The 63,756-nt window shown below is 36.6% G+C and overlaps 3 protein-coding genes and 3 pseudogenes across 9 annotated transcripts; 3 read left to right on the plus strand and 3 right to left on the minus strand.

Moving 5' to 3' along the window:
* Window positions 1-5,935: 5,935 nt before the first annotated feature.
* On the plus strand, window positions 5,936-6,523 carry LOC147538820 (kiwellin-1-like; annotated as a pseudogene).
* Window positions 6,524-21,252: 14,729 nt separating this feature from the next.
* On the plus strand, window positions 21,253-22,167 carry LOC147538821 (RING-H2 finger protein ATL80 pseudogene; annotated as a pseudogene). The gene has a single exon (XR_015224959.1). The product of XR_015224959.1 is annotated as an RING-H2 finger protein ATL80 pseudogene (transcript).
* Window positions 22,168-25,371: 3,204 nt separating this feature from the next.
* On the minus strand, window positions 25,372-28,627 carry LOC147538822 (histidine biosynthesis bifunctional protein hisIE, chloroplastic-like). 2 transcript variants are annotated; one of them, XM_086639343.1, is made up of 6 exons: window positions 28,274-28,627; window positions 26,915-27,115; window positions 26,569-26,814; window positions 26,324-26,419; window positions 26,033-26,181; window positions 25,372-25,706 (listed from the first exon to the last, which is right to left on the minus strand). In XM_086639343.1, exons 2-6 carry the CDS (start codon window positions 27,086-27,088, stop codon window positions 25,511-25,513), a joined length of 861 nt encoding a protein of 286 aa, XP_086495469.1. In that variant the 5' UTR covers window positions 27,089-27,115; window positions 28,274-28,627; the 3' UTR covers window positions 25,372-25,510. The 2 variants fall into 2 exon arrangements, with proteins under 2 accessions (XP_086495469.1, XP_086495470.1); XM_086639344.1 differs by lacking the exon at window positions 28,274-28,627 and having other exon boundaries at window positions 26,915-27,178.
* An 8,032-nt stretch (window positions 28,628-36,659) lies between these two features.
* LOC147538823 (protein PLASTID MOVEMENT IMPAIRED 1 pseudogene) lies at window positions 36,660-40,795 on the minus strand (annotated as a pseudogene). The gene has a single exon (XR_015224960.1). The product of XR_015224960.1 is annotated as a protein PLASTID MOVEMENT IMPAIRED 1 pseudogene (transcript).
* A 923-nt stretch (window positions 40,796-41,718) lies between these two features.
* Window positions 41,719-45,341, minus strand: LOC147538824 (plant intracellular Ras-group-related LRR protein 4-like). 2 transcript variants are annotated; one of them, XM_086639346.1, is made up of 4 exons: window positions 44,323-45,341; window positions 43,175-44,088; window positions 42,894-43,089; window positions 41,719-42,054 (listed from the first exon to the last, which is right to left on the minus strand). In XM_086639346.1, the coding sequence occupies exons 1-3, from the start codon at window positions 44,948-44,950 to the stop codon at window positions 42,940-42,942; spliced, it is 1,692 nt and encodes a 563-aa protein (XP_086495472.1). In that variant the 5' UTR covers window positions 44,951-45,341; the 3' UTR covers window positions 41,719-42,054; window positions 42,894-42,939. The 2 variants fall into 2 exon arrangements, with proteins under 2 accessions (XP_086495472.1, XP_086495471.1); XM_086639345.1 differs by having other exon boundaries at window positions 41,719-42,059.
* An 11,390-nt stretch (window positions 45,342-56,731) lies between these two features.
* Window positions 56,732-60,421, plus strand: LOC147538825 (uncharacterized). 3 transcript variants are annotated; one of them, XM_086642625.1, is made up of 3 exons: window positions 56,732-56,858; window positions 57,249-57,373; window positions 57,661-60,321. In XM_086642625.1, exon 3 carries the CDS (start codon window positions 57,667-57,669, stop codon window positions 59,284-59,286), a length of 1,620 nt encoding a protein of 539 aa, XP_086498751.1. In that variant the 5' UTR covers window positions 56,732-56,858; window positions 57,249-57,373; window positions 57,661-57,666; the 3' UTR covers window positions 59,287-60,321. The 3 variants fall into 3 exon arrangements, 2 of the variants coding, with proteins under 2 accessions (XP_086498751.1, XP_086498750.1); XR_015225849.1 differs by lacking the exons at window positions 57,249-57,373; window positions 57,661-60,321 and adding an exon at window positions 60,337-60,421; XM_086642624.1 differs by lacking the exon at window positions 57,249-57,373.
* Window positions 60,422-63,756: the final 3,335 nt, after the last annotated feature.

Raw genomic sequence — 63,756 nt, forward strand, 5'->3', positions numbered from 1 at the left:
CCGAGCCTTGTACTTGTCCACCTCTCCAAGTTCGTTCAACTTTGTTTTATATATCCATTTTACTCCAATAGTTGTAGCACCCACAGGCAAATCTATAAGCTCCCAAGTCTGATTTTTTTCAATGGATTTTATTTCAGAATCCATTGCCAATCTCCATTTCAAACTTTTTGCTGCTTCCTCATAAGTGATAGGATCTGTTGAAGCAAGAAAAGCCATATTGAGTTCAATTTCATCCTCAATTAGTTCATCACCAATGACATAATCTTCCATCCAAGTGGGAGGATGTCTAGCCCTTCTTTCTCGAACATTAAGACCTCCTTCATTCACGGGATCAGTCACACTACCTTCAGCTGTGTGATTTTCATCTCTCACAAGTTCTTCGTTGCTTTCATTTCCAGCTTCACTAACTTCTTCACTTTCAGTCTCTTGCTGATTATTTCTTTCATTCTCATCATCACCCCATTCAAGATCTACGAGCACTTGTTCATCATATCTAGTGTCCCATTTCCACTCTTTATCTTCTTCGAATACTACATCTCTGCTAGTTATCACCTTTTGATTTACCGGATCGTATAGCCTGTAGCCTTTCGATTCCTTACTAAGTCCCAAAAGTACACATTTAAGGCTTTTGTTGTCTAATTTAGTTCTCTTTATGTCTGGAACATGTACATGTGCCACACACCCAAAAACTCTAAAATGCTCCACTGTGGGTTTTATACCAGACCACGCTTCTTCAGGAGTAACATCTTTTACAGCAACAGTCGGGCTTCTATTTAGCACATATATGGTCCAATTCACTGCCTCAGGCCAGAAGTATTTAGGAATCTTCTTTTCTGATAACATTGATCGAACCATATTCATTACGGTTCTATTCTTTCGTTCGGCGACTCCATTTTGTTGTGGAGTATATGCATTAGTAAGTTGTCGTTTGATACCCGATTGCCTGCAAAACTCATTGAACTCATCTGAATTGAACTCACCTCCTCTATCTGTTCTTAAACATTTAATATGCATTCCTGTCTCATTCTCAACAAGACTTTTGAAACATTTGAATGAGTTTAAAGCTTCAGATTTTTCAACTAAGAAGTAAACCCACGCTTTCCTACTGAAATCATCAATGAAACATAAAACATACCTCTTCTTGCTATTTGATGTGGGAGTAACGGGGCCACATATATCCGCATGAATGAGTTGCAGTTTTTCATTTGCCCTCCATACACATGATTTAGGAATGGGTTCCCGGTGTTGCTTTCCGTTTAAACAATCAGTACACACCACATTCGTGTTGGAAAGATGAGGCAGTCCACGTACCATCTTCTTGGTTTGTAACACATTCAGTCCTTTATAGCCTAAATGCCCATATCTGCGATGCCATAGTTGAGTGAGATCTTGAGTACTTGTGTGAAAGCAGACCTCCTTTTCTTGTGTATTAGCTAAGAGTATGAACATTCGATTGATTGACATACGAGTTTGAATAATTAAACCTCTACTTGGATGATATATTTTGCACAATCCTCCATGAAAGAGAATTGCTAACCCTTTTTCCTGCAATTGGCCGATACTCAAGAGGTTATTCTTCAACTCCGGTACATAGAATACTTCTGTAATGATATGGTTCACACCATTCAGTTGTAGTCTAATAGTTCCTTTCCCTTTTACTGGCATTTTCGAGTTATTTCCAAGTTTCACATGCCGCCTAAAACTCTCATCTATTTCCGCAAATTTCGTGGCATCTCCACACATATGATTTGAGCATCCTGAATCTAAGAACCATACATCATTATACTTCGCCTCATGTTCTTCTACAAAGGCCATCAGCAACATTTCTTCATTTTCATCCAACTCGGCATAATTTGCATTCTTCTCCCAGGTAGGGCACTCATACTGAAAATGACCGAGTTGATGGCATCGGTAACATTCTACAATTGCTTTATTGAATGTCTGACGCCCTCTGCCTCTCCCTCTTCCTCTATAAGTATTTCTGCCACGCCCCCTTGTTCCAATTCTCTCATCTGTAGTAATCTTTAAAGCCTGCTCCTCTTCATTTCTTCTGTGAAATTTTTGTTCATGTACAATCAATGAACTTTGTAATTCATCAATGGTGAGTGTTTCAGTATTCTTAGATTCCTCAATAGAACAAACTATATAATTAAATTTTTCTGTTAAGGACCTAAGTACTTTCTCAACAATGGTGACATCTTGCATTTTCTCTCCATGAAACCTCATTTTGTTACTTACTGACATAACTCTAGAAAAATACTCATTAACACACTCACCTCTCTTCATTTCAAGAGTTTCAAATTCTCTTCTCAAAGCTTGAAGAACTGATCGCTTCACTCTTTCATTCCCTTCATATTTCCTCTTCATCGAATCCCATATTTGTTTCGATGTATCCTTTTGCAGAATCGTCTCAAGAATTGTCCTATCTATTGCTTGAAATAGGTAATTCTTGACCTTCATATCCTTTAGCTTCATCTCTTCGAATCTCTTTTGATGTGTTTCTGTCATAGTTTCGCCAGGCGACAATTCTTCATACCCTTTTTCGACCAAACTCCAATATTCCTTGGATCTTAAGAAATTCTCCATAAGCATACTCCAATGGTCGTAATGACCGTCGAAACGAGGAATCGCTGGCTGGACAAAAAGACCTTCACTTGTGCTTGACATTTCTTGAATTCTCTCTGTTTAGAAGTTACTTGAAAGGCTGCAGCTTTCAGCTCTGATACCAGATTTGTTAGAACTAAATCAGTAGCAAAGATGGACTCAATAACTCGACTTTATTAAGTTTCTAATTGGCATATATATAGCCCTTAACACCTCCCACTAACACTCACATGTTACACAGGAATAGGTCAACTAACTGCTTCCTAAAGAATAGGATTTATTCAAAACAGAAAGGAAACTTAAGTAAACTAAAGAACTGACTAAGTAAACCAAGTAAATCTAAAACTAATGTTGACCCTTTCACAATCTCCTTTCCATTTCTAACAAAAATCTCAACTTTCACTTTCTCTCTCTACTGTGAACAATCAATCCCCATTATGTGTGTAGAGAAGACCAAGTTCATTCATCTCTCTCTCTCTGTTCTTTCCATTTCTTCATTCGGTTCCCTGTTTAAGAAACTCAAATAATATCCAGTCGATCTCTTTCCTTCTCAATCCGTCTTCATAAAATGTCCAATCTCCAGCAATATCCCTTCTCTGTTTTAGATAAAACATATTAGGTATTAAATAAAATTAGATTCCTTGAATTGGGGCGCACAAGTAAGTATTCAACGTGATTTGTTAGCTGGCTTAGAGGCGCCGATAACATGCTTCGCGGGATAACTTGTTAGCATGTTTCATGGTCCAGCAAACCGTTGGATTGAAGAGACACGGGATTGGACGCTAGGTGGTAAGAAGGAGTACGGAAGTTATCCTGCGACGGTAACACTGAATAATGAGGATGAGATTCATTTCGCTTTTAGCCAGGCATACACATCCCAGATGATCCACTCCTCGGTTTCGCGCCACGTCATCAAAATTATCCCGCTAGCCAGAACATTTCCCGAATTCATCCCACTGGTCAACCATTTTGGGCCCGGACTTTGACCTATTATAATTCTCCCGTCCGAACTCCGATTTGACTTCTGTTTTCGCCCACGAATTCGTCTTGAACTCTAGTTCCATCCGAGTATCAAAAATAGACCAAACTACCAGAGCACCTTTAGCACCAAATTACTGAAATGCCCCTGATGTGTCAATCTCCCGATTTTAACCGTTTTTCGCGCTCAATTCCATAGAAGACACCTGGACAAGAGAAACAAGTAATTCATGAGAGTAACTGCTCGAAAATAGACTAACTAGTCCGAGTTAAGAGATTCAGATGGGACATTTTCATGTCTCATCACTTTCTTCTTTATAAACATTGGTAATGACTTATAGTTCCCGATACCCACTATTTCCTCTTGTCGCCCACACAATCCAAATGAAAGGTTCATTGATTTAGTTATCTTCAAAGCAGATTTCAATGCATTTCCTAACGAAGTTTTCAAGAACAGTGCCCAGATCTGAATCTTCTTGCAACAAAATCAAGCGTTGTCTAGTTTACCCAACTGAACTATGAATTCAAGAAATTACAAGCAAGTGTAAGCTCAGAAACCGATTGTTGCTTCCCATTATTAGAAAGGTCTTCACTGGAAAAAATTGAAAGTTCATCTAGCGTTGAATGACCTATTAACGAAAACAATAATATAAGAGAAATACCCAAATCCTCATATCTAAAACTGAAAAAGGATGCATTGTTTTACAACTAATTTGATTGGTGATAAATCAAAATGCTTTCTGATATTAGAAACAATTTTTCTTTTGAAAGTTGACTACCAGGGTAAATCCGAGTAAGATTTCAAATAAAATTACAATGGATATGCTTTCGACTGAATGATTCCTTAGTATTTGCTACTACTTTCTAGCAAATGGGATCTGTTCCAACTACCATAGCTGCAATGAACGTTAAAGATGAATCTACCATTAGAAACAATTACCAACCAAAATAACAATCACCTAGCGTTACTTCGGGAAAGTCGAGACGACAAATTTTAGCAATAAAATCGAAGCCTCTTTTGTTCATGGAACAACAATAGTAATACTGGATCTGAGCATAGAACGATCTGATGTTTGGGACACATTACATGGAGAGCAAAACCAATTGATAAGTCCAAAGGCTCAAGGATAGGAAGGAATGGGACAACCCAAGACTCTCTCATGATTTTTAGATATAAGTTAAACTAGAGTAGCAAGCCATATAAAAAACCCTCCAGGCCTAAGAATCTTGTTCTACTCCAGTCAACATGAAATCACAATAGATCAAGAAATTTCCCTATTTGGCTATGATAAAGCCACAATGGATCCTCACATAAAGTAAAAGTAGAGATGGAGAAATCTGACCCAGTATTTGCATGCTAATAAACCGTGCATCAAGCGCAGGGAATTAAATCATAAATATTTCAAAAAACGTTCATTTCTTTTTTGAAGAAATCGATTAACTTTCAAATATTTCAAAAACGAATCCGAACCCAAAATAGATTATCTAACAAACAGTTAGGGGACTCCAAATTGATGGAAAAATATTATACCTGAAAGATGGGTGGTGACAAAGGTCATCTTTCTCTGATTGTGATTATCATTATCTATAGATACCTGCAAAAATCAATCTTACATTAAATAAAATAAATTTCAGACTGATTAAATCATACCATGTGAGAGCACAAAATTTAGATCTGGAAGGTACCTGGGAAGATGAAGATGAAAGATGGAGAAGGGTTTTTTGAAGATAGAAAGAGAGTAACTATATAGTACTAATATAATTTATAATTACGTATAATAAAATTAAAGATGAAACATAAAACGCCTAATTAGAGGATTAATGAGAGTGAAAATCTGAAGATGGAGAAGAGAGAGAGTCAGAGAAAAAACTGAAGATGGAGAAGGGAGAGAGCCAGAGAAGAGCGATTGGATTTTGGGGGAGTGAAGCGAGATGAAAAAGTTACAATCTACACCATTGAAATGATTTAATTGCTTAGATTTTACAACGTGATTAGCAATTCATTACTAATAAAACACCATTATTCACATCATTAGCAGTTTCATCAACAATAATCACAATTTAATATTCATTAACTCTAAAATTTGATTTGGAGTCTAGTAGATGGATCTAAAGGTTGATATTGATGCTAATTTGGGAGGGACGGCTAGATTTATCTCTAATGTTTGTCCCAGTCAGCACTTTTCAACCTGTTTTATTATATAGATTTCAACAGTTAATTAATGAGTGAATAACTAAAATAAGAATGTGAGAAATATCTTCAGTAACTCCAAATGTCTTCAGGCTATATATACCCCATCACTTTGTCCTACATTTTTAGATGAAACAAAGAAAGTACTACAAATAGATACAGAGAATGAAGAAAAATAGTAGTTGTGTGTTTATATTAATAAGCGCAGTAGTTGTTGTCGCAGTACTCTCAAGTTGCTTAAAAATAATTGAAGCTCGGTTCACTTGTCCTCCGAGCAGCACTCTGATAGGTCGGAGACCACCTCCCGGTGAATGCAACACGGAGAATAACTCAGAGTGTTGTATAGAAGGTAGACCTTACAAAACACATACATGTTCTCCTCCTGTAGGTAGAGCCCGTTTAACCTTAAATAGCTTTGAGGAAGGTGGAGATGGTGGTGGAGCTTCAGAATGTGATGGTCAATTCCATTCTGACAACTCTATGGTGGTTGCATTATCCACTGGGTGGTTCGACAACCAAAATCGATGTAACAAGTACATATAAATAAATGGAAATGGTCAGAGTGTGGTGGCGAAAGTGGTTGATGAATGTGACTCCACGGTCGGTTGCGATGCCGAGCATGCCTACCAGCCCCCATGCCCCAGCAACATAGTTGATGCGTCTAAAGGTGTCTGGAGAGCTCTAGGTGTACCTGAGGATGATTGGGGTAATATGGTTGTCAGTTGGTCTCAGGGGCGGAGCTATATGTAGACTAACCCAGGTTATAGCCTGGGTTAGCTACTAATAGTTCCGGACCAGAATGCTAACACTAGTGTGAGTTAGCCCAGTTGGTTGAAGGCAGTTTCTTACACACCTATGATCATGGGTTTGAATCCACCCAAAGGGTGATTTTTCAAAAGTTCTTTTTTCAGCTATTGGAAATGAGTAATTCAGGTTTGGCCCCCAATTGATAACAGACTTCTGATTTGGCCCTTAATTCGTATGCAACTGTCATTTTGGCACTCAATTTTGTCAAAAACTTCCTTTTTGGCCCCATATCTTTTTGTGCTTATTCTTTTTTATTTAATCTTTTTTTCTTCTTTCATTTTTATTTTCTCTTATCTTTCTCTCTCGTATACTTTATATTTCTCTCTCGGATACTTTATGTTTCTCTCTCGTATACTTCGTCTTTATCTCTTCTTCTTCGTCTTCCTTCACTTTCCTATTTTCTCTTAGTTGCTATGGCAAAATGTAGAGTCTCCTTTCTCAGATTTTTCCTCTTTGTAAACGAGTAGCGTAGTATGTTTATCGTATTTTATTTCATTTACTTGGTAAAACAGAATATTTTATATCCTATTTTTTTGTTTATCTTGACGAATCTAACTTCAAAAATTTTCATCCGCTTCTCAAATCCTAGGTATGTATATTAGTAGAAAAATAAGAAAATATTATCATAAAATGAATAACCGTACAAAGCAATTGTAATTGAATAAAAAAACGTCGTTATCTTTTGCAAGCACCAATGCGTTCGAATACAAATTCAATATCCAAATTTTAAGCTAGCCCTAGCTAGAACTAAATCCTGGCTCCGCCCCTGGTTGGTCTGATGCATAGATCATATGCTATATTATGCCGAATAGCAGCTAGTTTCTAAATACGTTCATAATTTCCAAATAAATGGAGTTTGATACTCTTGTGTTTTTGTTTACCTTCTTGTATTTTACTATGTCTTTTTTTGTTAAGGAATGTTTTTTTTTTTTTGTTGAAACTTGTATTTTACTATGTAAGTTGATGGTATAAATAAAGTAAAACTACTAGGTATTGTGCTCTCAATTTAGAATTAAATTGTCATAGACTTTACGGTCGTTACCATGACATAGGGGCAAAGACCAACCTGTTAACCTGTCCATCTAGTGCTTTTTTCTGTCAGAGTTGGTTGAGTATGTTCTAGATTCTGTCAATTGATTCTTTTACTATGCTACAAGTAAACTAACAGTGCCTAGGATATACAAATGCAAAGTAGGATTCCTATTAAAAGAAGCATTTACGTTTGCTTGACAACTTTAAATTCATGGATTCTTAAATCATTCGTATTTATGAATCAAATTTTGTATAGGATCAAAAATTTTACCTACCTCCTAAAATTTACCATGATTTTGACTTGTTATACCCAAAGTTTAAACTTGAATCTAACCCTACAAGTTGCTTCTTTAAAACATGTATTTTTCCACAATATGATTATTTTGAAACAAATATTTTTTTCTTCAAATTTTAATCCCTATAACATTTATCAATATTTTAAAAAAATATTTTAACAAACAGTTTTTTTCCACAATCTTCTTTTCAGAAAATAGGTTTTCTTCTAAAATCGGAACCGATATTTCCAAAATCCGTTTTTTTTCAAAATCCATTGTTTTCAAAACTGTTATTTCGAAGATAAAAAATTATTTTTAAAACCACTATTTTCAAAACCGTTGTTTAAAGAAATCGTTATTTTGAAAAGCCACTATTTTCAAAATTGGTACTCTTAAAAACCGTTACTTCCAAAAACCACTAGTTTCAAAATTATTATTTTCAAAAAGAATATTTTAAAAACTGTTATTTCTTTTTTGAAGAATATTTTAAAAACGGTTATTGTTGTTATAAAGGATGTGGGTGCTTATAGAATTATCTGGAGAGGATAGGCTTTCTTTGGATTGAAGCAATATGAGATTGCTGGCATAATGAGGTGGCCGTCTATAAACACCTCTTATCCTCCCTCCTTACATCCACTCTTTGCCATCTCATCTCCACTATAAATACATTTATTTCCATTAATTTGCTTTACAACGAAACTTGGATTGTTCTTTGTTCTTTAATAAAGTAAACTATCTTTACGTTGGTAAAAATCGTGTTTGCTTACAAGATTAAATATTTGATCTATCCTCTCAATTTCTTCTAATATACTACAACAATCATAATTCGTTATCAGCACGACGCTTTGGTTATAAATTCCGTTCAACTCAAAAAGACTATCAAAATTTTACAGGTAATTCGTAATTTTTTTAAGTTTAATATGTGAAATATAACAAGTGTTGATTTATAGCCCTTGACTTGGCGGGGAAAAACTATATCACTTGGAAGCTTGAAATCGAAGCCCATCTAGATGCCAAACAACTAGAGAAAATCATTTGCGAGGGAAATAATGAACCTCTTTACAGACGCTCAGCGACCCTGTTCGTGATTCATCATCAATTGTGTGAAGAACTTAAATCAGAATGTTTTAATCAAAAGGACCCACTTGTATTATGGAAATGTTTAAATAAAAAAGACCGAGTTATTTCTCAATGATTACGATGGTAATCCTGAAATTTCAAAAGATTGTGTCGCAGAAGATGAACGAGATATCTGCAATGGTCGCTTTGATCATTATGGGCCTAAAAGGTTACCCTAAAAAGTCACCACCCGCAAGTATACGGACGTCAAGTAACAATTCCGGTAAGGTCGGGTCGATCCGCAGGGACTAAGTGAAACCTATTCTAAAACTTAGAATTAGCTTGATTTTCTTTGAATTTTGGTTTTTGGCTTTTGGGGTGAGATAGGCCCAAGACCACCCAACACTAGTATCAGAGCCCAGAAAATAACAAGTCTCGGCCCAATAACTATTGAAGTTAAGAGTCAATGTGAAGGGGAGATTGTTAAGATAATCACACATTGGTTGTGGAAAAGACAGGAGGTGTGTTAATAAGTGTGGGAGAAGTCTTACCTCTTGAGCTAGTTTGTGGGGTGAGAGAGGCCCAAGACCACTCAACAAGTTGTGTGGTGGCGCCGCTAAAGACTAAGATTGCTCAGCCCAGGAGTGAAAAAGTAGTTTATCATTTTTATATAACCAAAAGGTGAGAAGATGATGGGAATCACGGTTCATGACAGGCTATGAACTCGCTCAATTTTTTTTTTTTGGAACAAGTAACTGAAGAAGACATTTTCAAGAGTTTTGTTCATTAAAAAAAAATGAGTTTTGTTCATTCAAAAAAAATGTCATGACGCATCGCGAATAGATAAACAAAGAAGCTAATGTGTTATCTATAATAGGTTATTCTGAATGAGTGAATCATTTCGAAAGTTTTTATTCAATCATCTTGTTATTTATTACTCTCTCCGTCTCATATTAAGAGTCTCACTTTCTTTTTAGAGATGCCTCCTATTAAGAATCTCACTTCTTTTTTTTTATCATAGAAAACTCATCTATTTTCCCACAGTGCCCTTACCTTGAATGAAGTATAAAGTTGCAACTATTGCAACTATTGCATTCAATAAAAGCACTTTGACGTTTATTGAGGTAGAAAAAATGAGACTCTCTTGAATTAGAAATTCTTTTCTACAACTAATAAGGTACAATGGAAAAACGAAATACATGAAAAAAGTTTGTTACAAATTGGGAGTCTTAATACGAGGAGGGGGTAATATGTTATGTTTCATCATGACACATACTCAAACTACATTGTAAAGCATCATACTATGTTATGCAACATCTTAATACATTATGAATCTTCATTTATTTTGTGAAGATGCATACTTTGAAAGTTGAAACTCTAAAGTGGAGAGTTTGGAGAGTTTTTTTAATACAATCAAGGCAAATTTTGTGGGAAGAAAATGACAGAACATCTTATTTAAGAAGTATATGAACAGATCTCGATAGATTTCAATTTCATAAATCAACATGTTAAGAGCGAAAACTGAACCACGTACATGATCAAATAAATTGATTCAATATAATTCCTAGAGAGGTAAATTAGATCTTGTGGGAATGAAGTGTTTTGTATTATTTTTTGTATCAACACCAGAAACCTTGTGACAAGAACACTTGAAAACAGGTTTTAGTGATTGGTGAAGAATGGAGTATGAAACAAAGATCACAAGAAATGGACACGAACTCAGGGTTTAGATGGTCGGGCAAATGCATTTGCAGAGAGAACGGAGCGTTCATTTAATCTTTCAAATGCCCAGAAACAGTGGTTGAAATCCGTTTTCAAAAAATAATCTTTCAAAACAATGACTTACGCTTAGGTCCTCTGGCGTAGAATAATTTGGACCGTTCATTTAATCAACGGTCCAGATATGAATCTGCCAACCCCAAAATCCAACTTCACTCTCGTTTTCCTTTCACCAAAACCTCCTTTTAAGGAGCAACGAACAAAGAGAGAAAGACCTCTATTTTCGACCCCTAATACACTCGTGGTGGAGAAAGAACGAGACTGAAGTGTACACCCATGACCTCCATTTTCAAAAATCTTCAAGTTATGTTTCCATTTCTAGAAATCTCGGTGTTCCAATTTCTTTGAAGTATGGGTGGAGTTCGAAATTTCTGAAATCTAACGTATTTATCTTTCAGTTTTTTGCTAAAACAAATTTATTGATTTGAATGGAGTCCAAATTTAATGAAAACTAGGGTTACTCTGATGACGATTTTCTTACATGTTTGAATAGAGTTGGAAATTTTTTACAAGTTAATGATGAAGCTCATGATTTCTCCCTGTTAGCTAAATCTCTGAAATAAACCTATTACCAACAATTTCAGTCCATATTCCACTCGGTCTTGGTATGGAGGGAAAGTCATTTTGAAGGGTTTTCCGGACTCTAGAAGTAGCTCATTGAGAAGAAACAATTCAAAATCACGTATTTGTTCCTCAGTCGGATTAGGAATATCATGTGTACTACGAAGGTTATGTGAAGATCATCACATGTATAAATTGGAAATCACTCCATAACATGTTTGGGTTTAACGGGCAACATTTAATGTGAATGACGCAAAAAAGCCTCTTCAACTGGTAACTAAAATTCATAAACTTTGCCTCTTCTAAACATTGTATCCATTCGTCGTCATCTTCTAAAAGACCTCAAGCAACGTACTACTGTTCGTAAACATTCAAACGATATCAGGCTTCGTGCAACTGTGAGTAGAAATCTCAAGTAAAATCTCTCGCCTGCAGTTGGACTAACAAAATACATTCTGCCAATAGCAAAACCTCTTTGCCTAGCTAGGTGATGCACCCAAAAAGGTTGCACACCCAAGCGGAGGTATCAAGTAGTAATCCGGCAAAGCCGGAGTCGATCCAAGGATAGGAATGTAGCTTGTATATCGAAAGGGTCTCGTTCAAGATTTAAGTATCCCAAACTAACTTAGACTAAAACCAAAATAAACAAAGGTAAAGGGGGGTTTTTAATGAATAAGCAATAAGAGAATAAAGCAAGTAAAACTAAAATAAATTAGCAAAGTAAAACGGACGAGAGAAATTCGAGAGAAGAGTTCGGAGGAACAAGGGTCGGGAGGCAATAAATAAGTGAGAGAGGTGTAGAAGTCCGGGAATCGATAATGATAATTTAAATACAACTATATGTAGTACGATCTAATGTTCCAAAGTATAATCGATGTTCGACTCCTAAAGTAGATGTCTCTAAGTACTACGTATATCCGGAGATCATACTTAGTCAAACAAACGTCTAAGTCGGTTAATCCCGAATCAACGAAAGTGTTGTCTAGTCGCCTAACTATGTGAAGTGCATGACAACACACATGAAAATATGACTTAGACTACGATCGATATCGAATACTTTGTTTCGCCTATTAACTATGTGAAGTGCTTGACAAGACACATGAAAATACAATCGAAACGATTATCGAATCAAATGAACATTAATTTATAATTAAAACATCAAATCATATTAAACATAATCATGAATTCATCACATTTCATGTCATATAATCGATACACTAAAGGTAGCTAAACATGGTGATTGAATAATAAATGGAAAGAAAATGATCCCCTTTTCGATGTAGTTCGAGGCTAAGATTGTCGGAAAATATGAGTAGTTAAGGTGCACCCGATCCCCCCTTGGCAATTTTTGGGTTCCCCATAACGACCATCATCATCTTCTCCATTAGAACTCAACCTCCTTTAAAGCTTAACCCTAGCTTTCTCTCTCTAGGAATTTTAACCCAAACCAAAATCAAACACATAAGAAGCAAGCCAATGACAAAGGGAGTAAAAGCCCTAAGGTTTCCGGCCAAGAAAGTGGTCGGAAACCATATAAAAATCCGGCCATAGAAACATGTGAAATCCGGCCAAACCCTAGATCCGGCCAAATGAAGTGTTGCCCGAGCTGCTCGTGTTGTCCCGTGCTTGATGTTCCGGTCCGAGCTGCTCAAGGATGCATCCTTGCTGTACCCGAGCTTCATTGAAGAGCAACCCGAGCTGCATTCTTGGCCTGTTGCTGCTGTCCCCGTCTGAGTTGTTGCCGAGCTTGAAGGAGGCGTGTTGCTGCTGCTGTTCCGTGAAGCCGAGCATCCCGTGCTTCTGTTCCCGTTCCCTTGTGTTGCAGCAGTCCCGAGCTGCTGCTCGTATTGCATCTCGGGCTGCTGCTCGGTCGACCAAGCTAGGCCGGCCTAGTGTGCTGGCCAGCCTATGCTTGGCCGGCCCTCCTCCTTCCTTCTCTCTTTCTACTCTTCAAGCTCTCTTTGGTGATGAAGAACCCTAACCTCTTTTGCTTCTTTTCTCTCTCTCTTGTTTGGTGAAGAAGATGATGAATAGTAGATCCCCCCTTGACCCCTTTCTCTCACGTGTGTATACACAACCCTAGACTTAGTGAAACTTGACTAAGTCTTAGACCATTTTGACTTGGACCAAAGAGAGGGTGCTCATAAATTTTTCTTTATCTTGTTCTTCTTCTTTTCTTTTGTGGGCTTAAGTTGGACTTGGTCTTTGCTTCAGAAACAAGGAGGCTGCCTTCATACTTGATCTCTTAAATCTAACTTGAAGAGAAGACTTTTGCTTCCATTTTCCATAATTTCTCCGCCCGAACTCCGATTCGACTTTTGTTTTCACCGTCGGACTCGTCATTGACTCATCTTGTCATTTGATTTGCTTGAAATCTTTTTCTCTCTTTTTGCGCACATGAAATGATAGTGACAATTCGCTCCCTTTATTCCGATTTACATGTTTATCTCCAAATATGATACCTAACAATAAAAACACACAAATAATTAGAAATAAAACCCGAAAAGAACTAACTCATCAAAGTTAAGTGACATAAATGTGGCATTTTCACGCCACATCACTAGGTTTCCAAATTTTATGGTTTTTTTCCAAAACGAAGAGTTGCGGGAACAATTGATAAGTATAGGCTCTTGCACCCAAAAATCTTTTATAAAAGAAAGTGTTCTATCAGCATCGACATTTGTAGTTCAGCTCTTTGTTGAACTACTTCAGGTAGATTTGTAGGATCGAACAATACATTATGCATGTCAAAAAGATGTAATGTCAATCTCACAACATGAGGGTATTCTTCATGTAGCAAATGACCGAAGAGTCTCCAAACAGCTTCAGTCGAAGCAATGTACCTCCATTATAAATATATTTGTTAATATATTTCACACATCAGACAAATGTGACTTTTTATCGCATTTGTAGAGATCGACATGTCGTTTCTTTCCTTTCGTCCTTTTTGTTTCTTTTGTCTTTCTTAAATTTTTTGCAGTTTTAAAGATTTTAAAATTGGGTAAGGCATTCTATGTGGATATAAACAAAACATGTTTATGTGGATAAAAAAGATGTATTGGCAATTCATGTGTTGTTATCAGATATCATCGCTGGCAACAACCAGCAGCCATTGTCGGCGACCTTTAATAATAAAAATTTAATCCTTTTCTTGTCCGACTTAACCACCACCACGCCCTTCACCACCTCAAGACACCACTAGATTCTCTTTCTTTGTCCCAGATGTTGGGGTTTCATGGAGTTTACATGGACTAAAACTCTAGGGAGCCCTTGGGTTTCAGAGAGAGATAGAATCACAGTGGTGCTGGGGCGGGATCAAGAAAGAACAAGATTGAAATGTTTATATTTTTGTGGAAAGTTAGTGACTATTTTGGCCAACTCTTTCCAGCACGTAAGAGAGAGAGAGGAGAGAGAAAACTTTTAAAATAGAGGTAAAAGAACAAAAATAATTGTCTCTTAAATATAACTAGCAAAATCTTGAGAGCCAATTAAGTTTTTTTTTTTTGTTAAGGATAGATATATTAAACAACTAAGAATTCAGGGTAGCATTACAATACATAGACAAAAGAAAATACGGAATACAAGTCCATTCTTTAGATCTTTCTTTTCTGCGAGCCCATTTTGTTAATTTATCCGCTTGAGAATTCATTGTTCTTTTGATATGACTGAATTTCACCTGCTGAAGCTCGTGCTTTAAGTTTCTTATTCCAAGAATATGCACCAAAGATTGCCATTGCACTTGATGACGGGGGTTATTCAGGTGTTTTATCAGGTTGATATTGTCGCTTTCAATAATGACCTGCATGTGATTATTATCTTTTGCCCAAATAAGACTGTTGAGAATGGCTAAAGCCTCACTTTCCTCACTGTTTCTTGCTCTAGCAATTTTCACATTAGCAAAGACAAATTTGGATTGAGAATCATGAACAATAAAACTGGTACCTATAATCTGTTCCACATTGACAAAAGATGCATCAACATTAATTTTAATGAAAGGATGGAGAGGAGGTTGCCACTTGACTATAGTCGCAGGGGAGGGTTTTACCTGAGCATTACTTACCTTTGGAAATGTTTTAATGAGATCTAAAATGGTATTAACATTGTATTAGGTTTGTTGAAAGCAGTGATCACATATGGTTTTCCATATATGCCATAAAATTGTGACGAAATGAATATTATCTACGGTACAACTAATTTGACCTGAGTTTTGCCAAGACAGAATCCATTTCAGAAAGAGAAGGAATCTTTGTGGAGATGATGTTAAAGTGAAACCATATATTTTTCGCTAGGGGGGCAATACAAAAGAGCATGTTCAATAGATTCTATGTCAGAAAAGTTAGGACAATTAAAAATATTACCAATATACTTACCTATGCGTTGTCGAACTGGTAGCGCTTTAGTACAAATTTTCCATATGAAAAGCTGAATGCGATGGATGGTGGGTATTGACCAAATAAAATTCCAATTTACTTCCTCAGGAGGAAGTGACTGGGTGACGGAACTCAGGTGCTGATACATGAATCTGACAGAATGGTTTCCTGATTGTGTTAGATTCCATTTCATTTTGTCTGTACCATTTTATTATGCTAAGTTGTTTGTTTTTTGTAATTTCTAAGTGGCCTGCATGATATTTTTTTTTATATTAATTCTAAGTACTATAGAGAGGAACAATTGTCTATTTTGGCCTTAACATATTCAAATGCTAGCATTTGATACTAACTCATTTAGCTCTCGATTTAGTTATATAAGAACTAATGAGATTTATTAAATGCTTTGTGTCGAAATAAAAATAGCAAACGATTAAGGATTAATATGAAAGAGAACGTTGCATCATGGAGTTTGGGTAGTTCTATGACTAGTGGAGTAGGAAAGAGGAGAAGAATCTCGGAGAAAAGCTTAGGTGAAGGATGGGAGGCGAAGAGGAAGAATTTACGCTAAAACCATAAAGAAATTTTCTATTTATCAAAAAAGTTTTGTTTTTTTTGTTATGATTATATTGGTCTTTGTTACATTAGGTGAGGGAAATAAGAAAAGTATCTGGGGTGCAAAATTTTAAAGGGAAAATGTGAAATTAAGAAGATTTTTCGGGCAAACAAAATCTTTCTTCTTCTTCTTCTTCTTCTTCTTTCTTCTTCAACTCTTACCACCACCTCCGGCCGCCACAACCACTATTATTTGTCTCTTCCTTATCTCTCTTACTCTCTCTCACTGTTTATCTCTTTCTCTTAAAGTCTCTCTCTCACAGTCCCTCTCTCCCTCTCACGATGTCTCTCTCACGATATCTCTCTCACACATTCCCTCTTTCTCACACGGTATCTCTCTCTCTCTCTCACGTTATCTCTCTCTCTCTCACGCTATCTCTCTCTCACAAAACCCTAGAATATAATAATTCTAGTTACAGAAAACCCTATATCTTCATCAATTTCCTACTGCTCGATTTACATAACCCTAAAATCTAATAATTCGAGTTACAGAAAACCCTAGATCTGTTCCAAAACTTCCTACACCATCTCCTTTGGCCTCTGGAAAAGAAACCCTAGAATCCACTGTCCACCTAATATTCAAGCTTTACGCTTTTGACGATATAGATTCACGATTTAATTGAAGGCAATAGGTTCTCCAATTAGGTCAAATTAGAGAGAGAGATATATAGAATTTGATTGGTTAATTGTAACTGAGAGATTTCAAACCGCTTTCCTGACAGCGATTTCGCGATCTAAGAGAGAGAAAGAGAAATGATGATGGTGGTGGTCGGGTTAATGGTGGTCGGGGGTAGTGATGGCCGGATTTGGTGATCGAAAAATGAGAGATGAGAAAGAAAGATTTGAGAAAATAATAATTAAGGTCGCCGACAATTGCAATTTTCCGGCAACCCTTGCCGGTATGGTTAAGAAATGATCACAAAAGTTTTATTCCCCATAACAATTAGAAAATATAATAGTCAACTAAAATTGACCTTCTCATCAAAAAAAAACTAAAATTGACCAGTTTTTTAAAAAGTTTTTGCGTCCTGGATACTTTTCTTATTTCTCAAAATCAGCAACAAAAAACAAACGACTTAAAATTGTCGGCCCGCAGGTCAAACACCCTCTAAGAAGGCTAGACCGATATAAAGGCTAATATTAGGGCCAAACTGAAATTAACCCCAAAATGAAGGCAAAGACAGAAGGAGATAGTTCAATTTAACCGTAGTTTGGGGAACCCCTTTTATCTGCCTTAAAAGGAGATTCATATTTATCCTTTCTTTCTTTCTTTTAATATTTAACTTTGCTGAAAGGGTCATACCAACCGGATAAGCTCACATGTAAAGATAGTGATGGGCCTCTTTATTTTGATTCTGAATGACTTTGTCTTGAGGTCAATCATACATGTGTAGCCAATTATACTTTATTATTAACTTTTTGTGTATATAGTTCAACAAAAAAAAAACTTTTTGTTTATACCAATGTTTAGTTAGTAAAAAAAGAATTTTCTAACTAAATGGTTGGATCTTCATCAAAAAAAAAAACTAAATGGTTGGAAATTTCAACTAAAAAAAAACTAAATGGTTGGAAAAGTCTTGTAACGAGTTGTCCGAATTTCCGTCGTCTGAGTTCAGAGTTGATTTGGGGAGAAAAGAGCCATATTTTGTTTATTTCAAATGATATAACTTTAAATTCGATATATTCGTTTTATGTTCAACTCAACTAGATGCACAATCAGCTACTCGGACGAGTTAGATAAGGAAAACAAAAATTTGCCACTTCGACTACGTCAATTCATATTTCAGAATTAAATTTCATGTATAAGAAAACCATAAGAAAAAAAAAAGTTCAACTCCCCACCTAAGATTTCATGTAGATTTAGTCTAGAGATTTGTTAGCCAGTGGTAGGTTCAAGTGCTCCCACATTGTCTCTCTTTTAACATAAAAATTTTGTTGTTTGGATTTTGTGTGAAGAAACTTCACTACTAGGAAAAGCATATGAATGGGCATTTCAATTTTAAAGTGCCCTCAATAAATTTAGTAATTTGACTTCCTAAACTTTTAGCCATGATTCTGTTGTAAGCCCTATTCTCGTCTCTAGGATTTAGAGTAGGAAAATTTCTATAAAGAATCATCTTTATGGCAAGAAACTTTCACACGGAAACTTCTATATTTGAATGGCTTAAATAATGAGATCCAACAACTTTATAATGTTATGAATAAGGGGACTTGAATGAGTATTAATTCCCATAAAAACGAGACATCCAGCATATATTGACACCGGCCCCTACCCAACTACACTTTTGTAAAGCAATCCCATGACCCCTCCTGTATGTGGCCTTACTGTCTAGACATGTGCTAATTTTGATTTGATTGAAACCCTAAGTGGTTCAATCCAAAGTTCATTATCATTCTTTATAGCTTTATAAGAAAATGATTAATTTCTTCAACAAGTAAGAATTACTCATTTCAACAAAAAAAAAAGTAAGAATTATTCAATGAGGTTGCATTGTGTAAACTAGAAGTCTAGAATATTGCAATTTAGTGTGAAAGAACGAACATATCAATATGTGGCTTAGAAACAATGGACATCATAATGCAATTGACATACAAACGGGGACATATCAAAATAATATGGGAGTGTCTATTTTGTAACTAAATAAGTTCGACTCCACGATTGTAAGTTAGAAAAAATGTGAGAGTGTCTATTTTGAGAGGGGACACTTTTAACCATTTTATGGGACCTTGCGGCGCCAATAACTAGGAGGCCCCGATAACACTTACTAGAAGCATCTTTAAAATTTTCCCTCATATTGGCCAGTATCATCTACAAATCGAGCGCAGAGCATCCAAGATACCTCCTCTATAAAACCAAATGAAAGTCAATATGGATGCTAGTTAGTCAACAAGATGATCAATTCTTCGAGTGCAGTTCGGTATACAAATGATCCACTGCAATCTCCCTTATTTATGAACATATGTAGGTCTTCTTTTCTTACCATTGTTTCTATGACATTCCGAAGGTGTCTGCATTCCTCTGCCTTATCCCCATGTTCCTTGTGGAAATCTTACCGGGCGTTCATGTCTTTGGGCCAAATATCCTTTTTTCTGAATTCGGTTTCGACAGTTGTACATTATTTCTCTTTAAAAGTACTTCCAGGATTTCCCCTATCTTCTTTGTCAGGGGAGTATACATATTGCATTCTAGCATGATTCTCTTTCCCTTCTTTGTGACGCCTCTTTCTCCACCGGCGGTTTATTTATCTCTTTCATCTTTTGCAACCTTTTCTCCGCAACTACAACTTTTTGGACCCTTGCGTTCAAACCGCCTAGAGTCATAGGTACCTCTTTAGCGATCTCTTAAAGTATGGTATCATGTGTCAGCCCTCTCTTCAGCACTATTTCTATGAGCTCTAGATCCTGGCGGGATATTTGTACCATCTCGTTACCGAATTTTTGCCATAAGTTTTTTAGTAATTCCCCCTTGACTTGGACGACATTGAACAGATCTTCCGAGTTTTTGCAAGCACCTTGCTGCTTTGGAAAGTGGTACAGGAAATAGAAACGAGGTATTCGAATGATTTTATGGAGCCGGACGGGAGTGTTGCGTACCACGACCTAGTCGCACCTCTTAGAATGGTGGGGAAGATACGACACCAAACCGACTCATCATAGTTGTTAGTCTCATCAGTGAAAGATAGTCGCAGATAATGATATCCAGATCTCCTGACCCATCATTAGTTTTCTCGAGTCGGACGCTGAAAGTCTTTGGGCATCTCGGCATCAAGTATCTCGAAACTGAGAGGTGGTGGGACAATATTTTTCCCAGCTAGTGTGTCTTTTTCTGCTACCTTCCTGTCCAGCTCAACCAATTGTTGTATAACCGGAGTGTCGGGGGAGATTTATTCTCCTCTCTCACTTTGAAGAGAGCGGATTGCATGACTTGCAGGCTTTCGGTGTTCTGCCTCTTTTCCTCTTATAAGTGAGCGACTTCTGCGACAACTCTTTTTCTGCTGACGTAGTTGGTTTAAAGTAGTTTCAAACGTGAGGTAAATTCCGTAAGGAATCGAGTTGTCTAGCTCGAGGTACCGAACGTTATTGAATTTTGTTGGAGTCAACCCCCTTTCCTCTGGCGTTAAGCTGATGGTGTTTAAATTTAGCTTGGGGTTATCATTCGAGATATGAAGATCCACTGCTTCAAACTTCGAACTGGTTCTTGTATATGTGGGCAGAACTTGCAAAGAACTCTGAAACCTCCCTGAAGCTCAAGTCAATAAGGGGTTCCTGCAGTTACAGAATTGAGTTAAAAGTCTAGTTTAGATATTGAACCTTCAATTCATTGATAGCCCAGTTTAGGGTGAACCTGTTGCTTTATATAGGCCTGTCTAGTTGACTTTAGATAAGCGGTTGTTGTGAGGCGGTGAAGATCCAGTGGCTTTAGATAAAAGCATATTTGATAGATCTTGTTGTCAATGTTGTAGATTTTGTAGGAAAAGATTCTCGCCGAAGGCGATGTTAGTAGCGTGCTTAACGCAATGATAGGTGAATGAGTTGGTAAGATGTTGGTAATAAATCCATCTTTTCATCGATTTTCTTTTACTTTATATCTTCGTATATTTTCTTTTATCACTCTTTAAACAAAATTAAGCATCCAAGGAACAAATACATGATTTGAAGTCAATAATAGAAGCCATTGAAAAGGAGGAAAGGTCCTATAGAGGTGAAGATAATATAGGAAAAGAAAATAGACATCTAACAAACTATTGACATAAATGTCAGTTTTAAAGACCATTATTAAGATTTTTTTTTTTTATGAAATAAGACCATTATTAAGTTAATCTATATTGCTTTCAACAAAAAAAAGTAAGGTTAATCTATCAAAAATAGAAACTTGCAAATAATGGTGAGAGTAACATTAAAATAGAAGAAATTCCCTTCACAAACTGAAGAATATAAATAGATATATTTGAAAGCCTCCTAAGTAAGACCCCCCCCCCCCCCCCGACAGACCCACACACACTCTCTCTCTCTCTCTCTCTCTAGATTCTCTCTATCTCTCTCTCTAGACATGAGCTCAAATTCATCGGTAGTTGATGCGGCGGAACCACCAACACCTATGAAAGTAGATTCAGATGTGGTTGTGATTCTGGCAGCTCTTTTATGTGCCCTTGTTTGCGTAGTCGGTTTATTTGCCGTCTCACGGTGCACTTGGCTTCGTCGTAGTAACGCCGCCGGTGGTGGTACTAGTCATCAAATTAAAGGATTGAAAAAGAAAGTCATCCAATCACTTCCTAAATTAACCTTCAAATCAACCCTCAATGTCAGAAACTTAACTGATTGTGCTATTTGCTTGACGGAATTCGTTGACGGAGACCAGATCCGAGTTTTGCCTCAATGCGGACATGGATTCCATATAGGATGCATAGACACTTGGCTTGTTTCTCACTCATCTTGTCCATCGTGTCGTAAGATTCTGGTCGTTTCTAGATGTAAGAAGTGTGGTCTACTTCCGGCGAGTTCTGCCGGAGATCCGGTTGATTTAGAAGTTGGATTTAAAGCTGCTATTGAAGTTGATACTCCTAGGTTTTTACCCTAATTATAGACGTGTTTATTACGGTTATAATCTCTCTCTCTCTCTCTCAAATTAAGATTTTCTTTTTTTTTCTTGCATAACTAAAATTAAGATTTTAGAAGCTAGGGTTTGTTGTATATTCAGCAACAGGAGACGGGAAGTTAGTTTTTTATTTCTACTTAAAAAGTATTTTTGTCGTTTTACAATTACTTTAGTATTTGAGACCAACTCTCTTGAGATGCTCAAAGTTGCAAATTGATGCTCAACCCACCTTCTCTTTGGAATCCTATAATTCTTTCTTCCATTTAATATTGAAGGCAATAATATGTATTTGGTTCCCTTCAATTGTTAATAATACTTCACTAAAAAAAAATTGTTAGTCGCGTACCAATTAAGTTGAGACAACTGGTACAGGCGTCGAAGTAGCAACGTGTCACAGCCCATTATTTAAAGGCACCAAACACCGTAGCCCACACCGTTATAGCACATTAAATCGGGTCAATTTAATGTGCTATAGAGGGACTTCCATGAAGCATCTAAGCTTCACGCTTCACCTGTAGTATAGGCTCTAGACACTCTCGCGAGTGATGTGGGATTATCACAATCTCCCCTATTCGGCAAAGAGTCGTCTTCGACTTTGATACCACTTGTAACGTCCTGAGGCTTAGCAATTACCGATAGTGTTCTGGCTTTAGACACGTCAAGCCCAAGTATATAGGTACGGTTTTTAGTTCTTCGTGAAAACTTTACGAACTCACCCAAAAGACCTCGACACTAACTAAGCTCGAGTGTTCACATACAGTCCATGCTCTGAACGTTCTCGCGAGCTATGTGAGACTATCACACGTCTATTCTATAAGACTTGTAGGGATGAAATCCCCCTCATTCGAAAACCGTCCAAGTGAGAATGAGAGTCTTAAATTTGGAGTGACTTGGGACACGTGTGAGCAAACTTGAAATCTTTGAGCTCATACTAATAAAGCATAAGTTTGCCTTTTGAGTACTTTGCATATTTCAAGCTTTGCTCTCTTGTTGTCTTACTTGATATTGGGATTTGCCTAGCTAGTCAAGGTTAACCATGCATAAGGGAAGGCTGAGACTTGTACTAGGAAGGAGAAGCCAGCACAAGTGATGCACAGATAAAAATTCAACGGCGAAATTTTTAGTCTGTGACAAACGACATGTTAGATCAACCAGCTACCTTGTAGTTAAGCCTCGCCCGAGCATGTCTATGTCAGTAATTAAAAGAAAAAATTACTCATTGAGAGATCGGTTTGATAATTTCAATGTTTTAGGTAAGTTCTTAAATTAGGTGGGTTGACCTCACTCGTTTAGCCCAAATTAACCTAGCCTTACATGGACCAAGACAAGACCTTTAACTATGAGCTTAATAGGACTAATAGGATGTACGGAATGGCCTAGCTTAAGGTGCCTTAATCAGACTGGAACGAACCTGACTAGTCTTAGCCCTAACCAACCTAGCTTTACATGGACCAAGACTTACCTTTAACTCTGAGCTTTTCAGGGCTAATCGCATGTGTGAGCAGTCTAGTACTCTAAGGTGCCTTAATCGGAGTGGGACGAACCCAAATCGTATTAGCCCTAATCACCTAGCCTTACATGGACCAAGGTAGACCTTAAACCATGAACTTATCAGTCTTAATCTGATGGGTGGAGCGACATAGTCTAAGGTTCCTTACTCGGACTATAACGAACCCAACTCGTATTAGCCCTTACCAACCTAGTCTTACATGGACCGAGGTAGACCTTTAACCATGCAGGTTGATCTTATTAGGGCTAACAGGTTGTGCAGAGCGGCCTAGTCTAAGCCTCTAAGGTGCCTTACTAGGACTTGATCAAATATGGACGAATTGATGCCATTATCTGTTGCAAACATTTGTAATATAGATATATTAATATTTGTTTCACATTCTTATGTCGTACTTATACCTTCTTATAATTGTAAGGGCAGTAGATAGAGAGACATAGGTGGACATTCATACACAAAATTTCTTGTGGATATTTCAAAATATTTAGTCCATAAATAAAATGTCTTAAAGACATTCCAAGACATTGAGTTCGTAAACATGTAAGCATAATAAGATATTGGGTCCACAGATAAAATATTTGGTGGACATTTCAAGATATTGAGTCCATAAGCAAAATGTACCATGGAAATTTTATTATTACTTTCTATTATCTTATTGTATGAAATAAAATATTTTTATTAATACTTCAAAAATATATTTTTTTAATTCCTTACATCTATAAACATTGATAAACATGCAATTGATGGATATTATTTATTATAATCTTGTCGTTATCGTGTCATATGATTTTACTGATATTTAAAAAAAAAAAATTGTTGAACTTTCGGTGAAATCTGGATATATAGATTATGTCTGAGCGGTGGTTATGTTATATGTAGTGTTGCCCGCCAACATAAAGGGGGGAATAGGAGTGCTCTATATGGAGGTAAAAAAAAAAAAGGTAATAGTGTCATACGTAAATTGGCCGGCCAGCAACTCTCGCCGGAGAAGATGATGAGTTAGCTAGAAGATGAGGTGGCAAAGAGAGGTTATGAGATGGAGGAGAGAGAAATGTTGACTGGTTAACGGTGTTATAAAAGAATCTTAAAAAGGGGGTCATATGAGTATTTTTGCTAATCTAGGGGGGTTAGGCAGGAAGCTGGTCATATAGTTGGGGGCCATTTCGGAAAAACCCTTTCTTTTATATGTGTCATACGTAACACATTATGTATCAACAATGTTTCTTCCAAACGGAAAAAGGACTAAACTCTTATTTTCTGAGAAGATTGGACCTTAATCCCTTTTTGAATTTTATTTTGGGCCTAAAACACATGGACCCAATTTAAAACTCGGACTCCGCCCCTGATCTTGGGGATGTCGACTTGCTATCCTCAACTTGGTCTATTAAGATATCTGATGGGGAGACTGTGGCCTTGGAATTTAATTGGAGTAGCACCCAAAAGCATACTCGAGTGATGGGTCTCTTCTACCATTTGGTTGCTGAACTACCGGAGCCCAGCACACCTGGAAAAACATGTATGAGTTTTCCCATCTCTTGTATCTTTCCCCCAACATGTAATCATGTATGTTTGCTTCCGTCTACACATCTTTATAGCAACTCTGTGGAAAAGTTACTCGTTAGAATCCGACTCTGATTTTCAAATAATAGATGCTTGGGTTATGCAGATGAATCGAAGTTTCAAGTTGTCTAACCATACATGGCCTAGCAATTATAATGAGTGCTGGATTTCAAGCGGAGAGGTGAAGGAGAAGGACGGTATGAGTCCTTGGGAATATAATCGGTAGCTTCTTTTTCTTCTTCGCTCGGGAATGTTGCTTATTAGTTGATGACCTTGTTATGTGCAAGAATAATAGACAATTATAACAATAATTGGTCTTGCAGTTTGTTTCGTAAACTTATTTACTTTTCTTTATTGCACATATGCTGGCTCTTAGCCTGAACTTGAATGAACCTACCGATGCTCGAGAAATGGTGATATTTCAAAACTTAAAAACAAGATAAAACATAACATACTTGACTCATATTGAATACAATTGTCTGTAGAAATATAATGTAACATGAATATAAAAACTAAGACAGTATCAAAACTGCTGATGTCTAGGAATACAAAACAGAGAGAGATGTGAGTTAAACAACCTCATTTTCGGCTATTCTTTTCCTCAATGCCCGATCGGCTGAATCTCTCCCTCAAAATTTGAAGAACCTCTTCAGCTTTTACATTCTTAACTGCTAGTAGGACCATGGCATGATACAGCACATCTGCCATCTCAGAGGCAGTTCGTGATTTGTCCTCCTCTTCCTCTAATGTGCGGCATAACTCATCAGCCTCTTCTCTGCAACAAACCATTTCAAACCATTTTAAGACATGGTGAACAGAATATTACGAACCAAGTAATGGGAAACATATCATATATTCATATCATTCTTTTCTTCTCATAAGCGAACCACAGCATGTGCCTACCAACTACGGATCTCATATGGCCATATAACAAATCAATCACAACTACGGATAAACTCAAGAGTAACAAAAGACATGGGCCATAATTTGACATGAAGGAATACAAATATAATGTTTTTTCCTATCTGGATCAAAACAAGCATGCCTAATATTTTACCTAAAGCATGCATCTTAGGAGAAAGGGCCAAGAAGAGTAATTACCGGACTTTGGAGCATAGTAACTTGTTGTCAAGCAATAGCCGCTTCGTCCATGAAGGCTTCTCACCGTCAGTTGCTGTTTCAGCTTTGCGTTGGGCGATAGTAGACTCTAACGAGTATAAGGTCGTCAATGCCAAACTAGAGTCCTCTACCTATCTTATGAAAGGGTTAACAAAAAAGAAGTAAATCATCTCACTCTATTTAACCTTCTCCTCTAATCTACTACCACCTAGAGGAGAAAAAAGCAAAAGAAAGAAAGAGTAAACTTCTCCGAAATAGGAAAGGACAAAGCACCTCCGGATGTTTGAGGACATCATTAAGTGATAAATAATAGCAGGTCTCAGACCCAGTGTGGCAAGTTGGCCCATCAGGCGTTCCCATATATATTATCTGCACAATGCTTTTTCAGAAACAGTAAGATTCAAACCTCGTTCTTCCAGTGGAAAGATGCTTAACTAAAGTAAGCTTCACATTATCAGCACAAATTTAATTCTTCAATTCAACAACAAAAAACAAACGATTAAAGAGAAGACACATACTGAATCACGATCGCAATCAAGAAAGATGTCATGGACATTGATGAAATTCATAGAAGTCTCCCCTTTAGTCCATAGAGATGATCTTGATCGACTGTAAAATGTTGCTTTTCGAGATGAAATGGTGGTAGCAAGTGCTTCTTTATTAGCAAATCCTTGCATTAGAATAGCTCCTGTGTCTACATTTTGTGCAATTGCTACTGCTAAACCTTTATCATCCCATTTCACACTCTCCAACAATTTCTCTACCTAAATTTACGGAATATAAAATTGCTCACATGAATTCCATGCATAATTTTGAGATAGAAAAAAAAAATAAGAGAGAGAGAGAGAGAGAAATCATATAAACCTTTGAATCGAGACCAAATTCATGAGCAGATGAACGGATTGATCTAAAGATGTTACTCCTCTTATTGTTGTACTTGACGGTGTTGTTTTTGCCATTGGAGAAAGAGAGAAGACGATGATGATCCGAACCATTAGTTAAGAGGCGACTTAAGGAGGAGGATGATGAAATCGCCATTTCCGATGACGAAAAAAGCTTCTTCACCTGCGCCGAAATCAAAATCAGGGAATAGGAGATTAGAAAATCTCCTATTTTGACTGGCTTTACTAGAAGCAAAGCAGTGGGATTACAGTGGGCCGACTCGACTGGAAATGGTCCAATGGGTGGACTCGACTGGAACTGAAACAATGGGCCTACTCGACTTAAAAAGTGTAAATGGGCCTCATATGAAGCCTTTTGCCCTTTCACTAGATGAAGAACCCTTCAAAGGACCAATGGTTAGGATGTAAAATCTAAGGAATCAAGGGTTGACAACACATTAGGCATATCTTATAAATAGTTGGCTAAATTCCAGATTTATTAACTTCATCTTACACAAACATCAACATTTTCTGTAGCCGCCCGCTGAGAGTTATCTAAGGTTTCCAGAGTTTAACCTTCATGAATTTCTTTTATCTTCCTCCTCTCTCTCTAGATTATAAAATTGTCTTTAGGTTTTTGTTTGTCCAAATTCCTACACATAATAATACCCCTTTTCTAATATGATAATGACTAAATTATTGGTATTGAGATATAGGTTCTATCAAACAATGTGGATCATTTGAATCCAGCAGCAGAGCTAGAGAAGAAAAAACACAAGCTCAAGCGTATTTGTCTAGTCTCCAAATTCTTTCTTCGTGGTAATCATTTCAACCCATACTAGCAGGGCGGAGCCAGGATTTCAACTTAAACGGGGCTAAGCTTTAACTTCACGGTAGCCCAAAATTTTAACGAAAAGTCACTCTAAGTAGGTTTCTACCTACGATTCATGTAATAGATGTAAAGTCTTATTGAAAGGTAATTTCTAGTCATAACAACACATTCTTAAGTAACAATCATAATTCATAAACTATAACCATCAATCAACAAACGAACATTCGACTAATTAACAAATTTTGAACTTATCTAAGGCTCATTACTTATAAAAAAAAGTAGGAATCAATCATAATTCATAATCATCAACCAATTGAAGTCTTGAATTTGCAATTTTTAACCTTCAAATAAATGGGCTGCAAACAAAAACTTAAAAGAGGGATTTCAACAAACAGTTGGGCTACAACCCTACAACCTAAACCATATCTACGTTTCTCAAATAGACTCATCAATTTCTTGATGAATTTAGAATGGGATTGGTTAGAATCAAATCAAGCATCAAGTACTCACCAGAAATCTGAGCAACCCCAACGTAAGAGTATTCGGAAAAATTGAAAGTTCAACCAACCGAATCCTTGAGAGAGAAAATGACGATTTAGGATACAACCCTAGTTCTAGGCAACTCGGCTCCTTGATGTGGTTAGAATCAAACCAAATGAATCGTTGAGAGAGAGTTCGAAGTGAACCCCTAGTGATGCTAGGCGATTTAGGGTTTGTTTTTGGTACTACTTGCTCCGTCAAGTGTCAAGGCAGTGTTTTCTTTCTGACATATTTTATGGGGTATCTTTTCTAGGCCCAGGTTTTGACCAACTCACGTTTTCACCCCCCATATCATGGACAAATTCCAATTTCGGCTTGCCAAACTAACTGAAATGTTAGAATTCTACTCATGCACACTGGAAACAACCCATGGACTATCTATCTGTATGAGAAATGTCGACAACTTGTGTAGTCATACATTGTGACATTGTTCAAAAGCCAAAAGGGAGATGAGCCTGACTAGATGCTAAGATTACGGAGCATCGACCGAGTGGTTGTACGAGTACAATGGGCGTCCTAGAGAATTCAATGATTGGATGGGCGGTTTCGAGTAGTTGTCGAGGAACCACGCTCGTGAAAGACGTCCATGACCCAAATGATGCGTTGTCCATGGCCCAGATGATGCCAACGCAAAGGTGCAAGGTCAGTAGCCATTTCAGGCAACGGTCAATTAGACGATCCTTCGGATTGTTTTATACAAACACTCAAATAGTTTTAGACGTTCTTTAGATGGATTAAAATGTCTCCTTAAATGTTTATAAATGGTTTCCGATGAACCTCTAAATGGTTTTACACGTTTTATAGAAGACACTTTAGATGGTTTTGGACACTCAAATAGTTTTAGACGTTCTTTAGATGGATTAAAATGTCTCCTTAAATGTTTATAAATGGTTTCCGATGAACCTCTAAATGGTTTTACAAAATTAAGAAGTCCATGAAGATATAAAGTTATAATGTCCCGGACCATTTCAATATATTTTCAAATGTTCCTACACCAGTGGTCCATACATCTGAGACATGTTTTCTTTCAATTTTGGATCTACTTTTGGTCGCATTTTAGCATATAAGAATTATCATTTGGCACTTTTAGAAAAAAAAAAATTGAAACTACCAACGAAAATCTTATCTCGAGGAGTCAAAGATTGCGAAAATAAAGAATTCAAAGTTTCTAACAAGGAGTGGGAGAAAATGAGATTCAGTTTTGTGCTATAGTTTGCTTCACAACAATGGCATAGGAATAAAAATACATCAAGTTGGCACTTGAGTAGTGATATTTGATACCTTAGTGCGTAGCAGAAAGTTGAGTAGTGATATTTGATACCATTGACATGCGTAAGAGAAAGAAGGAAGGAAGAACAAATCAATAAACTAATATAAAATCTTATGAAGGTCGTCGACGATTGGTTGGCCGCCGTCCACCACTTCTCAGACATCGAAGAAGAGAAAAGGAATAGATGAGAACTGATATTTAGAGGAAGAGTAATCATTGAAGAAAAAAACAATTGTTAAAATTAACGGCCAATTTAAAAAATGGTGCATTTTTAATTTATTAAAGTTTGGGGGCTTAAAACCAAACTGGTAACAAACCAAGAGATTTAAACGTTTCCTCGTCAAAAAAAAAAAAAGAGATTTAAACGTTGGGGGAAAGGGGCAGAAACCTAGCCATATCTATGAATACCATCTGAACCCACTCAGAAACAACAAAGCTGGAATAGCTCAGTTGGTTAGAGCGTGTGGCTGTTAACCACAAGGTCGGAGGTTCGACCCCTCCTTCTAGCGTTTTTGTTTTTATTTACAAATTCGTTTGGGTCCAATTTTTGAGATGCCATTCTCTGTGATGATTTCAAAGATCTGTTTTAGTTTTTCCACTATTTACATAATGGTCTTGTTCATATTTCATATTTTTCGAGTAACGAGAAAAAGGTTTATGGATTCATTTGGTATCGTATAAGCTTTTGTAAAGTTCCATATGGTTATTTATGGGTTGATGGTGTTTATTTGAATACTAACATATAAAATTATGAATTCATATATAGTTTGCTCATTTGATTAAGATAACAACATAGAGCTAACTAGTTCTTTCATGGAGTGACTACTACTTTTATAGCATAAATATATCCTACCCTTTTACTTCAACTTTACTGAGAGTCTGAGATCTTCATAGTTGCAGTTGAATATAGATTATATTACTAATTGTTTACAAAAAAAGACTAAACTGATGTTTTATAGCTACTACTGCTGCTGGAGGAACTTCACGTCGGGGTTCCGCCTTTGCTTCAACCACATATCTGCCAGTATACGTGAAGAAATGCTCCATAATGAGCCCTTCTCCTTTGCCGGCTCACTTCTCCATCTTTTCCCTGCCTTCCCCAACCTGTTTTCTACAAACCACAGGGTTGCTGTTAGTCTTTGTTTCTCAGCGTCCCAGATATTACTCTTCTCTCCCACCCCAACCTTAAAACCTCCGACATGTAAACTGTGAAAGTTCATGTTAGTTGGTAGAACAGAAGATATAAACTAAAATAAATGACACAATAGTTTACGTGGTTCGGTCGGAGGATCACGACCTACATCCACGGAGAAAGCCATGAATGGCTATATTATATTACCTCCACAATCGTGGGATTGATTGGTTACAGACTCGAGGACTCAATGTAACTCAATTCAATGTAAAATACATAGAGGTCACTTCTATTTATAGAGTTATTCGGGTATCTTATTTTCTTATGACTCTATCTAGGATAAGTATAAATAATATCTTCATATATCTTGGACGGTTGATACGGATATCTACGGATCTCGATTCATCTCGATCTTTATACTCTAACACTCCCCCTCAAGTTGGAAGCGGAACTTGTGAAGTTTCCAACTTCAAAATTGAACTTGAAAATTAAACTTGAAAAAGATGGATGTTGCTCGCATACGATCGGATTCAAACTTGAACTTGAATTTTAATTGTTGTTTAATGTCGAACAATTGCCAACGGTGTTGAATTTTTTGTCTGCAACTTGAACTTGTAATCGCACATAAACTTGATATAATATTTTTGTCTATCGTAAGCTTGAATCTCATTATTTTCTTCTTTGTTTTTTTTTTTTTTTTGAGCTCGAACAAAATTTGGTGAGAGGGAGGTCAACTTCAAACTTATCAACAAACTAAGGAGGAAACGATATCATATGCAGTTGATGATGGAAGAGAGGTACCGGTGGACATAATAGATTCATCTCGAGGATCCATGAAGAGGATGATGAAGACATAGTGTCACAAAAAGAAGAGAAAGGTGACAGAAAAATTATGTCACAACTAGAAATAGTTGGATATAAGGGACAGAAGAAATCTGTCGCAAAAGAAAATTTCCAACAGTAAAGAACTGCGACAAACGACTGTCACAAAACAGAGAAGTTGTCACAAATAAAATTGTGGAAATTAAGACCTCTAGCAAAATAACTGGGGTTTCCCGAAATCAGGATTTCTCAAACTCGATTTAGGGTTAATGTCAAATAATAGAAATCACATGTAATGTGTATTAGACTCATAAACAATGATTTGTATAGACCATATGAATCGGACTCGGCCAAGATCAACCGGCAGTGATCGATTTGTAGAAAGAGAGTGATCGAAAGTTATCATGATGGGTTCGTCACCAAACCGAACAAGGAAATTGTTGGTGGTCAGTAGAGTGACGTCCAAATCGATGAATGCAATCGATTGGTGAGTGAAACTCGTCGAAAATTCAATAAACCAGACTCTAGGGTTTTTGTCGCGAGGAAGAAGAAGAAATAGTGGGTGTTGCCTCACATTACTACCTGCAAAGGGATGTCCACCAAAGGAGACTTGACTTTTGAAAAGAAAAGATTGCTCATAACTGAAACTGTGTGGTTTGAGACCGAATACGGTCTAATCTCATTAGAACGATGGGTATGAAGCCATAAGCCAGATGATACATTGGGGTCATTAGCCATCTTTTTAGGTCTTTGTTCTTGAATGCTTTTGAAAGGCATGAAGTGGGGTGAGGCAGGTACCTTACTGGAGTATGGCCACTTCATAGAAGATTGTCTCATGGATATTAAATCGACATAAAGCAATAATAGGCAAGGAGGAACCCATTAGAGCATGTTACTTAGAACAAATCTCCACCCTTAGTGACATGGGCATGTGGGCGCGATATCTTGTAGATTTAATACCCAAGTGAATAACGAAGATCAATGGAAAACATAAGATAATCTTGGATATAATTTCTTGTTGAAAATCCATAAGAAGATGATTGAAAAACACAAGATAATCTTGGAAAAATTAAAAATTTGATAAGGTGATTTATCGATTATCTAATCACAACGATTACAAATTGAAGAAGAGTCTAACAAATCGACAAAGTGATTGAAAGGTAGAATCACGACGCAAGACAATCGTCGAAAATAGCGAAGCTAATTTTTTTTTTTTTGATGAAACAGTATTGAAGAACCTGTTCAGGACAATTTAATCGATAAAAAAAAATCGAGAATTTGCGAAATTTTAATCAGGATTGATTAACCTGCTCTTGATACCATGTGAAATTTCATGTTAGTTGGTAGAACAGAAGATATAAGCTAAAATAAATGACACAATAGTTTACGTGGTTCGGTCGGAGGATCACGACCTACATCCACGGAGAAAGCCATGAATGGCTATATTATATTATCTCCACAATCGTGGGATTGATTGGTTACAGACTCGAGGACTCAATGTAACTCAATTCATGTAAAATACATAGAGGTCACTTCTATTTATAGAGTGATTCGGGTATCTTATTTTCTTATGACTCTATCTAGGATAAGTATAAATAATATCTTCATATATCTTGGACGGTTGATACGGATATCTACGGATCTCGATTCATCTCGATCTTTATACTCTAACATAAACTCGTCACTTTGAATCTCTCGTCATTATCAACGTCCTTCGTCTTTTTAGCTTCTGCACGGTTGGCCTGGATCAATACAATCATTGGGCCTCCTACTGCCTCGTAACGCCTCAATGGGTCACGTAACTGAAGAGTAACAGAAAGTGTAACTGCCGCTGGGTTACTGCTCACCCTTTGTGCTTCTTGTGGTCAGAGTCTCTTTTTTCAACAAATCATTGAGCGAGACAGAAGAGGCAGAGAGACGATTCAAGTCTTTCTTGCCAAATTTAAGTAGTGGAGATACCTCAAATGGAGCATCTTCTTCTGTCATCTCTGCTTGAATCTTTAGAGCTTCAACCGCCATAGCCTTTATCTTTTGTATTGAGAACGCTAGAATCTCACCCATAGTTATTGCTTCTCTGTTTACGCTCCATATTCCTGTTGAAATCCTCTCTTTCCTGCCTGTACTCATTGATGCCGCCATGGTTTTTATTGTTGACATCGTACGGGCTGCTTTTGCCACTGCCGCTTCTGTGTTCTTCCCCTGCATGATTGAAGAAGCTACTCCCTCAAAAGAGATTCGTTCTGCATGGTTTTTATTAAATAAGTTATTATTCTTAAAAGTATCTTCTGAATTGAAGTTCCATTTCTAGAAAAGAACAAATTTCCCATTAAACTCATATGCATAAAGGAGAGAATGAAACTTAGATTAAACTACCCAAACTTGAGATACATTTATCGCTATTGGTTAAATCAATACAACGATAACTACGGTAGACATTCAATCTTTTTCCTGAAGAGACGTTGACCACTTTGGTAATTGTTGATCCCTTACTCCTTCAGTCTTAACATTTCAGCCATGTTTGGCGCGAGAATGGAATGTGGGAATCACATTCCCGTAACGTGATCCCTGGAAATCATATTACTGTAGTTTGATGTTTGGTTTGACCAGGAATAGGAATTCGGTTCCTGACATATTCCTAATTAGGTGTTTGGTTCGTATAGGAATAGGAATGTAAATATTTGTAAAAGTTCACTTTTACCCTTACTTAAACTATATAAAATACATATCAACTTTTTTTTTGCATAAAATATACACATCAACTTTGTTATATATTAAAATCAACATTATTTTTCCAAATTCGTAGATATGAAATAATAACACGATACATCAAAGGGTTAGAATTTAAAGATAATGAATAAATGTCTTAATAAAAATTTATCTAAAATAAAATTTTGTTCGTAAAACTAAATAGAAATTTTCTAAAATTAAATTTTGTTCATAAACATAAATAGTACTTATTAATACCAAACCCTACAAAAAAATAAAATTGGTAATTCAATATTTTGTTAAGGATATATATATTTGTCAATAAATATTAATATATGTGATTCCGGGGGAATGAGAATCACAAACTCACCTCCCCCTTGGGTTTGCTATTGACCCAATTTGGATCTATCTATCTGTGTTTTGCCTTTATTTGAGGAAGAAGTTCCCAATTTTGGCCTATCTGTTGAATAATGACCATGTGTGATCTTATCGTTGTAATTTTGATATGATTTAGCCTGAGCTTTCTGTCTATCTTGTTGAAATCTATGTTTGTATTTGCTCTATTTCCAAAGAACCCAATTTCTTGCTCATCTTGTGATTCATTTAAAAGTCATTGTTCATGATGCATCTGCAAGAGACTTGATCAAGAAAGGTAATCCTTCCTTCTCTATTATTAATTGAAATCACAAACTGGCGAAAATCTTTGCCTAATTCTAATAAGGTAATTCGACAAAGTTCTTTATCACTTACCTTATCATTGACAGTCGATAAAGCATCTGCAAGAGAGTTGATCTTCCTTAGATATTCACTAATGGGAGACTTTCCTTTCTTTATAGAATAAATTTGGGCACGAAGAAGGTCTTTCTTGGCTTCAAATTCCTCCTAGTAAATAAGAACGAGATAAGACCAAATCTGAGCTGAAGATTTTAAACCTAGCACATCTGATTTCACGTCTTGTGAGAATGTCGCCTTCAAACAAATTGAACAATACTATCTTGTTTCTTCCATAACAAAAACTCAGGATTTATAACTTCTCGATCATTTTCTGTAATAAACTTCTATGGTTCTTCAATCGATCCATCGACATAGGAAATAAGATCAGCTCCATAAAGAATCTTCTCAACTTGATCTTTCCAAAGAAGATAGTTAGATCCATCTAACTTATCGGAAACAAAATTAGAATTATGTGAGATTGATTGATTATGATGATTGAACGGAGAAGAAGAAGAAGCTAAATTCGAAGCGTGATGCATCTTTAGTTAAACTCTGAAATCTGGTACCATGAAAGAATTATAAACTCTATGAAACTTTCTCTTTGATCTTTTATTTATTAAAAGTAAGTTCAACTAGTGATTAGATCACATTATATATCTAATACAAGTTGTTTAGAGAGAGAGAGAAACAAAAAACTAATTCCTAACTAATCTTTAACAGAATCTTAAAGTGTTGGTTATAACCTAAGTCTTAACAGACTTGATTATACTTACACCATTATTACACCGATGTCTATATATGCACCCACTTGAATGTTCACATAAGCTTTCATAAGCTATCTTTTCTCTAATAAGAACTAATATTTAGAGGTAGAGTAATCATTGAAAAAAAAAATTGCTAAAATTAACGGCTAATTTAAAAAATGGTGCATTTTTTATTTATTAAAGTTTGGGGGCTTAAAACCAAACTGATAACAAACAAAACTGCTAAAATTAACATAAGCTATCTTTTCTCTAATAAGAACTAATATTTAGAGGAAGATCATTGAAGAAGAAAAACAATTGCTAAAATTAACGACCAATATAAAAAAGGGTGCATTTTTAATTTATCAAAGTTTGGGGCCTTAAAACCAAACTGGTAACAAACCGAAGTGCTAAAATTCACATAAGCTTTCATACGCTATCTTTTCTCTAATAAGAACTAATATTTAGAGGAAGAGTAATCATTGAAGAAAAAAAATAATTGCTAAAATTAACGGCCAATTTAAAAAATGGTGCATTTTTAATTTATTAAAGTTTGGGGGCTTAAAACCAAACTGGTAACAAACCAAGAGATCAAAAACGATATAAATGTTTAAATGTTAGGGGAAGGGGCAGAAACCATTTAATACTTAGTAAGAGTCTGAACCCACTCCCAAATATCAAGGCTGGAATAGCTCAGTTGGTTAGAGCGTGTGGCTGTTAACCACAAGGTCGGAGGTTCGACCCCTCCTTCTAGCGGCTCTTTTTTATTTACATATTCTTTTTCCACTATTTACATAATGGTCTTGTTCATATTTCATATTTTTCGAGTAAGGAAGGTTCTGAATCAGAAATCCGCTAAATTTCCAAGTGAGGAGAAAAAGAATTATAGATTCATTTGGCATCGTATAAGATTTTCTAAAGTTTCATATGGTTATTTATGGGTTGATGGTGTTTATTTGAATACCAACATATAAAATTATGAATTCATATATAGTTTGCTCATTTGATTAAGATAACAACATAGAGCTAACTAGTTCTTTCATGGAGTGACTACTACTTTTATAGCATAAATATATCCTACCCTTTTACTTCAACTTTACTGAGAGTCTGAGATCTTCATAGTTGCAGTTGAATATAGATTATATTACTAATTGTTTACAAAAAGAGACTAAACTGATGTTTTTATAGCTACTACTGATGCTGGAGGAACTTCACGTCGGGGTTCCGCCTTTGCTTCAACCACATATCTGCCACTATCCGTGAAGAGATGCTCCATAATGAGCCCTTCCCCTTTGCCGGCTCACTTCTCCATCTTTTCCCTGCCTTCCCCAACCCATTTTCTACCAACCATAGGGTTGCTGTTAGTCTTTGTTTCTCAGCGTCCCAGATATTACTCTTCTCTCCCACCCCGACCTTTAAACCTCCGACATGTAAACTCGTCACTTTGAATCTCTCATCATTATCACCGTCTTTCGTCTTTTTAGCTTCTGCACGGTTGGCCTGGATCAATACAATCATTGGGCCTCCTACTGCCTCGTAACGCCTCAATGGGTCACGTAACTGAAGAGAAACAGAAAGTGTAACTGCCGCTGGTTTACTTGGCTCACCCTCTGTGCTTCTTGTGGTCAGAGTCTCTTTTTTCAACAAATCATCGAGCGAGACAGAAGAGGCAAAGAGACGATTCAAGTCTTTCTTGCCAAATTTAAGTAGTGGAGATACCTCAAATGGAGCATCTTCTTCTGTCATCTCTGCTTGAATCTTTAGAGCTTCAACCGCCATAGCCTCTATCTTTTGTATTGAGAATGCTAGAATCTCACCCATAGTTACTGCTTCTCTGTTTACGCTCCATATTCCTGTTGAAATCCTCTCTTTCCTGCCTGTACTCATTGACGCCGCCATGGTTTTTATTGTTGACATCGTACGGGCTGCTTTTGCCACTGCCGCTTCTGTGTTCTTCCCCTGCATAATTGAAGAAGCTACTCCCTCGAAAGAGATTTGTTCTGCAGTTTTACCAAGCAATTCGTCTAAGGGCATTGAAGATATAATCTCAGAACTCAATTCATCGATTCCAATAGCTGCCATTCTTTGAAACATCTCGAATCCACTTACGGGTTTTTGTGATAAAACAATCAGTGGTTTTGATAACTGCATGGCTAGCTTTGGAGTTTCTTTCCTTGATAACTCAACATTGAATGGATTCATGGAAGCAAAGTAACCTCCGTCCTTTGTCTGGACTATACAACCTAATCTCTTACCAAGTTCTGGCAGATAAACCTTTGAATCTGCCTCTTCAGCTTTTTCGTATCCTTGTGGGTTATATGGCTCAACTACTTTGAATTTGTCATGCTCTTCTTTCTCAAGCATCCGAAGAAACTCTTTAGTCACAGCTTGTTCATCTGGATCTAACCTCTTTCGTTCAGTTTCTGACTCTGCAGTAACAGAATTTCCATCTTCCATCGAAGATTCAAGAGTTTTCATCTGTTCGACAATTGAATCCAACTCCGGCAATCTTCTCCAGTGGGCTTGATCTATGGGACTTGTTTTGTCTTGGATCTCAATTCCTTTATCAAGAATTACGTACTCAGGAACACCATGATCTTCTATCTTTGATAGTGGCTCTTCAGCCTTTTGAACACTTGATGAACTTGAAGGTAGTGGAGCATCATCATCGAGATTAAACTCATCGATGACTTTAAAATCTACTACTCTCCCTTCAATTGGAGGAATTGAACTCTCCATTTTTCTTGCCATTCTTCGACTAGGAATGCTAAACGACGTTTTCGATTGCTTATGCCCAAAAGAAGCCCAAGAATTTCTACCTGCTTTAAATCCTTCATTAGCTTGACTATAAATACCCAATCCTCCATCTTTATCCATCATTTGAAACCCAAGTTTTAGAGTAAGTTCTCCTCCTTTGGCCTTTCCAGATAAAGCATAACTTGCATCCCATTGCCGAACTCGTTCCCCATCAAAGTTCTTCTCCATGGATTCCTGAATTAGATGGCTAAGATCCACTAAACTCTTTCCAAAATCAAGCTCTTGATCATCAAAAGCAAATACATAAATCAAAAAGACACGAGACTCGAACCTAGGATGCCTTCCACTTCCGATACTGAAATAGACATGACATTTAACAAACAAAGTTTCCTCGAACTCTGCGACTCCCTGAGAAACCTTAGCCGGCATTGTCGTCACTGCTCCACCATCTTTAGTCTCTTTCTTCCTTACACATACGGAAAGACGAGTACCATTCATCGATAAAGGAAGGCCTTGAACACTAACAACATCAACAGTGAACAAGCAACTCAACTTCTGCATTCTGATATGCGAAAGTGCTCGAATAGGCTTCCAATTCCAAAATCCTTTCTTCTCAGCCAAACCCACCTTACCCTCACTGTAATCCACCATCTTAATCTCTTTCTGACCAGTAACTATGTCTTTCCGATCAGTCTCGCCATGATCATTGCGCTTCGACATGAACGGCAACGGAGATGATGAGAACATTCGCATAGACTGTGATATCTCCGGTTTCGCTTCATATTTAGAAGTGAGAATTGAAGAACTGGAAGATACTATGGGAATAGTACTATTTCGAGGAAGATCTAAAGAAGCAGTTCTTCTAGTTGGGGTAAAAGTATTTGACCTGTAAAGTGATTGACTTAGGAACTCAAGTTCTTCCAAAAGCCTGACATTGGAATTCCTTCCCTCTGAGAATTCTGGTTCCATATCAGAAAGAAAAAATGAAAAAAAAAAAAAACAAGACTGAACAACAAAGACAAGTGGTAGTTATGAAGTTTTAAAGATGTTAGTCTCTTCTTGCACTATGATCAAGATAGATAGAGAGAGAGAGGGAAAAGTGTTTGTGGGGTGGAGAAGATGCCAAGAAAGGGTGATTGATTGTGTGGAGAAGGAAAATTAGGTTAAAAATGGTAGGAGGAGAGGATGGAAACGTTGAGGGTGCCCCTTCCTCTACCCCCCTTGTTCATTGTCAGTCCAACTGTTTTTAATGAAAATGTGGAATTTAATTGGGAAAGAAAATCCAAATTGATTGATTGTAAATAAAAGGGGCAGGGCAGTCAATTAATTACTTAAAACATGGGTTTCTTTCCTTTCCAATTGGGTAGTAATTTATTTCACATCCAAAATCTGATTAATTACATGAAGAAATATTCAAACTCAAAAACAACAAATATGATGGAGACTAATTACAAAGAAATGAATGAAAAAATGATATCTATCCTCCAGAAACCCTAGTTCACGAGTAATACATGAAAAAATCACGAGAAACATCAACCTGCTTTTAATACTCTCTATCTCCTTGTTGTTTATTGGAGAAATTGGTTGGTTGGTTAGATGATGGCATGATGGGGTGAAGTTGCTTTAATGGGCAAGACATAATGATGATCGGAAGCGCCGGTCATAATCTTCAAGAACTTATGGTGAATGGCTGACCAGGCAGAAGAGAGGGGAATTTGAATTGCATTGGTAAGGGATGAGAGAGAAGGGATTCTTTTGTATAAACCTCCATTTGATGCTTCTTCTTCTTTTTCTGATGATGATGATGATGATTGATTTGTTTGTGAGATTGGAAGTTCTTCTGATTGTTTTCTGAAAGGTAGTTGAATTGAAGGGAAATAGCTGCTGCTGCTACTGCTTTTCTCTTCCATTCTAGAGAGAGAGAGAGAGAGAGAGAGAATTCTAGAGAGAGACAGACAAGAGTGTTGTTTGGGATGTGGGTTTTAGAAGGAGGAGAAGGGGGAAGAATGTAAGTAAATTCACAGCTGCATATTAGTTGTTAGAACAGGCTGGTTTGTTCCTTTCTTTTCTTGGAGGTTGAGAAGGGCCTACTTGGCATCCAAAAGCAACTTCTTTTCTTTCTTTTGCTTTCCACTATCAAGATAGAGCCTAGACCTAAAAAAAAACTGCACTTGGGACCTGGCTCAGTGCATCTAGGATCTACTCCTCAAACCTAAAGGTCTCCCAAATCCCAATAACCATACTAGTGTCTATGGTATTTAGGGTGCATGAGTGTCTTTAGAAACATTTACAAACATATTCTGTCTTTAAATTGTACCCAAAACTAAATGATGTGTGATATCTGTTGCCGTCATATAATGTGGAATCCACCAAATTGTATTAGGTTGAAGCACTCACTCATCATCTAAGTAACGACTAACTACTATTCTCCAAATATGTTTTAAAGTGAACTTTCCAACCATTTCATTAGAATATGTAAATAAATTTTTCTCCACCCTCATATTAGGCTGAAATCTGAGGTGAACGACTTTATTTTGCCGAGTGTCTCTATCTGTTTAATATAGTTCTCCTAGATACTTGACTCTGAAGTGAGGTGAACGACTTTATTTCACCAAGTAACTCTATTTGCTTAAAGTACTTCCCTGAATGGTCTTGATTCCCTGAATGGTCTTGATTCCCTGAATGGTCTTGAAATTGAAGAAGGGATATCTAGCAACTAAGCATATAATGTGTACATTCTTCCCTCTCATTGTTGATTTTGAGTCGGATAACCACAAACTTAACGACTATCTAAGATACTTGGCAAGAATACTTGGCAAGAATACGGAATGCCCAAAGATTTCAGCTTGATTTAATCCTTGCCTTTGAGTTGTATGTATCACAGAATTATTATCTCTCTGGGCATTTTTATTCCTTGTTTCTACTCTATATCTATATTATGCTCATTATGCATATACTATTTATTTATAATATAAGTTAGCATCATAGAGGAATAAAACAAAACCAACCCAACCGCTCACATGATATAAAGACAACAATAATTAAAATCGGTGGATGGCAAAATTATTTATGTTCTTTCCAGCAAAAACAACGCAGTTCATCTCTATTCTGGTTGTCCCTACCCTAGCCGCCGCCCGGAAACACCTTCATAACACAATAAGCTGCATCATAATCTTCTTTACTCACATATTTATACAGATTTCAGCAGACAATTCAAACTGAAGTCCGAAAACAGAATGAAATATCATCATGTAAAAGAAGCAAGACTCAATTTCATAAAAGCAATGAACATAACTGATTTCATTATAACAATTATCTATTTTAACTACAACATTAACATTTACTCTTTTCTTCCTTCTTTCCCATCTATCCTTTCCTTCCCTCTAAACCTTTTCTCGACCCGCATGAACGAACTAAACGTGTCATTTCATTAGGGTTCCATTCGACAACATTAGAAAATACAGGGATCAAGTGTAAAAACAACAAATAATTGGAAGCAGAATGATATAAAATCAGAAATAACATTGTCTGTCCCACAAGCCCATTCAGCTTACTTGGATCTTGAAACTTTTTCCTCACATGCTGCTGCTTTCTTTCTTCACACCAACTGAACTGCAACGGAAAAATGAAAATTCCAATATAAAACTAGTAATAAGAAAACCCACTCGTTGAATATACATGTTAAAGACTAGTACTTCAACACCAGTTTGTTAAAATGTTGAGTCCGAAACGGGTAACTTGGAGCAAAGTTATGGCTAATTTCACCAATTATCACAAAGAAAGAAAAATCTGTTCTGTGTTCCTATTCTCTATTGTCCAGACACTTTCTGCGACTAGTTATACAAGACTATTATCTTAGTTTAAAAATGAGCGATCCTGTTTCCTTGGGTATTAGAAGCTCTACTTGGGGTCTGGTTCGACTTATCTTCGGCTTTCATAACAAGATTGATGCCAAAAATCTATTAAAAAGATGATGGGATGCGTGATATAAGAGACAGACGGGTAGAGATGAAGACATCTGACGATCAAGATGAGTCCAACGATTGAGATACGTGTGTAACACGTGTATGTACGTGACGGATCGAGAAGACGAGATTTGACGATCAAGAAGAATTCAGAATATTTGAAGTTATTCCAAGATATATTAAGATCCAGAATATTTACTCTCAAATATTCTGCGTTCTTCTTGATCGTCAAATCTCGTCTTCTCGACCCTTCATGTACATACACGTGTTACACACGTATCTCAATTCTTGGACTCGTCTTGATCGTTGGATCTCTTATATCGCGTATCCTATTAAAAGATGACCATGTATTACTAACAAAGATAGAATTAACAGAAATCAAAGACCATAATTAAGAAAAATCAGATCGAGAGATCATAGTCACAACACACAGTTGATCTTGGGTTTCCTGAAAGAGTTCAAAGGAAGTTCGTCGACTTACCTAACATAGGTGAGTGATGTTGGATTTCCTAATATGAACATGAATATCAAATGGCTTTAACATAATCCAGACTTTCATGCTTCCTCTTGTTAGGCCTTGAAAAACAGCAAAACTGAGCCCAACTTTTTTTTTGCTTAACTGGCTGCGACTTAACATCACGGTTAGCTACATATTCAGCCATGTACTGAACAACAGCCTGAAAAAAACACTAACTTCATTAAGCTTCAAATATGCGAATATTCAACTAAATACGCAAAAATGCAAGAAATAAAGAGTTTTACCTGTGCACCCTTCTCAATAATTTGTCGAGGTGGCACTTCTAGAGGATTTTCTCCAGCACGAAGAACCCGTAAATTGGATAACATGCCAAATGAGTCTGGAAGGAATCGAATCTGATTGTTGCTGATATCAAGCTCCTCTAGATTCTCAAGATTCCCAATTGATCTTGGTAGAGATCGTAAATCGGCAAAATTGTTTCCCACATTAATTTTTACAAGTGTAGTGGCAAGGCACAAACTTTCCGGTACAGATTCTAGCTCATTAAAGCTAACATCAAGCTCTTTCAGTTTAGCCAGAGATGCCATGGTTGTCGGTAGTTGTTTGATGTTATTGTATCTTACAGACAAAACCTCTAGTGATTCAATCCTACCCACGGCTTCAGGAAGCGCTTTCAGCTTGTTATAATCAGCCAATAGCTCAACAAGTGAAGAACAATGGCCAATAGTATGTGGTAATTCTTCGATATCGTTAGTTTCAACATTCAATATCTTCAGCGATACGAGGTTTCCAATAGATTCAGGTAGTGACAATATCCTGTTTGAACTAAGATCGAGCTCTTCGAGACGTGATAATTTACATAAAGTGGCGGGAACAGAAGTTAACTGGTTTCCTCTTAAATCTAGAAAAACCAAGCTAAAGAGATTACCAATGGTATCAGGGAGTTCCACAATTCTATTTGAATGCAAATCCAATCTGGTTAAAGAAGAAAGACCTCCTATTTTCGTGGGTAGGACAGCAATTCGATTCTCAGACAAATCGAGTGTGATCAAACCTGATAACTTGCCAATTGAATCTGGTAACCACTCAATTTGATCCATTAATTTGTTTTGAAGATTGAGATCCTTAGTTCCTTTCTTCAATGATACCTCAATTAAACTAGCCAGTTTTATCAGACTCAATTTCTCAGCACCTTGACCTATTCAAACAATTCAAATAGAACATCAATATTTGAACAAAACTACTGAAACTCATCAAGATCTTCATAATGGCTAGTTCTACCACTCTTAATTTCTCCGAATTTCGACAATGCAAGTAACAAACATAATCATGTAACTAGACAAACAAATGGAATCCATGCTAGTAAATTCAGATACATCATATTTCAGTAAATTCAAGAACTGATATATACATAGAGAGATCAGAGAATTACCAGAAATTATCGCAGGATTGAGAGAAGAATCGACGATTTGTGGTCGAGAAGGAGCAGTTAATCGATTTCCAACTCCATCACTATAAAGGGTAGCCTTAGCCTTCTTAAGGAAACTGTCATCCATACTAGTAAACCTCTCAGAACTAGTTCCAGATTTTTTCTCAGAGAAGAAAACTGATGAAGAAGATAAGACAGAAGAATCAGATACAGGTGTAGAAGCTTGAGTATGAGGGGAAAACCCACTTGAAATCACAGCAGAACTACCCCTGTTAGTGGAATTAGAAACTGAAGGAAGACATTTAGAAGCTCTCTGAACAAACTCATCAAACATGGAGTGAACGGTTTCAAGATCAAGTAGTTTTAATGCTTCTCTCTTCTCTTCTTTACTCTGAAACAAGACCAAATTCTTCTGCATCTCTTGAAGAACAAAGAATAGTTCTTCAGGAACTTCAGGACTCTTTATCTGTTTTGAAATTACTTCCATTCTTGATTGTTCTTCTTGTTCAACATTCAAGATCAAATCTCTAGCTGCTTCAACTTCATCTAAAGCTGGTCTAGTTGGTAAAGATCTATGAATTCTCATGATCTCTTCAACTACCCCATCTACAGATTGTAAAAATGAACCCATCTTCTCAAATTCTAATCCAAGACCAAAAAAAAAAACCCCACCAAAACCCAAACCTAATTGAACCTTTTCAAGGAAATCTGAACCATACCCATAACCATTGCTTTTCTACTCTACTAATTTAGTGGATAACCCAGATCAGAAAAATGAGAGAAAGATAAGTAGGAACAGAATAAATCTGGTGGTTGATAATTTTTTTTCTAGAACCTTCAAGTAGAAACAACACTTGTTTGAGAAATGAACTGAAATTAGTAAAGCAAGAAGAGTAAACAACTCAAAACCCCCATTAAAGGAAGCTAAAATTAAAAGCAACCCAGATCAGAAAAACAGTCTAAGGATGGATCTCTCTCTTTCTCTCTCTCTAAAACTCTCTTTCTCTCTCTCCCTCTCTCACACTGTAGCTGGACAACTCTCATGTGAATTTATACTTTAACAGAACTTAAAATGTTGAAATAAAACAAAATAAATTTTAAGAAGAAAAGAAAAATAAGGAAAAAGATTTTCTCAAAAAATTAAAATTAGTAAAGAAAACACAGCTGGAATCATCTTTCAGAGAAATTTCCTGAAATCCTGTTGTTTTTTCAGTTTCTGTAAGTTCCACCCATTTCCTCCCATTCCTCTCTCTCTCTCTCTCTATCAAATATATATTTGCTTCTCTCTTGGCGGATTCTGGTTTTCCATCCCTGATTTGCTTTATTTTATTTATATTTTTGTGCCCTTATTTTATAATAATTATTTTTTTCTGAGTTTTTGGATAATTGTGAAGATAAAAATATACTTATATACTCCAGTTAAAGACCAATCCGTTTCTCATCATCAGCGATTCACCGAAACCAAAACTGTGTTCTCTTCCTTATATATTTACGGAAATACCCTTCGATTCATTTCCGAATTACTTAATCTTTTTTTTTTTTAAGTAGAATCAAGTATAGGGTTGACCAAATAGTATATTCCAGTTAATATTTAACGTAGATAGTTATATTGCATTTAAAAAAAATTAATATCCTACTAGTATGATTTTTCAATAACGTATCCAAAATTTATAAAATATAAGTTTAACCCTAGTATATTCTTCTTACATGCATATGAAATCAATATTTCCTAATACTGCTCAATCTAGTTTGTCTAATAAAAATATTTTGATTAGACTTAGTCTGTGAAGGTGTTTGTTTTCCATTTCTTGTGTACCTATGAAATTTGAATTGAATCGAGATATATTTAGAATGCTTGTGTTCTTGTGACTCGTCCAAAAGAATATGTTGGACGGTCTTTGATATATTTAAATCAGATAAAACATCTTATATTTCAAAATTTAGACTTCACAGATCTGGACAATACAAGAAACACACACCACCTTGGTCACATTATCCAGAATAAGTTTACGTGTCTATATACATGATTTTTTTTTTCTGAGAGTCTATATACATGACTTAGAGAAAGAAAACTAGTCACAAAGGTGGGTTAGTAAAGTTGCTAGTTAACGTTGGCAATAGCCCGATGTTTTGGGAAAATACGAAATCGTTTCAGGACAAAACATTTACATGACATAATGAAAATTTCGGTATTACACAGCCACATAAGATTTGTGGGTACATTGCTAATTTGTAACTCCCCATCTTTCTTCTTTTGACAGAAGCACCCCTCTCTCTTTCTCTCTCCATCTTCACTTCACCGCCATCTTATTCTCATGTTTTTTCTCTTCTCGTCGCTCTCTCTCTCCCTCTCTCTCGATCTTTAGCTCTCTCTCGATCTTTAGCTTTCTCTCAATCTTTATCTCTCTCTCTCTCTCTCTCTCTCTCTCTCTCCCGATCTTTTTGTACTCGCTTCTCCTAAAAGATTGCGTTTAAATGTTGTTTTCCTTAGCTGAAAAGAACCCTGATAAAAAGGTAACTCTTCGTGCACAATCCATGGTTTCAAGATCAAAACTTTTTAGTTTAAAATGAAGGATTACAGGGGGGGTTCTCCTTGCCCAGGGTCATGTGGTGGGTGGTCCGGATCGTACGCCTGCACTGGCCCCCCACTACAAGGGACCAACATTGTAGGAGTGTTTTAGTTAGGTTCTGAAAAATACTAGTACCATACGTGTAGAATATATGATATATGAACTAAAGGTATGATTTCTAAGTTGGTAAGACTTGTAACTGCAACCCATTTTGTCTAAGGGTAGAAGTTTATCCCCCTTTCTCACGGCTCCCTCTTTAACTCTCTCTTTTTCTTTTTCGGAACCTTTATTTTGAATAGAAGTTTAGTTCCCTTTCTCTTTATCTCCCCCTCTCTCTGTATCTTTATCTCTCGCTCTCATAGAACCTTAATTTTCAATAGAAGTCTACAAAAATAACGAAGGTTGTTTGAAATAATGGTACTCCAATCACAAAGGAACACCATATATTTTGTTCGGATTCATCAATAGTTCAATATATTACTTCGCGTGTGCAAATTTTTTACTTGGTATACTATACAGAAGCGCCATGTTCAAAGTTTGGCACTTAACTCATAAATTGTCAGTCATGACCCTGTCTTTGGTCAAGCGTCTTTTCCGGGAGGGGAAAACTCCGCTAGGTTACTCGACGATAAAGAGATCTCCCCAACTTAATTGATTTCATATGTGAGAGGGAGGATGAGGGAAGATGAGGGAGCAAAAACGAGTGATTGCTGGTAGTGATGGCTAAGAACGTGAACAAAAGAGAGAATATATATAGAAAAGTAAATAACCTTTACTGGTAAGTTCTTAGGGTTGGGTGTGTTCGACTTAATTAAGTCAAATTTAGATTACTAATTTCTTACAAAAGTTTTGTCTCCAAAATTATTTTGGGTGTAGCCAACGCATCCACCATTACAATACTAAAACGGTGGATAGATCATTTGTCTACACCAACGGAGATAACAACATCAGAAAATGTTTGTTAACAAAAATTTAGTTTTACATACGAGATCTTTTTCATATTTTTTTTTTTTTTTTGGTTGAAAGATGTAAGTCAATTACTTGATACTTATGAGTTATGAGCGACTTAGTTCAACAAAAAAAAAAATATGAGTTATGAGCGACTTGAATCTTTTTTTTTTTTTTTTTTTTTTTTTGTTGAACTTGAATCTTGGTTTCTATGAAAGAAATTACTATGAAAGAAAAAGTCTAGGGTAGTTTGGTAAATAAGAGGTGAGGAGAGACGTCATTGTCCATTCTTTATTTGTTTTTGTCCAACTGTCAACTAATATTTGCTGCTTTGGGGTAGTATTAATACAGGGCAAAAAAATGCCACACGTGAAGGAGCACACGTGTACAGATAGACCATGATATGCCAGCCTACATCCAGCTGGCAATTGCTTCTGGTAGCGGAGTCACGCGGCCCCATAAAACCTTCCACCACCTGATCATTAATGTTCATCGCCACATGTTACCTTCTCATCTTCTTCTGTACTCACTCGCCACCCTTACAACTTCTGTTTATGAGATAACTAGTGGTGAAGGGTGAGATTCAGGGGTGATAGGAAAAATAAACCGGCCGAACCAAATTAAGTCGAGCCGCACCGATCGATTTTTAAGTTGTATCGATCACTTTCGACTCGGTTCGGTCAAAAAATCGAAGAATCCAAATCGGTCTAGTTTGATCTCGACTTGAGTTTCTAGAAACTGTCAAAATCGAACAGACCGAACCCTAAGAAAAAACGAAATAATAATTTTGAAAAGTTCAAAAGTGTTAAACTAAAAAAAAATAGAAAAAATCAAGTCTTCCATACTACTGTCTGCCCTCCTTCATAGTTGTTGTTGTGGGCTTCAGCAACCACAACCTATTCAACTTGATTGAAAGGTTTTAGAGGTAAGTCTTTATTGATTTTCTATGTAGCACAACCTATTCTTAGTTAGTAATTTAAAATTATAGATTTTGCGTTCGCACTGTTAGTTTTTTTTTTGTCTAGCGATTGATCGATTGGACTTCGACCGATGATTTAATCAAACCGTCACTTGTTGGTTCGGCTTCGGCTTGAACCAAAATAAGAAAAAGTCAATTGTTTCTCGCCCCTAGTGAGAGTCGGTCAGGCTTAAATGCCCACGAGTATTATTTGTTCAAGTTCGGGCGATCGAGTAAACTCTCCTACTGACCGTTAGATTCAATCTGACCTACGCCGCAGATAGATTTTGAAAATTTAGTGTCGGTAGCCGTTGACAATCATTGACAATCTTTGACCATATCTCTATAACCTAAACAAGATTGAATATTCTTAACGGTTGGACGTGACAGCCTAAAATTATAACCGTTCATCTCCATCTTGACCTTGTCTATGTGGATGTAGACAGTGAAGTGGTGGTGACATGGCTGGATGGCCTACTATAACATGGGTGGTGGGTAGGGTCCCAACAAGTTTGATGAAGTCATCAGAAGCTTTCTATCTTGGGACCTATTTGGAAACTCCACTAGTTGCTTTTATAAGGTATAACTATGTTTGGTTTTGGTGTTATAATTATGGTGACCATGAGTGATCAAAATTTCATCTTTCTTTTGTCAATGAAATTCAAATTCTAATCTCCTAAGTCCAAAGATTACTTATGTCACCACCTTCCCAGACTAAAACTAGCTTCACAAACTTTACTATTACTTTGCAATTAAAAAAACATACCATTTTACTGAGATATCATGAACCTTTTGTTAGAATATTTAACCTTATACATGCATATAGTCAAATACAAAACCACCATGTAATGTGCCACGTATAATATAAACTAGACATGCTCTCCACAAGATTCAAAGAGATTAAACTTAATCACGGAAGCGTACTTTGATCCTTAGCTTGAAGATGGTTGGGTAGGGTTGATCTTTCACTTAGTTCTTCTTCCTTTAGAACCTCTCTTGTGATGAAGGGATTTCACACTTAACCAAAATATAGAGATTAGGGAAGAAGCCCAAATGGGGACCATAACCCCTATTTATAAACTTATTTCTAATTTGACCCCTCATCAAATTAGAAATCACTTAATGGTCTCTACACGTTTATTCCATGACACTTTGATACCTACTGGTCAAGTCAATCCATATTAGACCACTTTACGACTTGACAATTTACTGAGATAGCCATACACATGTCTATACATATGTGAGCCCACATATGTTGGAATTTCTTCCAACACCTTTACCAAAAGAAAGGGTCATCAAAGACTAATAATCTTGTTGGCATGCCCCATAATTGTACATTGGGATTTCTTCTAATATACTGAGATTCAGTCTAAACTTTGTGTCTTTAGATTTATCCATATTGTTCACCTATGACTTTTTACAAAACGAAGATGATAGTATCACATACTAATAGTATACCTCTATTAGAACATCTCTGACCATTGCTCGTTAAAATCTCACCAGCAAAAATAAAGGCTCCAAAAGGCCAAAATGAAATTATTTTTGAAAAAAAAGATAAAGGCATAAAAACCACATCACCTCTTTCTTTCTCCTCCACTTCACCTTATCTCTCCTCCATCACACCAACTCCTCTCCACCTCACCTTTCTTCCTTTCTCTCTCCTCTTCTTCTTCCTTTCTCTCTCTTCTTCTTCCTTTCTCTCTCTTCTTCTTCCTTTCTCTCTCTTCTTCTTCCTTTCTCTCTCTTCTTCCTCATTTCTTTTCCCTCAATCTCTCTCTCTCTACGCTCCCCTTCGTCGGCAGAAATTTCGGCGAAGGGAACAAGGTCGACCGAAGGGTTTCCAGATCAGAAACCCTTCGTCCATGAGGGTTTCCAGATCGAAAACCCTTCGTCCATGAGGATTTTCGGTCTGGAAACCCTTCGTCGTCACGAAGGAGGGTCTCCAGGTGGAAAACCCTCTCGTTAATGAAGGGTTTCCGATCTGGAAACCCTTCACTCACGAAGGGCTTCCAGACAGAAACCCCTTCGTGAAAACGTGGGTTTCCAGATCTTGAAGCCCTTCGTGAAGACGAAGGGTTTCCGATATAGAAACCCAACTAGTGTCATTCCATAAAATTCGGTGAAATGACAAGCCATCGAAGATGCTCTTAACTCAAACTGAAAATACCAAATTTAAAGTCAAACTCATTGCTTGAGTTCTTCTAATTTGTAATGTTACCCATAGAATAGCAATATAGCCAACTAGGGCAAAACGGGCAGGAGTGTGCTACGTTATATGGTATAAGTATGTTTGTCTAATTGTCTCATTAGTGTCATCTTCTTCTTTATCTTTGTTGAAAGTATCATCTTCATGCTACAAAAGGCAACTAGAAGTGGGATAAAGTGATGGTATGATTTGAAATGTTGCTTTTAGATAGAAAGTTACTAATAAGACGATGGTCTATAAACGTGACGAAAGGATGGTAGGTGATATAAAAGTCTCCCTTCTCATATTGTAGCCTTTTCTGATTATTGCAACTTATAACCCCTCCCCATTTGTTATTATATCCATTCTAAATCTGTGCCACCAAAATTTTAGAAAAATTGTTAATCAGTCACCGGAAATTTGTGAACGGCCAGCCGATGATGGTAGAGTGAAAAGAGAACTCTTGGCCATGTAACTGTGTTTAACCCAAGTTGATTAGGATACTGACATCAATTAGTTGTATTCCTTCTTAGCTTCTAAGTATTAAAAAGATGAACAACTTGCCTGAAGTGTCACCATGCATGTGGTTAATTCTGTTTTGGCCCCCAATTTGTGACCAACTGGTTTTTTAGGATCCAATTGCGTCCGGTAGTTTGATTTGGCCCCATATGTGTCCACTAGTTCGTTTTGACTCCGACTTTTGTCAGATGTCCCAAATTTACCTTTATGACATGTCTGTAAATAAAATTTTAGATTTTTTTTTTCAATTGTTTTTCTCTCCACTTAAAAATCTCCATTTTCTCTGTTGGGTTATGGTGTCTCATAGTGTTGTTAGCGGAATCTCAAACATCTAATATGTCTAACACTAGTATCCCTAGGATCTCATGGACAAGCTAATAATGTAACTAAGTTAGTTTAGAGATTACCTTAATTGTTAAATTAGGTTCTAACCTTTTCAACCAAATGTGAAGACCAAGAGCTCCAATTGAGCTCCTCCACTTGAGACACCCGAATGATAAACTTGATCTCCAACCTTGTTGTTAGCTAGAACTCCAATGGCGGTTAGACGAAGAACGCCTTCTTCTCTAGACTAGATAGATAGTTGGGATTTTTCTCTCTTTCTTTCTCTACTTGATGTTGTAGAGTTCGAAAGTTTCTTGAGAAATTTCCAAACCTTATTCAACTCTTAAGAGACATTATATAGAATCCTAAGTTAGAGTCCAAGCCTAATTAGGTTTTCTAAAAAGTTAATTCCCTTTGAATAAGATTTAGGGTTTTCACAAAAATAGAAACTAGTTTCTATTTTTTGTGTAACCCTAATATGACCGGCCAAAGCATGCCCTAAAAGGTCAGATCTGGCCGACCTCTATAGGCTGGTCGGCCAAGCTTGGCCTACCCCTATAATGGCCCAAAAGTCCCTTTTAGGTGCCCGACCCAGAATCCCTTTATTCGGGTCTTTTGTACAATCTTTGCCCAAACTTCTTTTAGGCCTTTTTGGACATATTTACGAGTCAAACCCATGTATATATGTCTCATCCTTCTAGTCATATCTCCTGATCAAGTCGACACTCTTTGGTGTAACCCGATGTAGGATCCAGATGAAGTTAGCCGCGAATCGCTTCGTGATTCGACGACGATTGTAGTTGGCTTATAGCTAAACACTACGATCCCTAAACCATTCAGACTTGGTGATATTTTTGATCAATTGTCATATTCGACAAATTGTTCGCATTGCATCTTTGGTCGAAGGGCATCTCCTTCAGCCTCCCGCTTGTACTTAGAATAAGTGCAATGCTCGATTCTCGTGTCAATTTGTATTCCATCTGATACGTCACATCTTTTAGACTTTCTTGATCCCGAGCACAACTGTCAATCCTAATGATTAATCACTTAATCCATTTGAGCGTGACCACGTATTTTCAGTTGCTACTCATCAAGTGGCCTCGAGATACTTTTCTTAATTTAATTAGGATGACACAATCTATTCTTGTACTCCCACTCAGTTTCCGTCTTTATAACTTCCTTTTACGGTGCGACGTTTAACGAAACTAAAGTCAGACATTCCTTACATAAGATGAGTGAAGTACTCATGTTTTGAGGAATCCCTCCAACTTTGTCAATGAGAGGTTTTGACGTTCATCACTCTTTATGTCCTCTCATTTGTGGGTTATCTAGTGTATATTCCCAATAATACACCCACGTAGTCGACCTAAATACCCTATTCACATAGCCCATGCAACAATGCTATTTTGTCGATCTCACTTGATAGTCTTCATAATTCATTGTTGTCTATGCAATGACCTGGACCAGCGAGATGATAATGTAACAATTCCAAGTTCACTTAATAGGATTTCATTCATCAGATAACGTATCTGACAAACCAAAGTTAGACGACGACGAAATAAACAACGTGTTTATTTCCGATAACAAAAGTTTGTAAATTTGAGTCTCTCCCGTAAACTCCTTTACTCACTCAATTTACCAGTCTAGATTATTCCGAGAATATACCTTATGCTTTAGACCTTTGTATGACTCTCATACTTTGTCTAAGGTAACAATTCAGTTTGCAACGGATCTAATCCGGTAAAAATTTGCTTATTATCGATTAATCAAGGTCGCTTCCTTCAATTTCTTTTGTTAATTACTAATATTCCTATATTCGAAGAATTCGACTAATGGTGCGTTTCGGTTTTATCTCTAATGATTTTCAAAATCAATTTTAAGAAGAGGGCACAAATCAGTTACGGAAAAAATCGGTTCAACTTTTAATGATTTCCAAAATCAATTTTAACCCGTTGTGGGTCTTCCGGTAGGCCATAATAATTTCGGTAAAATTTGGGTGGAACCGGGAGAAAAATTGGACTTTAAATGGAAAAACTCCCATTCTGGTCAAGACCCGAAAATTCTTAGCCTGTAACCCGAGACCTATCTCGAAATGGCCCGGGACAAGCCTTGGCGAAGGCCCGAGACCATCTTTGCCCAAACCCATGGACTTGTCTCAACCAAGGCCAAGGCCATGCATTGGAACGGGCCAATGATGGAACGGGCCAATGATGGCTCGGCCATGGGACAAACTTGTTCTGGCCCATAAGGGCTGGGACGTGTCCCTGGTCGCGTCTCTGGTCGTGTGCACAATAACTTCTAAGTTTTGGAAACTTCTAAAACTTCATTTTTTTTTTCTTTTGCTTCCAAAGCTGTTGTTCCAAACTTTTGGAATACTTCTAAACTCCCAAATTTGACTTTCAAACAACTTCTAAAATCAATGAAAATCATTTTTTTAAAAAACTTTTCAAAACCGAAATCAATCAAAATCGAATCTTTTGAAAATTCTTTTCAATTATCAACTTTGAGATAAACTTGAATAACTTTATATCACATTCAAAACTAAACAAATTGGTGTCTAAAAAACTTTTAGATTTATCTATCTAGCTAAACAATCATAGATTGGTTTGAAACTTAGCCAAAATTAGGTACGTGCAAGAGGCTCTGACGCCACTGCCGGGTTTTGGTGTTTCATAGTGTTGTTAGCGGAATCTCAGACATCTAATATGTCTAAAACTAGCATCCCTAAGATATCATGCATAAGCTAATAATGTAACTAAGTTAGTTTAGAGATTACCTTAATTGCTAAGTTTCCCTCGAACCTTTCCAATCGAATGTGAAGACCAAGAGCTCCAATTGTAGCTCCTTTACTTGAGACACTGAATGATCAACTTGATCCCCCACTTGTTTTCAGCTAGAACTCTAATGGTGGTTAGACGAAGAACCTTCTTCTTTAGACTAGATAGATAGTTGAGATTTTTCTCTCTTTCTCTCTCTACTTGAAGTTGTAGAGTTAGAAAGTTTCTTGAGAAATTTCCACAACTTATTCAACTTTTAAGAGAAATTATATAGAACCCTAAGTTAGAGTCCGTCCCTAATAGGGTTTCTCAAAAAGTTCCTTTTGAATAAGATTTAGGATTTCACAAAAATAGAAACTAGTTTCTATTTCTTGTGTAACCCTAATATGGCCGGCCAAAGCGTGCCTTAAAAGGGAAGATCATGCCGGACCTTAGAAGCTGGCCAGCCAAGCTTGGCCGACCTATATAATGGGTCCAAAAGTCTCTTTTAGGTGCCCGACCTAAAATCCCTTTATTCGGGCCTTTTGCACTATCTTTGCCCAAACTTGTTTTAGGATTTTTGGACACATTTATGAGTCTAACCCATGTATATATGTCTCATCCCTCTAGTCATATCTTCTGGTCAAGTCGACGCTCTTTGGTGTAACCTGATGTAGGATCCGGACGAAGTTAGCCGCGAATCACTTCGTGATTCGACGATCGTAGTTGATTTCTAGCTAAACACTACGACCACTAAATCATCCGTACTTGATGATCTTCTTCATCAATTGTCCTATCCGACAAATTGCTCGCATTGCATCTTTGGTCGAAGGACATCTCCTTCATTCCCTTCCTAAAAAACATCTTGTTTCTCTTTCTACTTCCTCTGAAACACTCTCTTTATTTGAAATTTGATGCAAATAATTACATATTTATAAACTTGAACAAAATCTTTCTAGGGATCTAAATCATAAACTCATTCCAAGTGTTTCTTCTTTTTTGTTCATCTTCTTCTCCAATGCTTTGTTTTCTTTTAATTACTAAATCCTCAAAACATGGAAAACAAACCTAGTATGTTTAGAAGTGATCAAAAATGTATTTTAGGGCTCAAAATTAACTGATTTCTAGGGTTTAGAATGTGTTTACCTCTTTTGGGGAGGATCAATGGATGAAAAAACTTGCTTTGGACGCCCCATGAAAGATAGAATAAGAGTTTCAAGAGATTTTGTTTGATGATTTCTAGGGTTTAGAATGTTTTTTTCTTCTTGATCTCTCTAATTTTGTTTCGGATTTTAAAGAAGTAACGGTAGTAGGGGTTGAAGATTTGAGGAAGATGAGTAAGAAAAGTGATGAAGAAGGAAGAGCAAAAAGTATGGCTAGTAGTTATGTAGGAGATGGGATGGATGAGTTTTTTTCGGAGCAGAAGAAAGAGGGGGAAATGATTTAAAATAAAAACCTTAATTTTTTTTTACTTAAAGTTGTTTTTGTAAATTGTAAATTTTTTTCAATATTCCCCATAGTAACATATGCCCTGGAGATTTTACAAAGAAACATGGATTCCCTAGAGATTTTATTCCACCCGAGATTTTTCTTTATTCCCTAAAGCTGCGGCCAAAATTTGAAGATCGTAGAAAAAAATCACGGCATGCGACCTTCTCCAGCTACCTTTTATGTCGAAGATGGTGAGGCAGAATATAGAGAAGGGCGAGGTAAACAAAATGAGACAAAGATATTACAGAAATGTCATGAGAGTAGTATTGGAAGGTTTAGACAGAGTATGGGGCCCAAACAAGAAACTCAAACACTTACGTGGACCAAACAGGAAGCCTAGAAACTTATGGAAGTCAAATCAACCAGTTAGTCACAAATTAGGGGCCAAAGCAGAGTTGACCTAAAATAATACTCCATAATTTAGTAAGTCTCATTGTTAAAGAGAACTGTTGTAGGAGTTCAAGCTTTCCGAATGAGCCAATTCATTGAAGGACAAGATAGACCCAAGACCACATCTACACCACCAAGGGCGGATGCACGTAGAGACTACCCCTGGCTGCAACCAGGGGTAGTTCGGTTATTTTTATGAAGAGGGAGGGTTATTTTAGTAAAACAGCCAGGGATATTTTTTTCACTCTTATCTCGTCTGAGAAGAACTAGAGAGAGAAAGGGTTTACGAACTGAAATCTTAACCGAGAGAGGGTTTGCTCGTGAAATCAATGATGATGATAATCTTTAATTTTGATAATCTTTTCCCCTAATTCAGTCCCCACTCATCTCAACTCAAGGTATGTTATGATATGATGATGATAATCTTTTCCCCCCATTTTCAATCTTTTTCATTTTGCAAAATTCATGATTCATTCATTACTTGTTCTTATTTGGTATATCTATTGATGTTTCTGTTAGTAATTCTTTTATGCATATAGACAAATAAGATGTGGTAAGAGCTATAATAAGGTTAGAGAATGGGAAAGTTTTGGTTCCTAGTTAGAGAGATTTGGAACAAAATAAGTCCTCTACTTTCTCTGATTAATGAAAATGAAGTAATATGACTTCTATATGTTTGTTTGTCTATATGCATCTCTCGAAATAATCATCATGAAATGTTTGCCGAAGACGAAATCCGATATATTTAGAATTAGAAAACCATTACTAAAGTTGTTTTAGTTGTGAAGGTAAAACAAACAGTTCTGTTGCTAAAGGTCTTGAGTTATTGAGAGGTTGATTACTTGATTTATGACAAGGATAAGTACAACTAGCAATGGTGAATTGGTGGGATTACCCAAAGGTTTTTTTTTAGGTATTACTATTTCTATTTGGTTATTGATTTTGATTTTTAGGTGGATAATTGAGTTTCATTAATTCATTGTCCATTACTTTATTGTTAGGGTTAATGGTGTTGATAAATTGAGCTACTAGTTTAGATGATTTGGGTGAAATTTTGATTGTAACTTTAGGTCTTTATGAGTTTAGGGGGTATATGAATTTTAGACAAGACTTAGCTAATAAGATTCATGATCTTTTTGTAACTTTAGAGAGTAAGAATTCATCTAAATTTGTTTTGTTTTCATGTTGATCTAACTTTAGGCTAAAATGTCCGAAGATGCTCAAGTACCCAAACGAAGGAAAAAAACTCTATATTCGTTTTTTACTTCAACAAGAGAAAACAACAAAAAAGATTTAGAACCTCCACCTTCTATATCTAACATTGAAAATTTAGTAGAAGATGGACAACCTTCTTTGAATGTTTTAGAAGAAGAAGTTGATGCTACATCTTTTATACGTGATCCGGGATTGCGCCTTCAAATTTGGAAACATCCTATTAACAAACAAGATGAACTTCGACGTGCATATCTTAATGCGGGACCTTATCAACCTATCCTTAAAGACTACCCAACAACAAAGTTTGGAAAGCAATCCCGAAGATTTCAAGATTCTTGGTATACCTTATTTCCTTGGCTTGAGTATTCTCCTACAAAAGATGCGGCCTATTGTTTTCCATGTTTTATCTTTGAAACAAATCCTCCAAAACGTACATCATTTACGGATCAAGGATTTAGAAGATGGAAGAGTGTCAAAGATGGAAAAAAATGTGCATTCCTAACACATATGGGAGATCATAATTCTCAACACATGTTGGCCGTAAAAGCTTGTCAAGATTTAGGTTGGACGTCTAGACATATTGATAAGATGATTAATGTACAATCGAAGGAACTAGTGAAGAAAAATCGGCGAAGACTCAACGCGTCTATTGATTGTTTACGATATCTTGCCTATCAAACAAGTGCATTTAGGGGGCATGATGAATCTACAAATTCGTCGAATCGTGGCAATTTCATTAAGTTGGTAAAACTTTTGGCTAAGAACAATGATGAAATTCAACAAGTTGTCTTAGAAAATGCTCCACAAAATGCTAAATATACATCTCCTACAATTCAAAAGGAAATATTATCAATCCTTGCTAACAAAGTAAGAAACAAGATTCGAGAAGAAGTTGGATCATCAAAGTTTTGCATTCTTGTCGACGAAGCACAAGATGAATCACACAAGGAGAAAATGGGTATTGTCTTGCGATTTGTTGATGATGGTGGATCTATCAAAGAACGATTTTTTGATATTTTACATGTGAAAAATACCGCCTCTTTGACTCTCAAGCAAGCAATAACTAATGTCTTTATCCGTAACGACCTCCATACGGAAAATATGCGAGGTCAAGGGTATGATGGTGCTAGCAATATGCGTGGAGCTTTTAATGAATTGCAAGCATTATTTCTTAAAGATTGTCCTTATGCATACTATGTGCATTGCTTTGCCCATAGACTACAACTAGCACTAGTTGGAGCATGTAAAGACGTAAATGCTATTTATCGATTTTATTCAACATTGAATGCCACCGTCAATTTTCTTTGTGCTTCACCTTTAAGGCAAGATGAATTAAAATCTTTTCGAGTTAATGAAATTGCGAGTTTGTTAGAAGATGATGAGCTTGAGACGGGCAAAGGGTTAAACCAAATATGCAACTTGCAACGACCGGGGGCTACTCGTTGGAGCTCCCACTTAAGTTCCGTGAAGAGTTTGATCGATATGTTTAGTGCAACGTGTGGAGTTCTTAGAAATTTAATGAAAACCGCACCAACTCGTACTTTATGTGGAGAAGCCGAGGGTTTGTTCATTGCGGTGAAACGTTTCAATTCGTTTTTATATTGCACTTGATGTGTAAGATTATGGAGATCACTGATTTGCTTTGTCAAGCTCTTCAGAAAAAATCTCAAGATATTGTCAATGCAATGAGACTTGTAAAAAGTACAAAATCACTTCTTAAGGAGTTGAGACAAGATGGTTGGGATGCTTTCATAGAACAAGTAGAAGCATTTTGTAATAAGAATGATGTGATAATACCGGATATGAGTGATCCTTATGTAGTTGGTTCACTTCGTTCTTGTCGGCAACAAGACAATATCACATTGGCACATCATTACCATATAGATTTATTTAATGTCGCCATCGATTTTCAGTTAGAGGAGCTGAATACAAGGTTTACTGATGAAACAATCGAACTTCTTATACTTAGTTCAACCTTGGATCCTACAGATGCTTTTAGGTCGTTTAAGATCGATGATATTTGCCTTCTTGCTGAAAAGTATTATCCAGAAGATTTTAGTAACCAAGATATAAATGGTTTGAGATGCCAATTGTCACATTATGAGCATGATGTGCTTCACCATCCGGAATTTCAAAATTTAACTACGATGTCAGAGTTGTGCAAGAAATTGGTTGAAACAAGAATGTCGAAGTCTTATTGTCTGGTTTATAGATTGATTTGTTTGGTGTTAACTTTACCAGTTTCTACGGCGACTACTGAGAGAGCATTTTCAGCCATGAAGCTTGTCAAAACAACACTTCGTAGCAAAATGGAGGATGATTTCCTAAGAGACTGCATGATTATACACATCGAGAAGGAAATAGCCGAAACAATCGATTCTGATTCAATAATTGATGAATTCTATAAGTTGAAGGATCGTAGGGCTCAACTCAAGTAGTATAGTTACATGTCATTTTGATTTTCGATGTTTTGTACATCTTTTGTTTTTTGCTATATACCCTCTTTTGTTATATGCTAAATGTGGTACTATGTACACAATGAAATGAAAATATTACTTTGATCTTATTTACTCTTTTGTGCACTTTATAATTCAATGAACTATTGCATTGTATAGATAAATTCTTAATATATGATATTTTGCGAAATGTTTATTTTGATAGGTAGTCTTTTGGACAAAGTATGGGATATAATTGCAACGGACGAACTTCGCATTCTTAATAGGTATGATATTACTTCTCATATATGGTTTGTGACAATAATGTTACAAAATTGTACTTTGACACCAAAAATTGGCTTTACATGTTATTTTCGCCAAATATATATTTATCGTAAGAAAAAATATAGTTATAAAAATTTTAGGCTAGTCCTGTATAGTTTTAAATCCTGGCTCCGCCCCTGTACACCACACTGTTCTAGAGTTATGCGTAAATAATATTGTTAAACTAATTCACTAATTGATGGCACTAGTCTAGAGCACGATTTAACAATTAGTTGGGTTTCGTCGTCCAAGCAATATTCCAACATTTTTGCTAGTATACCTTGGGTGTAGGTATTGAAATCATTGGTTTCTTTTCTTTTTGGCAAAAAAATCGCTGGTTCTAAGAGAGAAATAAATAGGATATAATCCGCTAGGAGTTATTGTATTCTTACACTTGGTTTTATTTCGTTTATGTCATTATATTTGATTGAGTTAATTCCTATATGGCCCCCTACTTTGTGACCAGCTTCCTTTATGGCCCCATTTTTTTCGTAAATTCAAATATGGCCCCCTATTTTCATGGAAATGTCCTAACTACCCTTCCTTTAAATCTTTTTTCAAAATAAAATAAAAAAAAACAAACATAATTCCACCTCACTTCCTTCTCCACCACTTATCTCTCTCCACCTCACCTCTCTTCCCAAATCATCTTTCTCTCTCTCCAACTCACCTTTTTCTCTCTCCAACTCACCTTTTTCTCTCTCCAACTCACCTTTTTCTCTCTCCACCTCACTTCTCTCTCTCTATCTTCTCCGATGAAGGTCGCCGGCCGGAAAATTTTCCGGCCGGCGACCTTCAACCTAAAAAAAAAAAAAAAAAAAAAAATTTTTTTACTCTCATCTCTCTCTCTCTCTAAAAACTCCGGCGAAGGGGGTTCCCTTCGCCGGAGTTTTTAGAGAGAGAGGGAGATGAGAGTAAAAAAAAAAAAATTTATATATTTTTTTTTTAAGGTTGAAGGTCGCCGGCCGGAAAATTTTCCGGCCGACGACCTTCATCGGAGAAGATAGAGTGAGGTGGAGAGAGAGAGAGAGGTGAGTTGGAGAGAGAGAAAGATGATTTGGGAAGAGAGGTGAGGTGGAGAGAGATAAGTGGTGGAGAGGGAAGTGAGGTGGAATTATGTTTGTTTTTTTGATTTTATTTTGAAAAAAGATTTAAAGAAAGGGTAGTTAGGACATTTCCATGAAAATAGGGAACAATATTTGAATTTACGAAAAAAAGGGGCCATAAAGGAAGCTGGTCACAAAGTAGGGGGCCATATAGGAATTAACTCTATTTGATTTTACTATTTGTTTTGTCTTTTCGACTATCGATGGGCCTTCCATTGATGTAGAACCTTTATAGGGCCCGAGTACTTAACCTATTTGTTAGTCTAAAAGAAAAAAAAAACTAAACACGATTGTATAAAGAAGCGATAAAACAAATAAATAAATGGGGAGTAGGACCTATGTATAAGAATATCAATATGCAAGACAATAGCACGTTGAGGAAAAGCCCGCCCAAATACCCATCCAAAACATATACCAACCCACAGTAATTAACCCACACACACAAATACAAGCATAGGACCCTACAAGCACATGATCAGAAGCTTCTCTCCTTATTCTTGTGGACCCACCCAGATTTTTTTTTCCCACAGTTAGGCCTACAACGGAGGGAAAGTTCGCCATCAACAAAATTTTCAGGGTTAATTTCGTTTTAGTCCACAATTTGCTACCAAGTCACCATTTTAGCCCCCATAAATGTTCGACAGTTCGATTTATCCCCCATCTATCCCCTTCGTCGGAGGTTTTAGAGAGAGAAAGGAGAGAAAGGAGAGAAAGGAGAGAGAGAAGAAGAGAGAGAGGAAGAAGATTATTTTTTAGGTTAAAGGTGGCCTTCATGAATTTTTTATTCCGGTCGACGATCATTCGTCGGAGAAGAAAGGTGACGTGGAGAGGAGGTGGTGTGATGGAGGAGAGATAAGGTGAAGTGGAGGAGAAAGAAAGAAGTGATGTGGCTTTTATGTCTTTAACCTTTTTTTGAAAAATAATTCCATTTTGACCCTGAGGAAAATTTCGTAAAAAATTTGACCCTTGAGGGTCAAATCGAACTACCAGACACTTATATGGGCCAAAACGGTGAATTGGTCACAAATTGGAGGCCAAAACGGAATTAACCCAAATTTTTATGGGTTAATTTGAATTTTTTTTTCTGTTGAGGTACAACCGAAAAAAACTTAAAAACCTTATACAATTCCTGCGGAAGATCTAATAAAGAAAGCCACAACCATGTTCCTTTATTTCTTCTACTCCATTTTGCCAAATGATCCGCTTTATAGTTGCCCTCTCTGGGGATATGAGTATATAGCACCTTTGTGAAATTGGCCTCCAGCTGTTGCACTTTCTCTATAATCTTTTCCGACTGCCAAGATATGTCTATAGATTCCTTGTTGAGTTTTTGAACTATATTTAGGTTATCACTTTCAATATGAAGGTAAACAATCTTCTTTTTAAGGGCCCATTGACAAGCTTTGAAGATCGCTCCGCATTCACACTCTTCAGCGTTTTGACCCCGAAAAGTGAAAGCTGCTGCTGCGAGGAAATTCGCCTGGTCATCGTGCATAATACACCCTATCCCCGCCTCATCCTGAACTGCTATAAAGGAAGCGTCCACGTTAATTTTAACAGAAGGATTAATAGGTGGAGACCAACCAATAACCTTTTCAATTTGCTGATGAGTATTCTGAGTATTCTGAAGATGAGTACTACTTTTGATAGCATCTATGATCATCATCGGGACAGGATCTTTAGACTCAAAACATTTATCGCATCTCGCTTTCCATATATGCAACAGAATAATCGCAAAACGACTACTAATGTGATCTTCTATATCTTTCCATGAGATGATCCAGTCTACAATGTTACCGATATTACTCGAAATAACGTTAAAGTGCAGCCAAATAACCTTAGCTAAATCGCAATGTAAAAATACATGAATCATAGTTTCTTGCTCTTGACAGAATTCACAATGATAAATATGACCAATATATTTTCCAATTCTGTCTCTAACAGGTAAACTGTTGGTACAACATTTCCAGAGGAATAGTTTGATTTTGGGTAAAATTGGCAAATGCCAAATAAACGCCCATTCTTTCATATCATAAGGATAGTGTTCTGTACGTAAATAGTAGTACATGGATTTTATTGTGAACTTACCCGATTTCGTTAGGGACCATCTCGCAATGTCATCCTGCTGATCCTGTATTTTAATACTAAAAATAGCATTGCAAATATCACGATTAAAGCATTGGTATAAAGTATTCGTATCCCATTGATTATTCCTA

The sequence above is a fragment of the Eschscholzia californica genome, unplaced genomic scaffold (genome assembly GCF_041429995.1).
Source record: "Eschscholzia californica isolate CP2 unplaced genomic scaffold, dmEscCali1.0.p SCAF_5, whole genome shotgun sequence".
In the NCBI taxonomy this organism is placed as follows: Eukaryota; Viridiplantae; Streptophyta; class Magnoliopsida; order Ranunculales; family Papaveraceae; genus Eschscholzia; species Eschscholzia californica.

What these genes read in the sequence shown, in the direction of transcription:
- LOC147538822 (XM_086639343.1), bottom strand. Translation starts at nt 27,088, where the DNA reads ATGGCGATTTCATCATCCTCCTCCTTAAGTCGCCTCTTAACTAATGGT. An exon ending in AATTTGGTCTCGATTCAAAG is followed by an intron (nt 26,815 to 26,914) that starts GTTTATATGATT and finishes CCGTAAATTTAG; the next exon opens with GTAGAGAAATTGTTGGAGAG. An exon ending in TTACTATGCTCCAAAGTCCG is followed by an intron (nt 25,707 to 26,032) that starts GTAATTACTCTT and finishes GGTTTGTTGCAG; the next exon opens with AGAAGAGGCTGATGAGTTAT.
- LOC147538824 (XM_086639346.1), bottom strand. Translation starts at nt 44,950, where the DNA reads ATGGGTTCATTTTTACAATCTGTAGATGGGGTAGTTGAAGAGATCATG. An exon ending in CAATCCTGCGATAATTTCTG is followed by an intron (nt 44,089 to 44,322) that starts GTAATTCTCTGA and finishes TTGTTTGAATAG; the next exon opens with GTCAAGGTGCTGAGAAATTG. An exon ending in TTATTGAGAAGGGTGCACAG is followed by an intron (nt 43,090 to 43,174) that starts GTAAAACTCTTT and finishes TGTTTTTTTCAG; the next exon opens with GCTGTTGTTCAGTACATGGC.
- LOC147538825 (XM_086642625.1), top strand. Translation starts at nt 57,667, where the DNA reads ATGTCCGAAGATGCTCAAGTACCCAAACGAAGGAAAAAAACTCTATAT.